This window comes from Wyeomyia smithii, chromosome 2 (genome assembly GCF_029784165.1).
Source record: "Wyeomyia smithii strain HCP4-BCI-WySm-NY-G18 chromosome 2, ASM2978416v1, whole genome shotgun sequence".
Taxonomy (NCBI): Eukaryota; Metazoa; Arthropoda; class Insecta; order Diptera; family Culicidae; genus Wyeomyia; species Wyeomyia smithii.
The window spans coordinates 25,708,286-25,780,374 of NC_073695.1; positions in this window are offsets into that span (position 1 = coordinate 25,708,286).

Consider the following 72,089-nt stretch of genomic DNA (forward strand, 5'->3'; position numbering starts at 1 on the left):
CGGTGACTCCTGGTCACGGTGGAGCGTAGAGTAGAGAGAGAGAGAGAGTGAGAAAGTGAGGAGTACAAATAAATAACGACTTCTTTTTCGCCTTTTAGCACCCATTTTCAGTTTCACTCTTTCTGCAGAAGAGTTATTTAATTTCCTGTAGTATTGTATTTTTTTCTCACCCTTGTGTTGTTTTTTTTTTCAATTTTGTGAGCAAGTGGAAAATGTTTCCAGCCACTTTCCGGCCAACAGAAAGAAAAGGGGTAGTAGATTGTGGTTGAAGTCTGGCCCATTTCCGGCGATTCTGAGAGGTTCGAGTTTTTTTTTTCTTTTCTGTTTGTTCCCCTTTGCGGTCCACTTGCGCCAAACTTGCGAGATTCGCTTCCTGTCGCTACATTTTTAACGAGAGTATATAATTAGTTTACCTGCAGCTGTCCGAAACAACGCCACACTGCAAACAATGCTGTTAGGGGTTGTTGTACATTGTTGTTGAATGTAATGCAAAAGAGAGCTTTCGCAAAAGGGTGGAAAATGCTTTGTTCCGTTGCATTTAACGGTAGCTATTCTTTTTTGCTATCGTAAATTGACCAGAACAATACCAAACAATTTTTTGCTTAAATTTTGATATTTTGCTACGTGTTTCATCGTGCATAGAGAATGCTTAATTTGACGCCTTGAATTGTGTGTATGTAAGTGGTGGAAGTGTTTCGGGATTCCATAAAACTGATTGACGAATCCTTTGAAGACAAGGTAATGTTGAACAAGAGAATCATTCCAAGTAAAATCGGTCCAAACTATTATGAACTATGATTTGTTTCTTTCGCGCGTCTGGTTTCGTCTTCAAGGTTTTACTTAATACTGAAGCCCTTTTTTCCACTTTTGCTCATGCAGGAAATAGCTTCATCTCAGCAGTGTAATGTATGTCTGCGGCAATCTATCTCGCCTGCCACTTTGGCCGAATCATTTGTTGCTTCACGGTTTTCAGCCTTGCGTGAAGTTATGGCGGAATTGCCTTCGTCTTTTTAGTCACGTGTGTGGATTTCATCAATCTTCTCTTAAATGCTGCCCCTTTTGGCCGTCGACACCCGACCATCGAAACTTCCTGTTTGTGTTTCTAGCTCCGATTTGTTTTACCCACTCCAACGTAACGTATAATCGATCTATTCATAACCAATTTTTTCCTGACCACGTTGGATTCTCAACGTGAGTATGCAGTAGTATATAACTCTTGAATTTGTACTTGCATTTTGAAGAAATTTTTACCACTGCATGCGTAAACAAACCACCCGGATGAGAATGTTGTCAGAAGTTTCTCGACATGACAACTAGAGGCCCTGCAGTCAATAAAAAGTAACAGACAAATGCTAACTAAACAAACATTACTTGTGAAAAAGCCTTGAATTGGAAGCCATATGCTACAGTATTAACACCTTCTGCTCTTAATACTCGCGAAAAAAATAGTGTTTGATAACGATGTGCTTCGTTCTTGCCGATTTCCTTCTCGGCTTGCCAAATCGATATTCTGGCATTGGAGATATCGCTGTATCCGCTTTGTTGCTGTCCAATGTGGCAATCTTGGATCACTACAGAAGAAGCTTACCACGTTTACTGTACGACCCAATCAGCTAGAGGAATAGAGCATTCGTCATCCTTCCTATTTTTTCATCTTCATTTCGTAGGCCCATTGACTTCTATACTCACTGGTTAATATTCACCGGTTTCGATGTTGAATTGCAATTGCTCATAGAGAAATTCTCGAGCAACTCGTCAATATATCGTTCTTGGTGGATGGAAATAACACCATTTCTTCTAGTGACTAGCAGACCCAAAATGTACATAGCCACCTCTAGGTCCTTCATATGGAATGCATCGCACAGTTGGCTCTTCATGACATGGTTGATGAATTCGTTCTCCTCGGTACGCTTGTGACATGTGACAACGATATAAGCCGTGAAGTGAAACGACGAGTTGCAGCTGCGAACAAGGCCTTCTACGGACTTCGCAATGAGCTAAGGTCCCGTAGTTTGCAAGCTCGCACAAAACTAGCGCTGTATAGGACGCTGATACTTCCAGTGGCCCTTTACGGACATGAAGCTTGGACGCTGAAGGAAGCTGATCGACGACTGCTTGGAGGTATTGAGCGTAAAGCTCTGCGATCGATACTTGACGGTAAATTGGAAGATGCTGGGCAACAAATGGTGAGTTGACAACCTGGAAGGAGCGTCAAACATAGTTTCGGCCCTCACAAGTTCCTATCTCACACCTCCGCGAGTCATATGATTACACTAGACTGCCGGTTGGAACATGGATACAACTGGTTGTTGTTGCCTGGGCAATGTTGTCATCCGACGCGATCATTGGCGCTTAAACCATATTCCGGCGGTAGAGGAAATGCTTCGCCAACCTGAGCGTCTGTTCACCAAGATGGTGCGGCTCAAAACAGCGTCTGATCTCCATGTTAGGAGCGGCTGATCAACGTTCTGGTGGCAGCGTGGGACTCTTAACAGAGCTGACACGATGGTCCCCCGGCGAGACAGGGGGTTGGGAAAGGCCCAACAAGCCGCCCCGGAAAACAACATGTTACAAACAACGTAAGAGATAATACGGATCGGAACAATCGGCATAGACCTAGGCAACGAAATAAGGACTACGATTGGAAACTTGGGACATGGAACTGCAAATCGCTCTGCTTTCCAGGATGCGACAGGATAATCTATGACGAGCTACATCCACGCAACTTCGAAGTCGTAGCGCTGCAAGAACTTTGTTGGACAGGACAGAAGGTATGGAGAAGCGGGCACCGGGCGGCTACTTTCTACCAGAGCTGTGGCACAACCAGCGAGCTGGGAACCGGCTTCATAGTACTGGGTAAGATGCGCCAACACGTGATGGGGTGGCAGCCGATCAACGCAAGGATGTGCAAGTTGAGGATAAAGGGCCGGTTCTTCAATTACAGCATCATCAACGTGCACTGCCCACATGAAGGAAGACCCGACGACGAGAAGGAAGCGTTCTACGCGCAGCTGGAGCAGGTCTACGATAGCTGCCCGCGACGGGACTTGAAAATCGTTATTGGGGACATGAATGCTAAGGTAGGCCGGGAGGCAATGTACAGACCGGTAATCGGACCAGATAGCCTGCATGCCGTGTCTAATGATAACGGCCATCGGTGCGTAAACTTTGCGGCCTCCCGTGGTATGGTAGTCCGAAGTATCTTCTTCCCCCGCAAAGATATCCACAAATCCACCTGGAGATCACCCGACCAACAGACAGAGAACCAAATCGACCACGTTCTAATCGACGGCAGGTTCTTCTCCGACATCATCAACGTTCGCACCTACTGCAGTGCGAATATAGATTCGGACCACTACCTAGTAGCTGTGTGCATGCGCTCAAAACTATCGACGGTGTATAACACCCGCCGAAGTCGAACGCCGCGACCAAATATTGAGCAACTGCGGGACGCCGAGGCTGCACAGGAATACGCGCAGCAGCTGGAGGCAGTGCTACCCACGGAAGAGCAGCTTGGCGCAGCTACCCTTGAAGATGGCTGGAGGAACACCCGATCCGCCATAGGTAGCACTGCTGTAGCGCTACTAGGTACCAGGGCCACGAATCATAGAAATGACTGGTTTGACGGCGAATGCAAACGGTTAGTCGAAGAGAAGAATGCAGCACGGGAGAGAATGCTGCAACACCGCACGAGAGCGAACGTGGAACGATACCGACAGGCACGGAACAGCCAAAACTCAGTCCTCCGAAGGAAGAAGCGCCAGCAAGAGGACCGAGATCGCGTAGCGATGGAAGAGCTGTACCAAGCTAACGACACTCGGAAGTTCTACGAGAAGCTGAACAGCTCCCGTAAAGGCTTCGTGCCGCAAGCCGATATGTGCAGGAGCTTGGACGGCAACCTCCTTACTGACGAGTGTGAGGTGATCAAAAGGTGGAGGCAGCACTTCGACGAGCATCTAAACGGCGATGCAGTAGAGCGCGAGGACGGTATGGCAACTGATCTTGGTGCACGAGCAGAAGACATCAGAATTCCAGCCCCCGATCTTCTGGAGGTGGAGGAGGAGATTGGTCGGCTGAAAAACAATAAAGCTGCTGGAGTGGACCAACTTCCCAGCGAGCTATTGAAATACGGTGGAGAAACACTGGCTAGAGCCGTGCACTGGGTCATTGTCAAGGTTTGGGAGGAAGAACGAGTACCGCAGGAGTGGATGGAGGGTATTGTGTGTCCCATTTATAAAAAGGGCGATAAACTGGAGTGCTGCAATTACCGGGCAATCACTCTGTTGAACGCCGCCTACAAGGTACTCTCCCAAATACTTTGCCGTCGACTATCGCCATTTGCGAAGCAGTTCGTGGGGCATTACCAGGCGGGATTTATGGGTGCCCGCGCCACCACGGATCAGATATTCGCGGTTCGGCAGGTTATGCAGAAATGCCGCGAATATAACGTGCCCACACATCATTTGTTCATCGATTTCAAATCGGCGTACGACACAATCGATCGGGACAAGCTATGGCAAATTATGCACGACTACGGTTTTCCGGACAAACTGACGCGGTTGGTCAAAGCGACGATGGATCGAGTGATGTGTGTAGTTCGTGTTTCGGGGGCACTCTCGAGCCCCTTCGAAACCCGAAGAGGGCTGAGGCAAGGTGATGGTCTCTCGTGCCTACTGTTCAACATTGCCCTGGAAGGTGTCATTAGAAGAGCGGTGATTGACACGAGTGGCACGATTTTCCAAAAGTCGGTTCAACTGTTTGGTTTCGCCGACGATATTGACATTGTGGCTCGGACCTTTGTGAAGATGGCGGATACGTACATCGGACTGAAGGCTGAAGCCAAACGGATTGGACTGGTCATCAATGCATCGAAGACGAAGTACATGAAAGGAAGGGGTTCACGTGAAGACAGTCACGGTATCAGTAACCTCCCACCTCGAGTTTAAATTGGTGGTGATGAAATCGAGGTGGTCGATGAGTTCGTGTACCTGGGCTCACTGGTAACTGCCGACAACGATACCAGCAGAGAAATTCAACGGCGCATTATGGCAGGAAATCGTGCATACTTTGGTCTCCGGAGGACGCTTCGATCGAGTAGAATTCGCTGCCGCACCAAGTTAACCATCTACAAGACGCTGATCAGACCGGTAGTCCTCTACGGGCATGAGACATGAACTATGCTTGTGGAGGACCAACGCGCCCTTGCGGTGTTCGAGCGGAAGGTACTGCGTACCATTTTCGGTGGACTGCAGAAGGAAAACGGAGTGTGGAGAAGGCGAATGAACCACGAACTGCAGGAGCTGCTTGGGGAGCCATCTATCGTCCACACCGCTAAGATAGGCAGGCTGCGGTGGGCTGGGCATGTTGTAAGGATGTCAGACGACAGCCCGGTAAAGATGGTTCTTGAAACCAATCCGTCAGGGACGAGACGGAGAGGTGCACAGCGGGCAAGGTGGATCGATCAGGTGGAAGACGACCTGCGGACCCTACGCAGACTGCAGAGCTGGCGAACTGCAGCCATGGACCGAGTGGAATGGAGAAGACTCTTACGTACAGCAAAGGCCACACCACGGCTTGGGACTGTTTGGTAAGGTAAGGTAAGTATGGTTGGAAGATGCATGGTTCACGAGTTGTACCAGGTATATAAACATGCTGATATAGTGAAAGTAATACAGCGGGGCAGGCTTCAGTGGGCTGGATACGTAGCCATAATGTCTGACGAGAGAGCCGCCAAAACTATCATCAGTTGAGAACTAGGAAGATGCCATCAAGTCCTACTAAAGAATTATTTTACTTCTGGGGCTGGGCTTACTCCCAGTATCCCTACCGTTGCTTCTGCCCGTTCTATCCACTAGCTGCTACTAAGTTGAGATCGTGCTTCCCATCACTCACTACTAAAACGATTGGTTTGAGCAGAAGCAGGCTCTCATATAACCCAAGGAGTTCATTTACAGCAAGCCTTAAGCGATTAATCAGAGGTCGAAATCTGCGTCTCAACAAGGTTTGACAATTTTTATATTTTTTTTTACATTTGGGTGGATGCATAAATGAATTTCCAATCGATTGCTGCAAGATCGGAGGAAGTTTGATGAAAAGAAACCCGAAAACCGGAATTATTGGCATGGGGATGTTTTGGCTCTCTCGGTCTACAGAGAAAGCCCAATAATCTCCATATTTAATTTATATATACCCAAAAAACAGCATATTTGTGGTTCTTTCCTTACGAAGTGTCCATACCACTTGGATTAGACCATTACGGATTCGACTCGAAGTTGAGGGAATTATTAACTTAGGTTCACTTTGAAAAAATTTACAATTTTGGTGTCGATTGTTGCAAGATACCGCATTTTGTGTTCATAATCTATTTTTACTTCTTCTTACAATTCATAGACATAAGATGATAGTAAAAGAAAATAAACCAAAGAACCCCAAAAAATATAACAGGGGTCTTCACATCGAGTTCGTATACAAATACCCAGCCGTTACGTATGTATTTTCCTCTGCTCGCCAGTTGAGGTGAGTATTTTTACGGCTGGATATTTATATACGAGCTCTTTCTACATGAATACCAATAATATTTGATCGGGAGGGCTGCCAGATATACTATAGTTGTATATTAAAAACAAATTCACATGTTTCGGCAAACGCAGCCATTTGTAGGGTAGGTAACATATTCTAAGCAGCTTTAGGAACCGCCTGTGTAAATGAAATTCAAACAGAAGTACATATATCAATATGTTCTGTATCTTTTCCTCTGTCAGAACTTGTTTTCAGATTGTAAAACTAAGTTAGTAAACTTTAACAATAATCAAATGAAGTTACCAATCGAGGGACACTATTCCAATCACCCCGATCCTATTTTAAGCAGTTTCCATCTGTTTTGAAGGCGTGTTTCTGCAGCACCCGAAGTGGCTCCTGAATGTCTGCAATATGGGTCGATTTGTTTCAAATGATGTTTGTTCACAGATTTCTATGTGATTAACGGTATTTCTTATATTCGTTAGACAGCTAGACAATCAAAGTTTTCGTTTCCATCATTGAAATTGTCGATATTGATCAAAACGCAGGAGTTTGAGGCCTGTCTGTGACTGATTAAAATATGCGCTACTGCTTAAGCCGTTCCTTACCCTATCTCTAAAAAATAAAGAGCAGCAGAGAATTAAAATGCGTAAGTCACTGAACAAACTATTTTTTTCTGTTTGCGGATTATGTAACTTTTGTAACAAAATAGTAGGAGGGTGGTATTCAAGACACGACCGCATGACGTTGACTACCGTATTCTTATATTCCATTAAAACAAATAGTAGAGGGAATTGCAACGCTTCAATTACAAAACTTCGAGGCACCAAAAGGTACCAGTTGCCGATTATTCGTGTTTACTGGTTAGTACGACAAGAAATCCAGACATTTTAGTATTTTGCAGTAGCCATGTACTACTAACATCCACCAGCATTACGGGTGAAATCGGCCCGAGTTGACCGGTACTAGGGTAGGGAACATATTCTAAGCAGCTTTAGGAACCGCCTGAAATGTGTTAGGTGAAACTCAAACAGTAGTATATCAATCTGTTCTCTATCGTTTTCTCTGTCAGAACTTGTTTTCAGGTTGTAAAACTAAGTTAGCAAACTTTAACAATCATCAATCTAAGTTACCAATCGAGGGACACTATTCCAATCACCCCGAACCTATTTTAAGCAGTTTCCATCTGTTTTGCAGGCGTTTTTTTTTTCAGCATCCGAAGTGGCTCCTGAATGGCTGCAATAACGGTCGATTTGTTTCAATTGCAATTGTTCACAGATGTCTTTGTGATTAACGGTATTTCTTATATTCGTAAGACAGCTAGACAATCAAAGTTTTCGTTTCCATCATTGAAATTGTCGATATTGATCAAAATGCAGGAGTTTGAGGCCTGTTCTCTTCGACTGATTAAAATAGGCGCTACTGCTTAAGCCGTTCCCTACCCTATTTTGTCTTTCCTACTTTTAGTTGCTAACACCTAGCGTCCGTATGTAACCGGTACGGTTTAGTAATGAAACTGATGCGGTTTGATTGATTGATTTCTTTTGAATGGACTTTAACCCCAAACGGTCATTCGTCCCTCTGCTTTGCTTAAGGAAAAACAGTCTCTTATATAGCCCAAAGACATACGCTGGATAATGGTGGGTTCTCAAACCAGGCGGTGCCACACGCAGTGATGCCACATTTTCATCTGTATTTTGGAGCTCAAAAAATCTTATCACCTTGGTAAAATTTGAAAAAAATCTGTAAAATAAAATTTGCATATGTACTGAACATGAATCCTTCTCGAAACAAAATGCAATATAGCTTGTTTAACATTTTTTCCGCGAATTCATTCATGCACACGTTTATGCGTAGCATATGAATATAATTAAACCTCCGACACGCTCCACCCCATTTGAGTTTATTTATGTTTTTCAACTATATAAAGAAGTTCAATTTACGACCCCAAGAAAACCAAAAAAATCTGTATAAATCTGTGTTATTTCCAGAAAATCTGTAATCTGTTTATGCAGATATCTGTATGTAAAATACGCAATAAATCTGTATAAATGCAGATAAATCTGTATACGTGATGGCCACACGTGCTATAAACATGCACACACGCGCTACAGATATGCATACACACCATAAACATACACACACGCTATATAGCAAGCCACACACCTTATATATTAGGGACACACGCTACAGATATTCACATACGTTATGTGCACACACCCTAGATATACATACGCTGGATGATGGTGGCATCTCAAACCACCTGGCGGTGCGAGTCTCTTTCAGTTTCGGGTTGTATTCACCCAACGATATCTGAATCGGATTACCGCTGGTAAGGTCCAACTCAGATCGAAGGGAAGCCGAACTGAAAGTGGTAAGAACTGCAGCTAACCACCGCCGCTGTTGCCCGCTGCTGTTCCACTTCGCCTACTGCCATCGGTGTTGATATCCGCTGCTGCTGACTGCTGCTAGTAAACTGAACTGATGGGGTGAAATGTTCGAACGGTACCTTTATACCAAGGTTTCGTCAGTTAGTTAGAAAGAAGGAGGGGCTAAGTAGCTAATGAAATGACAAGGAACGTAATAAGCATCGAAAACAGAAAGTGACAACAACAATAACAACAAAGTCAGATCGATTGTATCCGTTAGTGTCGACTGTGCTCGGGAAGAGAGGTAGTGATTGGCTGCGCGGTATGATTTAGACAATCGATTTTAATTACCAATTTTTCAATATTGTATCTCAAACAATAGTTTGTTTTTGTTACATAAATTTAACCGAAAACGAACCTCGAAACCTCGAAAACCTGATTATAAATGACTGAAAAATAATCGCTCAAAACCTGACCACTTTTCCCCGGTTTTCCCTGGTTGAATTACTAGATTCTCAAATTCAGGTGTCTAACTTCGACATAGACGTTAGTCAACGTCAAAATAAATAGTTCAAGAAGTAACTATTTAACAATTTGAATTTATTTTACGACAACTATACAATGCTTGCTAAACATTGGTACAGCTAAGCTAAGCTATAAATTAAAAGTAGAAAAGTCAAAATGTTTGATAGAAAAAAATAAAAATATTTTACAAGTTTTTGGAAAAATGGAAATTACTATCCACAATTTGGCGAAGAAACTATGCCTAAAAATTGAACAGTTTTAGCCCTAAAAATTTCAATATTATCAGTTGAAATTTCAGTCTGCTTTCCAGAAACCAAAAGTTAGCATATTGAATTCCAAAATGATATATGGAATCGATCTGCTGACTTCCCCTGAACCATTCCAGATATGCTCATATTACGTAGTATCCGGTTAGTTTAGGCTATGGAACCAAAATTGCCACCTCGAATTCTGAAATGTCGATTTCTAGCCTCTGGATATCATCCAGTTTTCATAAACACCCATATTAGATGGTATATGGTTTTGTTTTCAGCCCTGATTGGTCGAAATCTGTTTTTTACAAGCTGACATTCTAATCGATTGCTGTAAAAATTAAGGTAGTTCGATGAAAAATGACTGATTTATATGCATTAGAAAAAGGATAATTTTCGCGACGCTTTCGATGTTTTCGGAATTCAATTTGCGTTCTTATGTTACAAATTGTATTGTAATTCGCCCTCTTAGAATATATCCAACGTAAATTCACGTCAATTGAATTGCTTATCAGAAACTTTAAATTTTGATTTTTAATGTCTCGAACAAGCCTCGGAAAAGTACTGCGATGCGACACTTTACTGACGACTGTTCTGTCTTTTTATTATAGAGCATTTCCACACCAAACTTCGTAGTTTTATTTTGACGTTGGACTAACGTCTATATCGAAGTTAGGCACCTGAATTTGAAAATCTAGTAATTCAACCGGGGAAAACCAGGGAAAAGTGGTCAGGTTTTGAGCGCTTATATATCAGTCATTTCTTTTCAGAATTTCGAGGTTTTGGTATCAACCGATCAGAAATTCTTTTACGGTTGAATTTATGTAACAAAAATAACCTATTGTTCGAGATACACTATTGAAAAATTGATAAATCACATCGATTGTCTAAATCATACCGAGCAACCAATCACCACCTCTCTTCACAAGCACAGTCGACACTAACGGATACAACCGATCTGACTTTGTAAACAGTCTCACAGCTTTCAACCAATAACGAGCTCGCTTTCGGTAGCTGCAACAGGTGTTTCAACACCGTTTTAAAATGCTTCTTTTATCATTACCACTGAACAGATTCTAAACACCAATGGCTTGATTGATGGGGGAAATATTGCGCAAGATTGTCATATAATAATTTAAATATGTTTTCGATACTAAACTAGTTAAAAGTTGTGTTAAAAGTCGTGCACATTCAACCAATCACAAGCTCGCTTCTTGTTTGCTCGCGGATGGATTTTTGCTTTGGGCTATAAAATAGCCTGTGTCGTCTCATAGCAGTCATCAGTTAACAAGTGAAAGGCCACCAGGCCGGTCTTGTACAATCAGCAGCGGTGGCTGATTCCAGCGGCCAAACTGAGCTGCAGCAGAACCAGAGCGGTGGTATCAGGCAGCAGCGGCGGAGGTAGTGGGAAGCTGCATTTCTTCATTCAGTTCGGTGCTCCTTCGATCTGAGTTGGACCCCACCAGCGGTAATCCAATTCAGATATCGTTGGATGAAAACAGCCAGAAACTGCACGAGCCAGCACCGCCACTAGGAAAGCTACCGCCATTTAGTGTGTGTGCAGTGTGCACATATAGCGTATGTGCATCTGTATTGCTATGCCATTTGCGATGATAGGGATGGCGCTGTTGCGTGTGTATGGCTAGCTATAGCGTGTGTAAGACACTAGCATGTGTAGCATATTATGGCTATTGCGTGTATATCTTCAGCGTGTGTACGGATAGTTATAGCTTGTGTGTGGATAGCTGCTGCGTGTGTAATGATTAGTTATAGCGTATGTATGGATAGTAATAGCACATGGTTGCATAGCTTATGCGTGTGTATAGATAGTTGTATCGGATGTATGGAAAGGATTAGCGTGTGTATGGATAGCTATAGCTACAGCGTGTGTATGAATAAGTTTAACGCGTGTTTAGATAGTTATAGCATGTGTGTGAATAACTATAGCGGGTGTTTATCGAAGATTATTATTGTCATTGAAAATATTAAAACGTCTTAACGAACACAGTTGTGAATTTGATTTTACAGCAGCGATTTTAACTTCTTCAGCCAGTCTTTATTCATCGAGGAAAAATTACTACCTATGAATGATCAACACTTATTTACTAGAAATTTGATTTAGATCAAAACGGGTTCTTTTGAGTATCATAAATTATTGGTAAAAAGAGTTGCAAGTTTTCTCAATGAGCATTCATTAAATTTTCGTTTTTGTTTCTCGGTGCGCGGTTTTGATTTTGTTTCTCGCACACAGAGAAAGAAACAAACTTGTCGCTATCGTGAAAAATAACAAAACAATTAGAAATGCTCTAAGTCACAACTGAAGAAGTTAAGATATTTTCCTGTTACTCGCCCAAACCTTGATAACAACTACCGAAAAACGTGTGATTGAGCTCTTGCTATATTGAGTTATTGAACCAAACGTTTTTTTTTCAAATACATGAAGTTATATGCTGGGCTGGAACTAACCTAGCATGAGTTTTATCGATTAAATGTCAAACAATTTTCAAATTTAAAATTTTCGGTTGAATCGTTCGGGCTCCAATTTCAGATAGTTTCGTAAAGTTTGCTTTTTGCTTAGATAGGAAAATTTTACCAATTCGCTCAATCAAATGATTGTCTTGGTAGTGCAGCAAACAAAGGGTTGATTCGAATATGTATGAAATGACAGTGATTAAATAAAAGATATCCATTCTTTTAGTATATATTATTATTTATAACGTTTTAACGTCTCAGCATTCAGAAATGCACAGTTAGATAAAATTGCAGCAAATACTAGAGTTGCAACTCTCTCTATTATTTGTTTTAATGGAATATAAGAATACCGTAGTCCAACGTCATGCGGTCGTGTCTTGAATACCACCCTCCTACTTTTTTTCTTAAATTGTCATTTATGATTTGGCTGAACATTGCATAGACGTTTCTATAGGCAAAAGATGTCATTTTGTGCTGTTGGTTTATTATTTAGAACTCATCGCATTTTTGAGAAGCTATTGAAAGATGCTATTTTGGGAAAATCTTGATGATTAGAAATATTTTTAGAGCCAAAACGGTTTGTTTGATTGGTGTGACGTCTTTTTCAAAGTTATAGATAATAGTTTTGCTTTTCCGAAAAAATAAACACTCTAAAGAAATTTTTCAAGTTAAAAGAAAAATTAAAAAAAGAAAAAACTACAAAAGATTACCTAAGCAATGCAACCGGTGGATGAATCAAGAAAAATGAATATAAGTTTTTGAAAAATTTATGAGTTTTTGAAAAAAAAATTCTTATTTTTTTCACAGCGTACATTTTTTTATGAAAGGACAAAATTATTATCTACAACTTTGCCAAAGAGACTATGCCAATCAAAGTTGCAGACTAAATTTTTGTCCTACAAAAAAAAAATGCCCCTAGCAAAAAAATTGAGTTTTTTTTAAATCATATCTTTTTTTATTTTTCCATGATCGAACCGGTTTCGTCGTTCAGATAATTTTTTGTTTTCATAAAAAAAATAGATATTCAAAAGAGTAGAAGGGTGCTATCCAAGACACGACCGCATAGTTGACGTAGGACTACAATTATTTTATATTTACTTTTACAATTCTGTTTGGTTTGAGCTCGTTTACTTTTGGCACGGTTTGATTTTAAAATACCCGTGCGATTATGCTTAATCACTTATTTTAGTTTTCTTGATTTTTTAACCAATTTAAGCTCAACATCCTCCAAACGAAAAGTATTTTGGTTCTTTATGTTGCCGAAGCGGATGACCGGAATCGGTAAAACGATTCCTGAGATATGACCGGAATATGTTCCGGTAATCTGCCGCTCATAGCAAGTCCGTCCCATTTGCCTTTTGGTGCTGACGAGAAAACAGCAATTGAAAATCGTAACACTTTAGGTGAAATTTTGCACTCAAATCCTTTTTCAATCAAGATCATCAACAGAATTTAGTACTGCAATGACAATTTAACACTCTTGCATCATAAAACTTGCATAAACACCGAAATTTGATTAAAGTTTGTTGAAAATTGTTGTTGAAGCTGGGACTCACATGCGATTACTTTTACGGTACGTAGCCAGAATGATAGCAAGTCAGTCCCATAGCCAGCTACGACCGTTGATGAAAAACAAACTAGGGTAAATATGTATAAAACGCCCCCCCGGGGCATAACGCCCCAGTCCATTTATACGGAAACACACAATAAATAAGAAATGTGACTATTGGAAATCCGTAGCGGATTGTAGGACCAACCTTCTGTGAAAGTTTGATAATTGTCACTAGCAGCAAAAAATTAACAAAAATCAGTTTCGATTTGAGGTGCTTCAGATCTAATTTCTTGCAGCGTTTCCGTAACGTTTTTTTCTCTAATGTAAAATATTTATTACCTAGTTTTTGTACTTATATATCTCAAATGAACCTCTAAGCAGCTGTATCTAGTGAAGAAACGATAAAAATTATTTAATTTGCTTAAGTATTCAATGCTTTCTGCTACATTACAGCTCCCGGGCAATATGCCCCACCGCTAGCTCGGCTGATTTGTTCATTGCTTTAGCGTTTGCTTCTGAGACTTCAAGCGCTGTTTCACTTCACATGCTGAGCTGCCATATGAAGCTACTGCATGGGGCATATTATACTGCATTTGGGGCGTTTTGCCCCGGTAGATTGGAAAGCTTGCAATTTAGTCAAATTTTTTTATAAAATCATGGCGTTTTTGTGTAACAATAATTACAAAACAAAGTAATAGCAGTGCATCACCAACTAAATAGTGTATACAACTGCATGAAAGATTTGTTGTTTGTGATAAACATAGCTACAATATTGACGATGTTCCTTAGGGGGGGCGTATTATACCTGTTTACCCTACTGCAAATCGATGGCGGTGCTATAGCTTGCGTTTGGGATGAATCCATCGCTGGTCAATTCATAAATGACCTTCTCTCGTGCTTCATTAAACAAGTTTTTTATGAGAAGCATAATAAAATGTACCAACTGCGCCGCTCAAAAAAAATCAGATTTTGTTTTACATTTGATACTACTGATAAATTCAAAATCAGTTTAGGTGTAGGAACTTGTTCTAAATTTTCCTGAGAGCGGTCACACGTTCGTGACGGCGGACAGCTTCCACGTAGTAGTGGCAGAAAATATAAAAGAACACCTATAACTTAGGAAAATGTTTGCTCCGTTAAAAAAAGCTAAGTAGCGTACCGAAGTATTTGATATGACTGACAAAAACTTCAAAACGAAATTCACGACAATAATTGAACAGTTCTTAACCACGTCTTCACATAGAATACGGATAAAATACGAAAAGTAGTATTTACTAAAGAATACTTTAACTAACAATAGAGTGACACAACTAAAGCGTTCAATGTCAACAAACAACAGCTGAAAGAAGCTACTGGTGAAAACTTTGTCTTGAAGAAAACATTGTACTATCAGTTAGAGCCACAGGATATAGAACGCGTGAAATTCAATCAAACCTCCTATCGAATATCACTTGGTACATCCAATTCTAAACCTGAAGACCAGAAACTGTGGTAAATATCACATTTTTCATAATCATTATTGGCTGTGGGGTTAAATTGCGAAGATTTTTTCAGTGGGACCGACTTGCGATCACTTTTGCTATGGGACAAACCGACTTGCTATTTTTTTCGTAGTTCCTCAGAACGAAGTATTCAAAAATATTAGTTTTATCGAAAGTAGATACAAAAAGGAATTGATTCCATACATAAACTCAAAATTGATAAAAATGCAATTGGACGGACTTGCCATAAGCGGCAGTAATATAATGATCATGATCAAAGCAGTATTATACTTCAATTTACTCAGGTGGTAATATCAAGTATCTAGGTCTTGAACGACTTGAAACGAAATGTACAATGTACTCATTGCTGTAATTAGAGTCAAAAATTACAGCGACCATGACCAGAACAAAGCCTATTTCAGAAAATGAAAGTATGTTTGTTAAACTGACCATATTATCGTTGCAACAGTAATTTGCATTCCTTTTTGAAGCCAGTCGCAGTCCCAAGTCAATAGATCCGCCAATCTCAGATTGAAACATTCCGTAATACACTCTCTTGCGCACGCTGCTACAGATTATATTTTGGCTTTCGAGGAAACTTGGGATGTTATTAAAAAGCTTAATTGGTACACCGACGGAAAAAGGTACACTTCGCAAACACTCTCGGGAAAGCAATATGTGAAATAACTTCGTTTATTGTGGCAACATATGGGAGTGTTCTCTTCAACAAAGCTGACCCTTTTTTTTATTAAAAACCAACACCCAGCTGAAGCGACGGTTCGTTAAGATTAGACAGACGAGTAGAGTATAGGGCGAACACCCCGGACAGATAGCTGGAACGCTTCACGGAAGCATTTTAAAATCTTTTTTCACCCGGATGACCAACCGTGAGATTGCAGGAAACGAAATTTGTCGGTTGTCCCATCCCAATAATGGTGTGATGGTGTGTAATGTATGTTTGAAACGTGCGCTGCACGCTCGGTCCGGTTCGAAATCAATATGGGTATTCATGTCGAGCTCGTATACAAATACCCAGCCGTAAAAATACTCACCTTCATTGACGAGTAATGGAAGATACACAGTTTACGGCTGAGTATTTGTATACGAGCTCGATGTGAAGACCCCTAATGTCTCTCGGTGCTCTGGTATCTACCCGATTTGCTAGAAAAAGCGAATATTTATAGACCGATGACCGGTTGTTTTCCGATATGTTTAAAAACTTTGCAAACAAGACTCGGTCGGGTTAAACTTTGCCGGGGAGAATGATTTGCGCAAATTTTAAACGACATCGTCTCGATTTATTATGCAGTTTTATAGCAAGACATATTGGCGTCGTTCTAGGAGTTTTATTGGGAGACCGCTGGGATTTGGCAGTAAACTATCAATAGTATGAAACTTTCTGAAAGTTGCACTGCGCAGACATTACTTATATGAACCGGTAAAAGCATGTATGGTATCTAATTACGTTTGGCTCTGTTTACTACTGAACAGTATTATTATTCATTGGGCAAGTAGAGTAGAGCTGATAATCTGCCATAAGCACGGGTCCTCATAGCTGTGAATTTTTACTGCCCGTGTTTATTCATTTCCTAGCAGACAATGGAACACACAGTCTGAAATGGCATCCAGCGTATACATCCTAAGTAAATAAATTATGAGATAATCCCTGTGTGAGTGGAAAACGTCATAAACAGCAGATCTGCTTCTGCTCTCCACTCCACCCTTTTTCCAGAGCTTTGTATCGCTTCTGGTGAAGTTTACCGGAAAGCTTCGGCGAATCTTTTTCCCACTTTGTTTGTTCGCTTCCTGATGCTAGGCACTTTTGAAACGGACGGACGGACGGTCAGAAGACTCGCCTCACACACACACATGGAAAACATATTTGCATAAGCTCTTTATTTTGAACATTTTGGTTTGATTTTTCCTCCGCTTGATGCTGTTGCTCTTGTGTGCTCTAGGGGGAGCTTTCACGCCCGTTCGTTTACCGCCTGCCGGTGGACACGAATCCGCTTATATGCTGCGAGTACAGTGGCATCACAAATTATTCCGATTGTAACAAAATACGCCGGAATAGGGCTGAAACAACTAGAGATAGGAGATACTAAACAGCGTAGAATAAATTCGTTGGAGGCATTTCACTGTTATTTAATTATTTTTACTACCTTTTTATCAGGATTTTATACATGATAAACAGAACAACGATTGTATTACTCCAGTATTCGCTAATCTCTACTACTGTTGAATTAAATATACTCCAAGTACGCTCTCCCAGGGGCATTTATTTGCCGGGTTTACCTGACCTCGAATTACTTCCGTTGTGCGTTGTACATCCCAACAAGAGCCCTGACGAAGGGTGATTCCGCCTCGGAACTAATCACTGCCTTACCACCTTGGGAATATCATAGACGGTAATAAAGCTTTTATTGCTAACAATTAAACGCGTGAATCTGTTTAATAACGGTAATAAACAACATCACCTTAACGCGCATGGAAACCTGATAATTTCTAGAGACTACGACTAGGAACCAATGCGTCTTGAAGGTTTGGTTTCTTAGCCGTCTAACGTTTTTCACAGCATTCAATATAATAGACATGAATAAAGAGTGAATGTAATACCCAATGTTTCAAAAGCTTTTTTGGTTAAATTTGAATTTTTTTAATTCGCTAAAATCATCAAACTGATGTAGAAAAATTGAAGGTTACCTGTTAATTTTCTGGTTTCATTTTGAACCCATAGTATTTTTATTTATTTGTCTAGCGGTTCAAGCAAACTACATATTTTGAATTGTGCACAGAATGGCGAGAAGCCATCAACGCTTTTCAATGCAAAAAAAAAAAAAAACGAATTGGAACTACGAATTGTACTAAGCTGATCAACGGAAAATTTTGAAAATATTTGATCACGTAGAAAAGTTTTCGGATGATGAAATTCTGACTGTTTCACCTTAGCTTATATCCTGAACAACAAAAAAGTGCTTCTAAGAGCAAAGTTTGTACATCAAACTAAGAGAAAACGCAGTCTAATGCTTCCAACAGAAGCTGAAAATAACTCAACATCGTATTGCAAAATCAGAAAAGTCCATAAATAACTACGATTTTCAATTGTATTTAGTATGATAGAAAAAAAAATCACAGGAAGGTTGTGTGCAAAGCCACGACCGCAAGGTTGAAGTAGAATACTTTTACAAGAAAGACAACCCGACTGCTTGCGTGTCAGTCATTTTTCCTAGTAAATAAATGTTGACCGCTCATTGGCAGTATGGAAAATTCTGTGCGAACGAAGTTGAAGTACTACTCAATTTCAGTTTCCACATTTAAATACGACCTCACTGAACAGGAAAAGTACAAACTCTTTGCGGCGCAAACAAGTTTCAACAGTCAGAGTATATGTACATGCGAATTCAAATTAAGATAATTACCTTTTGGTTAAAGCTCAGAACAAGAAAATATTAAATCTTCAATTCATTTGTTTGGTTGTCCTAAAAATGGTTCGATTTCTCCTACCTCTAGTAGAAGGCCCTTTTCCAGCGTCCCAACCAGAGGTTGGACACGTGTTACCTCTGGCTGCTTTTAAATTGACCTCCGTACTGGTACTTGGTTTCTTCGATGCACTTCCCCCATGCTGGTCCTTCGCGCGTTTCCGAGCATCACGCTTGTATTTGGCGTTCATATATTTAGACATAGCACTGAATACACTTCCGATGGATTTCTCAATAAATGCAATAAATGCACTCGTAGTCTCTTACCCGAGAATAATAAAACACTTCCAAGAAATGTTGCACTACTGCCCATAATTCAAAAATTGGCTAATATGCCGTAGGCATCAAATCGAGAAAAACGCCTTTGAAAGTTTTTTTATCGGTACAACAAATTTTGACTGCTCATGACAACTTTTTTATTGAGTATGTCACCCTTCATATATGCTGGGCCCTTGCCGTTGAGTTGAAACAGAGAAATCTGTAGAAAAATTCCATCCGCCACGAATTTTTAACACAGTAGCCGTTTTTTTTTCAATTATAAACGAAAGGTCAGTTGACAAAACGGTGTGCAATTCGGCTAATATCCATACGATGTGAATTATATCGTACTCGTTGGTGATGCAAATGGTTTTAAATTCAATAAAACAACACAGAAGCACAAGTGAGGATGAAAAGGACGACGAGACAATTGTTACGTGCGGCCATATAATAATATAACGAAAATATTATTATTCATGGTAATCTCACAATCCATTTTCCTATTTTTTCTCATCAAATCCGAAATGAAATCTGAATCTTATCTTTATTAATAATACTCCTAATCAAAGAGCTAAATATCATTTTTTTAAATGTAAAGGTTTATGACAGAAGGAAACAGTCACACGTTTTGATCATTGGGTTTCGCAGTACAACAAATAAATTCTTGTAGCATCAAATATTCTTCGTGAAAAAGTCAAATTTGATGCAATGGCCTTACGATCGCTCACCTGTCGCCAGTAACCACCAAGCTACAACACACTTTCGAAAGTTAGAAGAAACACAGTTCAGTAATAATACACTGGTTCGTGAACATGCCACAGGTTCAAATTGGATATTGGATATTAGCCAAATTCTCAATTATTCTGGATATTAGCCAAAATTGTTTCACGTTTGCTGCCTTCCCAAATGCATTTTTTGACAATCGGCTTCCGTAGAGACCTTGTTTAGGGTGTGTACCATCACGAGAAACTGTTTTCTCGATTTTGGTAAAAATGGCATATTAGCCAATTTTTGAATTACGGGCAAGACTGGTAAAAAGACAATTTCCACGTGTTGTAACATGCTGGAGCACGAAATCTATGTCTGTGATAGGGAACCTTCACGTTCACGAGGCATGACTGGAGAAACGCGTCTAATAATGCGGTAAAATTTTTAATGTCTTTTTGTGCGAATTATTGTACTCAGACAAAAACCTGTTTCGAATTGGATGAATTTTTAGTGAATAAACGTTAACCGTTTGTTTTTTAAAGTTGGTCATGCTGATCGCAGCCTTTGCGCTGCCCCTATAGTGGGGAGTTTACTAAATGAAGTAAAAATTAGACAACTACAATAGAATTTAAATCATCCCGCACAGAATGTCTGCTTGTGTTGATGCCAGAAAATTATTAACCTTCAATTATTTTTTTATTCGCCTTCAAAAAAGCATTTTGCTAATCAAAATCGGTTGCTAATTACTACCTTTGAGCTGCCCTAACATTGGGGAAATTGAGATACACGGACAACATGCACTGTGGAAGCTATTTCACATTCAGTAAATTAGACGGGTGCGACAAATTCAAATTGCTAGGATGCAACACAGAATACTTGCTTGCGTTGACAAAAATTATTAACTTTCAATCACTTGTTTATTTGCCTTCAAAAAGGCATTTTGATTTCCAAATTGGATTTCCTGATGGCAATCTTCATGCTGCCCCAACAGGGGGGGAATAATGGCTGTCTGGCGTCACAGGCTGAGAAAAACCGCGCTGCTCCTGAGACGTGGTGACCAACCACAGGGCTAGTGCTGCTGCTAAGGAAGGACGACTGCTGTTGTCGCTGTCTAGAACTATTATGAGCGGCTCCGGCTGAAACAGGCTCTTATATAGGCCAAATAGCATGTTTTCAATTGCAAGGTATATAATCCTGTCGACCGTGCTTGGGAATTAAGCCTATAACGACCAATCAGAGGTCTAATTTTTCGTTTTGACAAGGCTTGACTATTTTCAATAGTACAATAGTGTGAATAATAAAATTACAATTATCTTATTTTGGGAAGAATCTTAGAAGATTTTCCAATCTATTGCTGCAAGAACGAAGGAAATCCATCGAATACTAACCGATTTATTAGCATTTGAAATTGGACATATTTTTCACTTTTTTCGGTTTTAGATTTTCATTTCACATCCCTATGTAGCCGAACTTCCTGAGAGAAGTATTCTACTTCAAAATATTCTTAGTATCAGAAAGAGTCAGAGGAAAAGGAATAGCGATCAAACGCGAGTATGAGAATAATCCTAACTTGAGCCCGGAACGATAAAGATCCACGTCTGTAGGCAGAAAACGTCAATAATCAAAATAATTCTGAGCTCTGAATATAATTCAAAACAGTGACAAACGCTTATAAGAAACAATGAAGCAAATAGCTATAACGAAATAATCTCCAGTTGAAATCAAAAAGTGCATAGGCGTTGTACACAAATTACGTAACGCCCCCTCCCCCCTTATGTAACGATAGGTAACGTTCGACATGACTTCGTTCCTGAAATTACGTAACGCTGATCAGCCTGACCCCCCTCCGAAATTTTTAATTTCGAGCATACATCACAGTTACATAACTGTCTCTACTACACCGCCCCCCCATCGCCACCCCCCTCTCCCCAATACGTAATAATAAGTAACGCAGATTCAATCCCCCCTCAACCCCTTCATGCATTATGTAATTTTATACGACGCCTTTCTGTGGACTCGCTTCAATTGTCGAATTATTTTTTGCCTTTTAAAAAAAAAAAGGGCTCCAATGATTTCAGATTAGGCCTAGAATAGTTGAAAAGCGCTTTTGTAAGAACGCCAGAAAATGGATGATGTTGATTTGAGCACAGGATTACAAAAAAAAAAAAAAACATATTTATTGGCCAAGAAGAGTGGTAAACGGCTGGACAATGCTCCATGTTAGGAGCGGCTCAAAACTGCGTCTGTACTCCAGGTTCCAGATTGGGATTCTAAACAAAGTTGTGAACGATGGTCCTCCGGCGAGACAGAGGTTGGTGCGCAGGCGCTTCTAAGCCCCCACCGTAAAACACTCACAGATAATGAACGAAAAGCAAAGAAATTCGGACTGGAATAATCGGTACAGGCCCACAGGACAAAAACGGACTAACCGTTGGAAATTCGGGACCTGGAACTGCCGGTCTCTCAATTTCCAAGGGGTGCCCAATCAGCCCTCGAATATGAATGTTGAGAACCAAAGGCGGGTTCTTCAACATCAGGAGTACCGAAGACGACAAGGATGAATTTTACGCGCAGTTGGAGCGTACCCAATACATGATATCAAGATTGTCATCGGTATTTTTAACGCTCAGGTCATCCAGGAGGAATACGAACCGGTGATTGGAAGGTTCAGTGTACACCAGTTGGCCAACAAAATGGGCTCAAGACTTATCGACTTTGGCGCCTCCAAGAATATGGCAGAGCGTAGTACCTGCTTCCAGCACAACCTCCTACACAAGTGCATCTGGAGGTCACCGAATCAGACAGAAACACAGACCGACCACGTTCTGGTTGATTGTCGGCAGTTCTCAGACATCATGGACGTCAGATCCTATAGAAGCGCCAATGTCGACCTGGTGATGGTTAAGATGCGCCCAAAACTCTCCGTTGTTAACAACATTCGGTGCCGACGACCGCGTCGGTTAGATCTCGCACGACTGAAGCAGCATAACGTCGCCGAAAACTACGCTGTCGTAAGACTAGCTAAAGTCGAGGACTGTTGGGACACCTTCGAAATAGTCATCAACAGCGTAGGGGAGAACATTATCGGACATGTGGGACGAACCCAACGGAAGGAGTGGTTCGACGACGAATGGAAGAGGGTGATGGATGAGGAGAACGCTACTCGGGCGGCTAAGTTACGCAGTGCCAAAACTTCCTTGATAAAAAGCACCGGAACTGGAACAACTGCATCATTTTCAGGAAATCGTGAAGTGACCGAAAGGTGGAAGCAGCACTTCGACGAACACCTGAATGGCACTCAGGCAGAAGACCATGGTGGCGGAGAAAGCGATTCCGTCAGTGCTACAAACACAGAAGACATGCCAGCCTCAACGATGAGCGAAGTTAAGAATGCCATCAAGAAGCTGAAAAACAATAAATCGGCTGGGAAGGATAGCCTCGGAGCGGAAAAGCTGGCCATGAATTCGGGATACAGAACAGCTACCGGAGGAGTGGAAGATTACCCTACCTATAAGAATGGCGACAAATTGGAATGTGGGAACTATCGTGCGATCACCGTCCTGCCTTGTGGGTTTACCAAATCACTTTCCGCCAACCCTCACCGATAGCCAACAGATTTGTGGGAAGTTCTGGCTTCGTGGAAGGGCAGTCTATGGACCGTATCTTGACCATGCGGCAGATCCTCCAGAAATGTCGTGACTTCAAAGTAGCGTATGACACTGTCGACCGTGGATGGGACGCAGTGCTGTGTGCGAATTTCGGGTGGATTGTCGAGTCCATTTGAATCAAGCAGTGGGCTTTGACAGGGTGATGGTCTCCCCTATCTGCTGTCCAACATTGCGCTGCACGATGTAATGAATCGAACGGACATCAACAAGCGGGGTACGATATTCAACAAATCCAGCCAATTCGTTTGCTTTGCTGATGACATGGACATTATCGGCAGAACAACAGTGCAGTACACCAGACTAAAACGTGGAGCAGCGTGGCTTGAGTTGCAGATTAATACATCTATGCTCACGGGTAACTGAGGACAATGATACCAGCCGTGAGATTCGGAGGCGTATTATCAGCGGAAGTCTTGCCTACTATGCAATTGCGTTCAAACAAACTAAGCCCCCGTACGAAGTGTACTTTGTACAAAACGCTCATGAAACCTGAACAATGCTCGAGGGAGCTCGCGAGTGCTCGAAGTTTTCGAACGACGGGTACTAAGGACGATCTTCGGCGGTGTGCAGGAGATCGGAATATGGAGGCAGAAAATGAACCATGTGGTCGCGCAACTCTACGGCGAACCCAGCATTCAAAAGGTGGCCAAAGCTGGACAGATACGCTGAGCAGAGCGTATTGCAAGAGTCCCGGATAACTACCCCGCGAAGATGGTGTTTGTCTCGAATCCGGTAGGAAGAAGACAACCAGAGGCGCAGCGGGCGAGATGGGTAGACCAGGTAGAGCTAGATCCGGCGGAGAGTACACGGTGTCCCAGGGATTGGAGAGTGGCAGCCAGTAACCGAGTGAATTGGAGAAACCAGTAAAAATAAATAATCCCAAATGTCAAAGAGACTAGAAAAAATGCATTAATGCTGCGGAAACACACCCGGCGTAAAACACATTTCAAATTTATGAGTTTTGATTCGATTAACGCCGCGAAAGGCCAAAATTCTCAAGCTGATCTTAGCTAAATGCCCACGTGGCGAAAAGAGGAATCAATTAATTTGTACTTAACATTTTGAATGTACTTTTGAGCATCAAGGATGACCAAAAAGAAAAACAAAGTTCCTTACTTCCCAAATTGCGTTTAGAATGGCGAAAAAAAAGCCCAAGAAAAAAAAACTTTCTAAAGAAAAAAAAAGAAAATGAATTCAATGGAGTTCAGAATTCAGAATCTGTAGACAAGAAAAGGCTAGAAATACATAAAAATAGTTCCTAGTTATGCCCAGAATAACGACATTATAATTAATAAGGATAAAAAATGATCTCAAAGTGCCCTTGAAATGGTGTGAAATGTTAAAATCAGAAAGGAAGAGATCTCAAATTGATCTCAGAGGAGTGAATAGTTATTAAGAACAAAGACGAATTCAGAGAAAAATAAAGATCTGCTTCTAGAGAAAGGAAAATGCTTAAGACAAAGAGCTCTACATTCGGCCAAAGTATCGAGAAATAGCTTCAGAGCAGAAAAAAAATCAAAAAACTAGTTTTTGACGCAGAATTATGACGAGAATTCTGCCAAATGGGGTTCAAAAGTAAACCAATAAAAAAATGAGTAGGTAATTTCAAAACTGGTCAAAAATGGCTTCTGTTGGCCTGAAAAGGCCAAAAAAAAGCTGGTTCTCCGAATAGACTTTATAAACCATGAAGAGTCAACAAACATGTAAAACCAAATTTATTTTATCTAAGAATCCCGAAATGAGCGAAGTATGAGTAAATAATGGAATTGTGCATAAAATGAGAGAAACATGACATTCGATGCCGGAAAGAACCAAAAAAAAAATTAACGGCTCTCAGAATTACCAAAAAGGGCTTCAAGGAACTCAGAACAAAAATTTGAAAAAATACTTTCAAAAGATACGAAAATTAGCAAAGAATCATCATAAGACATTAGAGCAGAATGGTAAAAAAATAAAAAATGGGGTAGACACATTTTAAGAGCCACATGGGACAGTTCCGTTGTCTCATTTAATTCAGAAAATTGGACCTTTATATTAGGCTTGAATGGTAGAATTAAAAATTCAGGAGGAAATCCTAAAAAAGAAATAGTTTTACAACTATCCACACCGAATAGCAAAAACCTAATTTGAAAGCATAAAAAAATCAACAGCAAATATCACTCATAAGATTACAAAAAAACGAAGAATGGCTCTTAAGGGGAGGACCTTACTCTGGAAAGTCAGAAGATAATAAATTTTGTGATTATTTTTCGGATACTTAAAGTAAAGTTAAGTGTTCGGGTATTTTGGCTATAGATTAGAGTATATTTGAAGATGTATTATACATGTCATGGTTTCAAATACAGTGTGAATTACGCTGTTGGCAGAAGTTTTCTCGCAGCCTTGTTTTTCAACTGGTGGTACGTTTTTCTCAGCATTTACTAAAGAAATTATCGCCATTTTGACAATTTTTGGAATTGTCAAAAACGGCTCTGTAACAATTTAGATCATATGTTTCAATATACTAGAACAATTTCAGCCAACAGCGTAATACTCACTGTATTCGCATCCACGAAATGCAAAATACATTTTCAAATATATCTTAATCAATAGTCAAAATACCAGAACGCTTCACTTTACTCTAAGCATCCGAAATAAAATCACAAAAATTTATTACTTTTCGACATTCCCGAGTAGAGTCCCCCCTTAGACTCGTTGAAAAGAGCTTCAAGAGGCCAGAAAACTTCATGAACTTTCTACATTTTTTGTCCTATGACTTACATTCTAAGTTCTAAAGTAGGCAATGTATATGATTTATTCCAGGTTGCGAAAAACGAACACGGACTGAGGATGTGATTAAGGCTTAGAAAAAAATTCCCTCGTCGGACATCGGAGATTGCGGGTCCGTGTTTCGTCTGGACGACGGAATTTTTTTTCTAAGGCCAGAAAAGGCCGAGTTAAGCTCATAAGTGCAAATAAAAACTACTGAAAAACACACAGAGGTATTTCGAGATAAAGTTTTGAAGACATCAAAAAGATACTAGGGGAGGCGTAACCCAGTTATGGCGATACCCTAAAAAAGGTACCAGTTATGGCCTATGGAGATTAAATGGAGTAACTCCATAACTGGTACCATTGCGCTTATGCGATATAGCCATAACTGGTGCACTTGCCATGACTGGCTCACCTACCCTAGAGCTGAAACCACTTTTAAACTACACAAAAACACGAGAAATCTATTGAATAAAGTTTAAATTTAGAATGGTGAAAGGATCCCAGCTTTTGAGCCCAGCCATGTCCAAATCACCAATTGATTCCAAACTAGTCGCTGGATAGCAAAAACCCAGTTTGAAGGTAGAAATATAACAACAAATTCCTTTATAGGACACAAATCAGATCCAAACTTAAGCTCAGACTCACGAAAAGGATACCTGCGATGATCAAAGATGGTAATCAGAAAAGGCCATAAGCCATGATTAGGCCATAAAAGCGAAAAATCTCGCGTGAAAAAAAATCTGCTGACAGTCGGAAAATGTCGCCGAAAACTTAACTTTAAATTAATGAAAGAATAGAGAAAATCACTACCAGAGAACAGAAAAGGAACGAAAAAACGCTTACGGAAGCTGCATATGGTAAAAAAAAAACATATATTGAACTCAGATTAGCGAAACGCTTCGAAAGACCCCAAAATATCAGAACTGGAAATGATTTCGTGTTGAATCAAAAATAGGTTCAAAGCGAGTCGAATAATAAATGGAAACGACAACTTGGCCAAGCGAGATGTTTCTTAACTCAGAAAAGGCTAATACCGAAAACAATATATTTGAGATAAATTTGTTCAAATGAACAAAAGACGCTTCTAAAGGTCAAGATAGCACTCTATTTATTTCTTGTGCCAACGTAAGAACAATCACATACCGCGACGACGCGAGACAGGACATAACACTTATTAGGGGTCTTCACATCGAGCTCGTATACGAATACCCAGCCGTAAACTGTGTATCTTCCATTACTCGTCAATGGAGGTGAGTATTTTTACGGCTGGGTATTTGTTTACGAGCTCGACATGAACACCCATATTATTCTTACAAAACATAAAAAGGAGTAAATTTACCTTTTTCGTCGACCGGTTTCGGGCTACGATCTAGCCCATCAGCTGGACGATGTCCGACATGTCAGTCGGACATCGTCCAGCTGATGGGCTAGATCGTAGCCCGAAACCGGTCGACGAAAAAGGTAAATTTACTCCTTTTTATGTTTTGTAAGAATAATAAGTGTTATGTCCTGTCTCGCGTCGTCGCGGAAGGTCAATATAGCTACAGAAAAAAAAACATTAAAGAATATTAGTCCAAGTTTAGTTTGACTAAAACACGCTATAAGAAGCACAAAATGGAATGATTTTCATTTGAGTTCAAAATAACGGAAAAGGTTTTCGAAGGCGTAGTAAAGTATTATCAAAATTGCAAAAACCGCACTGAAAAAGCACAAAAACCAAGGAAAAATTGATTGAAATTTATCGTTAAGAAAGACGAGAAAGATACTTTTAAAGTTCAAGGAAGGCATAGAGCCCAAATTGGACTCATAATCAAAGAAATCATTCTGACTTGAGCTCAAAGTGGTGAAAAAACGCTCCAAAAAACTAAGCACTGATGATGGTTGTATGGTTGGTTGCAACCGAGATACGTACCTGCGGACTGTATAAGAAGGAATTCGATCATTTGATAGTAGAATTAAATGGAGACATAACCTATTCTGAAAATTAAATTCCATTCTACTAAGACGCTCAAGAAGAAATTCATTTAACAAATGTTTCTTTAAAATTTGGCAACGACAAAAATTTAATGATTCACAAATAGCGTGATGAGAGATTCAATAGATATCAAAAGGCCAAAATAGTAAATGATCCCAAACAGAGTTTCAGAAGCCAGAAATAAAAATGATTCAAAAATTCTATGAACAGCGTGAAGAAAAAATTCTGGCATAAAGAGGAAAAATAGAGATTTCATTTACTTAGTCTTATTTCTTTCTGAGCGTGTTTGTTGTGGAGTAGAAGAGCCCCGAAAAAAATCCAAATTTTTAGTTGTCACCCGTTAGTCTCAAGACTAAAACGGGGTTTTGTATTTTAACTTACACTTATTCAAAGTGTAGTAGCTAAGAAGAATTCATTGTATGAAAAAAAAACTGTTCCAGAACGAATTATGAGGAACTCAAAGCACTCTGTAAATAAATTACACTGAGAAAAACATTTTTTTTTTTGAAACGCAATATTTCAAAATTATGAATAAATTGTGAATTTAAACAAGGGTTGATTTTTTTTTTGTTCCCAAAAACTTTGAATTATCAGGGATGTTTTGGTTCAGTATGAAGCAATGGCGGGATTTTTTTCTGTATGAGTTGAAGTTTTTAAGGAAAATAAGAAACTGGTTCTATAATTTAGTTTACATTCACCCCAGTTGGGAATAATTCATCTGATCAACACTGTAAATTGACGTTTTTTTGCTACCGCCTGTTTTCAAAAGAAGGGTTGACCAAGTATTAGGTGAACGTTGCCGTTTAATCTCTCCCTACAGGACAGAATACTTCGTCCAGAAAGTAAATATCACCCCGAAGATATTTCAGAAATGAATAGCAAAGCAAAGTCGACTAACGATGGTGAAGTAAAGTGACAACATTTATTTCAAACAACTATCAACACTCCAGAAAATTAATTACGTTATAAATGTACAGGCTGGCAAGTTATAATATTTCTGTGTAAAGTGTTGAACATATTTTTCTTCTCCGTTAAAAAGCAGTGAAACATGTCCCAAGAAGATACGGAGGCTTCAGTTTGCAATGCAAACCATTTCGACCGACTATTTATTCTCTGAATCGTTTCCGATCCGCAATGATGCTGGCTGCCGGCAGAACTCCCTGCATATATAGCATAACAGCATATGGTCCAATCATGTTTATTCGATTTCATGAGCTCGAGATATCACCGCATCCACAAGCGTCCTGGTAAAAGGGCAAGCGAAGGCGACTCAATCGGTACAGATTCCATGTGCTTACATCTGGCGAGCTGATCTGTCAGGCACAAGTAACAGGAAGAAAAAAAGAGTTTTCGTCAGGCACATGTTTACTAACGTGGTTAGGGAGGGTTTACTGTAGAAGTCAACACTGTTTCGATCTCCTTAAAAAGAGAAAACAAATAATTTGCAAATTGTAAAGTTGAGGCTTGTGCCCCCGCGTGCTGCACCTTGGTCACGCCCCAGTGCCTGCCGATGCATCGCGGCTAGCATGGGAAAACGGAGAGCCCGTAGGGCCAGGCAAAAGTATATTTACGATAAACATCAAGTAGCGGGATTCATAGAGCTACATTTTGAAAATAAATTTCATTTCATACAATTTGTTATGCAGCGCATCTTGTTGCCTTCCTCGCAACCAGTTTCGGTTATCTCCGCTAGCTTGACGTTCTTTTTCTTGCGAGCAAACTGTGACCTGGAGCCCGACTTCCGGCGACGGTGAAGCCGTCTTCCGCCTTGTGGCATCATCCGTGCGAGATTTTAAAGGCGTCGTGTGCCGCACCAGGGGGGTTCCTGGCAGCTCGACGGACGGATCGACCGACCGGGGGGCAGTGTAGGGAAACTTTCACGGATGAAATATTTTTGATGTTTCTTTCTTTTACCTACATATACACACTGCTGCGCTCTCACCGTTGTTGCTGGCTGCCATCACGAGACATTTGCGAGTCGAACTTGCCAGGGCTGGAAGTGCTGAAAAAGCTCCCAACACGGGAACTGAAAATATGATACATGTTTGTGATTTATAAAGCTTGTCGACGAGTATAATTTATGGTGGAAATTGTTGATTCCGCTGCTGCTGCTTCTCGCTACTATCAGCATCAATTTGCTGTTACGCTGATTTCAGGGGAAGGGGATCATCCATGGATGACGAATGGTAAACAAATGTTTGAAAAATTCTGATTAAATTCCTATGTCTTAATGCGTAATTCGTTGTAGTCTTTTGACATGAGAAAAACCGCACCCAAATCTGTTTGTTTTACTGGAAAGAATCGGCAAAGCAGGAGATGTTTATTCAGCTGGAGAGAACGTTCTGGTGTTTATTGTTCACTAGTCGAGCTTTTTTGTTTCATTTGGTTCTTCGGAAGTCTGAGTCTCGAACTCGACTTTTCTTGCCTTGACTGGGAAACTTCATGATGTCAGAATGCGAAGCACTGGCGGTTGTAAACATAAGTTATGATATGTGTGACATGATTGCTGCGGGTGTGCACGAACGTTGAAGGAATGCGGAAAATCTGGTGAGATATTCTTCCTAGCAGAGACAACAGCAGCGGTATGAAGAACGCATTTTGTTTTTATTCGTACCATCAACCAGTCGCAATATGACCGCAATCAAAACTTGTGTACTTTCTCTATCTTTTCACCCTCTGTTTCGGGTGTGTCTGTGTATTTGAGAGAGAGTTTAGTATGACTCACAAATTTTAAGCCTGTAGTACACTCTTTGACCGAGCGTCAAATATTTGTCTCTTTTTGACAGATACAAATTTGGTCAAAGATAATTATTTGTCACTCTCCGATTTTAACATGGGGCAAACACGGGCAAACAACAACCATGAAGTCAAATAAATTTGACCATTATGTCAGAAGGTCAAATATTTGACCATTAGACAAAGAGTGTACTACAGGCTTTACGATATGCTGTAGTTCGAAAAATTCCAGTCGAACAGGTCGACGCCATATGTGGCATATATTGATTGTAGTTTTACATATCCGTTTTTGATGCTTCTTAAAACTGAATGTTCTATCTATCTCGTAGGTTAAGGAAGGTTTGGTCACAGGCCCACAAGCTTAGTTTAGAAAGAAATTGCTTCGTCACCTGTAGCTAGGAAATCGCAAATTTGAAAACTTACGATAGAAGAGATTAAAGTTGATTTATTTTTATTTAAATTACAAACAATGATTGATAATTATTTCTTTAAATGAAACTACAAACGTTTCCACTATCAGACGTGATTTAGGCGAAATCGATTTCTGTTTTTCGTAAAATCCAAATCATTTCTGATACAGTTATTAAATATACTTGAATACATTGTTGAAGACAGTCAGGTTAGTCTATATTTCAGTTTACGAACATGATGAAAATTGAATAAAGTAATTAGACTCGATAATTGCATTGAAATATGAAAAATGTTTTCTGTTCTTCTCTAATTATTGTTCAATAGCTTGCTACCTATAATACATTCCAAAGTTGAGTAGTTAAATGCATACCTTAGATTGTATACCTGTGCAGGTGCATTTTTGTCAAATGCTACCCATGCCCTACCGATTCTGCAGTCGTTTGTTTAATTTTTCTACCTATCATTCCTTAAATACCAAACGTTGGTTGTAATTTAGCATCAATCAATTTGGTTTTGAATGCCGCTGTGAAGCGAAATAGTGTATAAAAATAAGTATTTAAGAATACGGTAAGATATATAAAAAAATATTATTCATCAATCTGATCATTAATCACATATTTAATGGTCTTTTCTTACAGGCTTACTCCAAGGAAAAATGATTGTGGCAAGTGAAGTTTGTCATAATTTTTACGCAGCCCAAGTCGGCAATTGCAGTTGGTAATTTCGGATCGAGACGGTTGATTGTTAATCATGTGATACAAATTCATTCGACTGCAGCCGATTCACTTTCTGTACAAAAAATTGTCTACAAATAATGAGCGAATCAGATTCTATTGAGTGAAAAAAATGTGCCCAACCACTGGAATTTCGAAGAAATTCTATAGTTTATCCTAGTTTAACTATAGTGTCAATCTGCAGCCGATACTACAGGTTTCAAGTTTGTGAGAAAGTTGACCACCCACTGAAATTTCGAAGAAATTCTATAGTTTATCCTAGTTTAAAAGTGACGTTATTCAGGAGACCTCTTCAGGAGGATTCTTTGAACGTAAGAATAGCCACAGAAATTTCGAAGAAATTCTATAGTTTATCCTAGTTTAGCTGGAGTCAGGACGTATCATTCTCCATGAGAATTACCGTTTGGATGTGAACCAGTAAAGTTCAGCTAAAAGTCAATCGATAAGTTAGGTGATTTCGTTAAAAGTCGTCAATCACTGTGAATTCTTTTTAAGTTCTATTTCTATTATTTTTGAACAAAAAAAAAGGTTTTGTGAATCTCTTCAAAACTAGGTCGTTTTAAAATATTTGTGAATAGTTCAACAACCACTATAATTTCGGATATGTTTTAGAAATTCGTTTTTTGGTTCAATTTTCTACTTTGTTTGCTACCAATCAGCTATAATTTCTTTCAAACTCTATTTAAATTTTTTAACCTTTTTTGTTTCACAAAAACGTTCACTATTTGACAGTCACACGCAATTTTGAACCCTATTAGCAGATATGGGAGTGAGAGAAGACATACGACCTACAATTTGCAAATAAACTAATAATTTCTTTCAAATTCTATTTCAATTTTTTACACTTTTTTTTTGTTTCACACAAAAGCGTTCGCTCTTTGACAGTGGAATAATTTTCAAACAGAATGATTTTATTAATGAAATTTACGGGGTGTTTATATCTAAATCTAATGCACTGTCTCAAAACAAATCAGCTATAATTTCTTTCAAATTCTATTTCAATTTTTTTAACTTGTTTTTGTTTCACACAAAAACGTTCACTCTTTGACAGTCACACCCAAATTCGAAACCAATTTGCAGATATTGAAGTGAAAGAAGACATACGACTTACAATTTGCAAATTAACTTGTTTTGATGAATTCTTTTCATGACGTGATATTATCACTACGGAATATTATTTTTCAACGAACTGGTTTCCTGAATAATGGACTTTTCTTTGTGAACGAACTGAATCGCCATGTTTCCACAAAAGAATTTACAAACGGAATGATTTTATTAATGAAATTTACAGGGTTTTTATACCTAAATCTAATGCTCTGTCTCAAAACCAATCAGCTATAATTTCTTTCAAATTCTATTTCAATTTTTTAACTTTTTTTGTTTCACACAAAAACGTTCACTCTTTGACAGTCACACGCAATTTCGAACCCAATTTTCAGATATTGGAGTAGAAGAAGACATACGACTTACAATTTGCAAATTAACTTGTTCTGATGAATTCTTTTTGTGACGTGATATTATCACTACGGAATATTATTTTTCAATCAATTAAGGTACTTCTTAAAAAGTCGTCATCATATGACCAAAGGTCGCATGAGTACAAACACTGTGAATTCTTTTTAAGTTCTATTTCTATTATTTTTGAACAAAAAAAAAAAGATTTTGTGAATCTCTTCAAAACTAGGTCGTTTTAGAATATTTCTTAAATGTTCAATAACCACTATAATTTTGGATATGTTTTAGAAATTCGTTTTTTGTTTTAATTTTCTACTTCATTTGCTACCAATCAGCTATAATTTCTTTCAAAATCTGTCTCAATTTTTTAAACATTTTTTTGTTTCACACAAAAACATTCACTCTTAGACAGTCACACGCAATTTGGAACCCAATTTGCAGAGTGTGAAAGAAGTGAAAGAAGACATACAACTTACAATTTGCAAATTAACTTGTTTTGATGAATTCTTTACATGACGTGATATTATCACTACGGAATATTATTTTTCAACGAACTTAATCGCTATGGTTTCCCGATTAATGGACTTTTCATTGTGAACGACCTGAATCGCTATGTTTCCACAAGAGAATTAACAAACAGAATGATTTTATTAATGAAATTTACAGGGTTTTTATACCTGAATCTAATGCACTGTCTCAAAACAAACCAGCTATAGTTTCTTTCAAATTCTATTTCAATTTTTTAAACATTTTTTTTGTTTCACACAAAAACGTTCACTCTTTGACAGTCACACGCAATTTCGAACCCAATTTGCAGATATTGGAGTAGAAGAATACATACGACTTACAATTTGCAAATTAACTTGTTCTGATGAATTCTTTTTGTGACGTGATATTATCACTACGGAATATTATTTTTCAATCAATTAAGGTACTTTTTAAAAAGTCGTCATCATATGACCAAAGGTCGCATGACTACAACCACTGTGAATTCTTTTTAAAATCTATTTCTATTATTTTTGAACAAAAAAAATGATTTTGTGAATCTCTTCAAAACTAGGTCGTTTTAGAATATTTCTGAAATGTTCAACAACCACTATAATTTCGGATATGTTTTATAAATTCGTTTTTTGTTTTAATTTTCTACTTTGTTTGCTATCAATCAGCTATAATTGCTTTCAAATTCTATTTTAATTTTTTAAGCATTTTTTTGTTTCACACAAAAACGTTCACTCTTTGACAGTCACACGCAATTTGGAACCCAATTTGCAGAGTGTGAAAAAAGTGAAAGAAGACATACGACTTACAATTTGCAAATTAACTTGTTTTGATGAATTCTTTTCATGACGTGATATTATCACTACGGAATATTATTTTTCAACGAAATTAATCGTTATGGTTTCCTGAATAACGGACTTTTCTTTGTGAACGAACTGAATCGCTATGTTTCCAGAAAAGAATTTACAAAGAGAATGATTTTATTCAATGAAATTTATAGGGTTTTTATACCTTAATCTAATGCACTGTCTCAAAACCAATCAGCTATAATTTCTTTCAAATTCTATTTCATTTTTTCTAACTTTTTTTTGTTTCACACAAAAACGTTCACTCTTTGACAGTCACACGCAATTTCGAACCCAATTTGCAGATGTTGGAGTAGAAGAAGACATACGACTTACAATTTGCAAATTAACTTGTTCTGATGAATTCTTTTTGTGACGTGATATTATCACTACGGAATATTATTTTTCAATCAATTAAGGTACTTCTTAAAAAGTCGTCATCATATGACCAAAGGTCGCATGACTACAATCACTGTGAATTCTTTTTAAGTTCTATTTCTATTATTTTTGAACAAAAAAAAATGATTTTGTGAATCTCTTCAAAACTAGGTCGTTTTAGAATATTTCTGAAATGTTCAACAACCACTATAATTTCGGATATGTTTTAGAAATTCGTTTTTTAATTTAATTTTCTACTTTGTTTGCTACCAATCAGCTATAATTTCTTTCAAATTCTATTTCAATTTTTTAAACATTTTTTCGTTTCACACAAAAACATTCACTCTGTGACAGTCACACGCAATTTCGAACCCAATTTGCAGATATTGGGGTGGAAGAAGACATACGACTTACAATTTGCAAATTAACTTGTTCTGATGAATTCTTTTTGTGACGTGATATTATCACTACGGAATATTATTTTTCAATCAATTAAGGTACTTCTTAAAAAGTCGTCATCATATGACCAAAGGTCGCATGACTACAATCACTGTGAATTCTTTTTAAGTTCTATTTCTATTATTTTTGAACAAAAAAAAAAAAGATTTTGTGAATCTCTTAAAAACTAGGTCGTTTTAGATTATTTCTGAAATGTTCAACAACCACTTTAATTTCGGATATGTTTTAGAAATTCGTTTTTTGTTTTAATTTTCTACTTTGTTTGCTACCAATCAGCTATAATTTCTTTCAAATTCTATTTCAATTTTTTAAACTTTTTTTCGTTTCACACAAAAACGTTCACTCTTTGACAGTCACACGCAATTTGGAACCCAATTTGCAGATATTGAAGTAAAAGAAAACATACGACTTACACTTTGCAAATTAACTTGTTTTGGTAAATTCTGTTTTGTGACGTGATATTATCACTACGGAGTATTATTTTTCAATTTATTAAGGTACTTCTTAAAAAGTCGTCATCATATAACCAAAGGTAGCATGAGTACAATCACTGTGAATTCTTTTTAAGTTCTATTTCTATTATTTTTCAACAAAAAAAATGATTCAGTAAATCTCTTCAAAACTAGGTCGTTTTAGAATATTTGTGAATAGTTCATGTTTTAGAAATTAGTTTTTAATGATAATTCTCTTCTTTGTTCAATTGTAATTGTGTTATTCATAAAATAAGTTTTTTTCTATTGTTTGTTAGGTTACTACCGTGATTATTGTGCATTCCTTATTTTTTATTTGTCCTGTTTCATAAGTCATTAAAACCCAAGAAAAAAATAAAACGTTTGAAAACAGTAATACTTGTTTCTTTCAATTTAATGATATCACAAACCTTATTTGATATAATTTTGTCGCTCAGTAATTAAGCCCTATTCGCCAAGGGTTTCAATAACCTTCAGATCTCTTAAATTTTATCAAAAGTGAATCGGTGGATTTCTGAAATCATCCTAAAAAAATGGTTCGGTGGAAATGTTTGTCAGGCGATCAATCGGTGGCTGCTGTAAGCAGAGTATTCCAATTAAGTCATTCAACTGTGCGGAACATGAATTAAAAAGAACAAACTATCTGAAACGCTGTAGTAAACAGTGCAGGTTGTACGGGCAAGCGGGCATCCTACTTACAAGATCCAACTGTGGATAGAATGGAAAAAGCCTGGCTCATATGTATAAAAGACAACTGACGGAAACGTTGTTTAAATCAAGAGTTAATAATTGTTAAAGCTTTGCAACTTTACGGGAAGTTAAAGAAAGGTGATCTTTCAAGTTGCACTAATAAGAAACTGGAGTTTTTGCCAGGAAAGGTTGGCTCTGTGGATTTATTCGTAAGCACTCGATCAGTAATGTACAGTTTAAGGCGAAAGTGCTTCCGCAGAAAGAGAAGCAGTACAGTCTAATCCACCTCAATTCAAAAAGCTGATCGAATATGGTGGATATCATCTCGATCAAATATTCAATGCTGGAGGAGACCGTATATGAAAATCCCTGCTGTAACATAAATGTTTGCGACAAAGATCCTGTGAATCTCAAAGGTCTACCAAAGATATTTCAAGCATGGATCATACAGGATGTTTTACCAGATGGCTGAAGGAATGCTTTGTACCGGCAGTAGAGGAGTACCTTGAAGAGACAAGACTGGAGTTTCGGGTACTTTTGGCAATCGATAATGCTTCTGGTCATTTGCAGCTTGCGCACCGAATTTTCAAACTGTATACCTTCCCCCGAGCATAACATCATTAATTCAGCGACTCGATTAAGGAATTATCGCTAGCTTGAAGAGATATTACATCATAACTACGCTACGCTATATTTTTGATTTAGTTGATACGGGCGAAGTAACTACCATAATGGAAGCGTGGAAAACTTTCACCATGCATGAATGCGTGGAGTCCGTTGGAACGACAGTTCAATTATTAAGCAAGTTTAGGCTAATTGCTCGCTGGAAGCAATTGTGGCCAGACTATTCTTTTTCTAGCGCACGGTATTGGCGGAGAAGGTTTGGACGATTTTTCCTCTCCCGAGGATATTGACCATTTTTCGACGATGAAGATTTTCTGAATTAAAGCAATGATACCACAAATGCCTTCAATGACGAAGATAAATAGTTAACCGTAAGCAAGTTAGGGGAAGGACTGCAAATTGGTGAGAATCCAGCTGATTTTTTCATGACGCATGGTCTCTGCATCGAATGTGCTATTTCCGTCCGTAATAACTTGAAAAACTGCCTGCTACGGTACACTGAGCCGACGAAACTAGAGAGAAACGCTGTCAGAGTTAAGCAATTCCGAAATAAAACGACCCAGTTTAAATATTTTAAATTTGCTGAGCCTTCTCAAAGTTGAAGGAAAAGCTAGATGGGATAAATTTTCAACATCATAGACATTATACACAAATATAACTATCACGATTATTCATTGCTAAGCGATTAAAATGAATGAGAAATTTTGATAACCAATTCACACGAACACTGAACCAATCACATACGTACATTCCTAGCACAGACGACATGACAAGAAACCAACCATTCCCAGTGATATTTTCTGTCAATATTTAAAAAAGACAGTCTCCCCGTTCAAATAGGTCAATTGATGTATGGTTCCATGAACTAAGACTAATTTGATGTTCCGAAGGTACAAGTTTTTCAAAAACTTTCCAATAACCCTTTTTCTTGAACAATTCCTAACCCTGCTTCTAGAGTGTAATACAAACTGATGTCTTGAAAGTAAACATGATGGTAGTAGCAACAACACCCTACAGTGTATCGTCTTCTTAATACTGGAACTAGAAAAGTCGAGAATTGCGAGACAAAAAGTGAATGAATCAAATGTCTCAAAAGACTCACTTTTTATGAATCTGATTTTTTTTTTAACAAAAACCATGCACAGTTAGCTAACCAATAATGGTTAACTGAAATTTGAATAATAAAATCTAAATCATTTCCGATTCCCATATTTGACATCTTTGGATACAGTGTTCAAAATAGTCAAGTTAATTTTCATTGACTATTCGTCTTGTCGGTATATTTTATTTTTCGAATGTGGTGAAAGTTGAATAAAGTGGACTCACTCGTTGCATGGAATTCATTTAAGCATTTTTTTCTAATAATTGCTAACGGACTATTTACCTATGAAAAAAAATTCAATAGAATGCATATGACCAAAGGTCGCATGAAGTACGATTTTGTGAATCTCTTCAAACTAGGTCGTTTTAGAATATTTGTGAATAGCTCAACAACCACTATAATTTCGGATATGTTTTATTTTTTTTTTTGGTATTAATTCTCTTCTTTGTTCAATTGGAAATGTTTTATTTATATTATTAGTTCTAGTCTTGTTAGGCTATTATGTTTTTTTTTTCATTTCATTGTAGGTCGTTTTATTTTGTAAGAAATGTTAACACAAGTAAAGAATAAAACTCTTCAAAGGAATAATTTTTATTTCTTTTGGTACAATATTTTCTCTAATTGGTCTCACAAACCCTTTTAAGTATACTCCGGCTTGTCGTTGACCGTTGTGTTGCCGTGTGTCTTAATAATCTTCAGATCGCTTGAATCTTATCGAAAGCAAAACAGTAACTTCCCGAAAATATTGAATTCAATATCAAGCAATTTCAATAAGAGTTTATTCTTAGGCAACCTCCTTATCCTTTCTGTGCGTTGAATCGTTTCCTCCAACACAAATCTAGCTAGAGAGTATTTTCTGAATTTATATTTGCCGACAATATTGTCAGGAGAAACGAAGCCTTGTATTGAAGAGCAATGAACGTTAAATGAAGGGTAAAATGATACACCCAAGCACGGACAAAGATATTGCCGCAAACACCGAAATCCGAATGAATTTAATCCGAATTCAAATATAGACGCATTGATTTTATATCAATTTGTCAGTATATTAGTTTTATAAATATACAAAAAAGATCAGCTTAGACTTTAACTTACGATGTAGTGACTTCTTCAATATAAAACTAAATGCCAGATAATTCGAATGGAAGACGCTTGTGATCAGTTTACCGATTCAGACGTTACTCAACACAGCGGAGACATAAAAGAAAGTTTCGGTTCTATTGCCTAACCGAACCATCGCTTCTCAGCGGTGATACGTGGTCGAGGTCTGCAAAAATTATCAATAAAAAAAGAAAAAAGAAAGTCAATACCACCCTCCTCAATTGACCATTGAATTCAATCTTTCTGCTTCATCACCCGCTGTAGCATAGGGTGACCAATGACGTGGAAATTTTCCAAACGGAAATCAACGAAGCAGAATCGACCTTCCGTTGCGGAATGTAGATTGTGCTGTGTCGAATCGGTCGACTATTTATTTTTTTGTTCTGCCTGTCCTGGTTGAGTGCGACTTTCACCTGTCAGTCGATAGTCACTCCGTCAAGGAAAAAAGCGCATTCCAAGAATGAATACCCCATCACACTCGGGAAAGTAAAACAAACCGGAAGCAAATTACGGACAAAAAAGGCCAACGGAAAGCGACCGCATCGTCGCTTGTTGAGAGTATCTCCGATACCCGACGGTCAATCGTTTCTGCTCGTTCACAGTCCATGTGGGGGTAAAAGATAAGGAACGAAATCAAATCATGCAATCGAACAGAGCTGCAAACATGACTGAAACACCACCATAACTATCATCATCATCATCATCGTCGTCGTCGTCACGATCTACATCGTCAACCAATATCATGAGCCAGCGCCAGCTGCAGAAGTGACTAGGGAAAATTCGTCTCTCCATCCACCGGCTGGTTGTTTGTTTTGGTGTCCTTGCCTCCTATCCACACACACCATCCGGAAATTTTGGGTGACGGGATGCACCAGGCAGATTGTAGCATCGTTTCTCGATCCCCTCCTGCTCCATTACCCGAGTACTCGCTTACTTATATCCGCATGGGCCTTTTTTTCTTCCATCAGCTGGATTCGCAAATATTTGCCAAGCCTGCAAACGAAGCCGAAACGGCAATGTTCGTGTTCTCGAGCATGTTCTTCGTTACCGTAAACTGGGGTGACTTTGATCACTTTTTTGATTGTATCTCAAATATTTTCAGAATATACTGAAAATAATATTATTCGATATTCTTAAAATAAGTACTGGCATGCATTGAAAAAGATTCAGTCACTATTTCAAAAGTTTAACAACATTTTTGCTGTGTTTGAATATGCTCTAAAAATTTTACACCAATTCCGGGGTGACTTTGATCACTTCATTATTTTGATGAATTTGGTGTAACACTTTGCTACTTTCATTAAATTGAACAGCCTTAAACGGCTTAAACGAGTTTATAAATATGGAAAGCAATTTGGGGGCCACTCTCATTCTACGTGAACAGTTTATTATGGCGAATGTATAAGATTCATACAAAATTTTTAGAATATATATAAATTGTTATCCACTGAGAGAGAAAGTGGTCTAAAATCATCAAAAACTAGTCCACGAGGAATATGACTTATGAAATTGGCCAAATTTGCATGTTTCTTCACGTATTGGGTTTTTGTTAAGAAGAAATATGTAATACGCTGTGGAGAATATTGGGACTCAACATTGCCTTTGAGGAAAAACTTGCAAAAATTACAATAAAATGTATTGTTATGATATTTGTTCATCTTAAGAACTAATCTGGGAACAAAATAAAATAACTTTACGTATTGCAACTTGTTGTTTTGAATCTGCTTGAACAGATTGTTTGTATGCAACAAAAATCGCCAAAAATACACTTTATTTTCAATTAATATTTTAGCATGAAAAACACTCTTGAAATAGCAGGAAATGCATGAGTAGTAGCAATGCGAACATATATCCACGCATTCAGTGGAGATTACGACAAGTCCCAAGCACTACGAGCGCTTTTTTACCACATTTTCAAAAAAGAGGTACAGTGATCAAAGTCACCCCGGTGATCAAAGTCACCCCAGTTTACGGTACTCATTTTCGGTGTCCGCTACCCGCATCAACAGACTAGCCGAAAAAACCGAATCGAGATTAATCAAGCTAGCCTCTTCGGGAGCCACTTTCTTCCGGTCAGTCTGAACAGCATCAAATATGCTGGGTTAAATTTTGCAAAAACCTCCAACCGAAAGAAAAAAAATTACAGCATCGTCATCAGGCTTGTAGTACGATACGATACGATACGTTACGAAACGAGAAAAAGGGATTTTCATTTTTACTGATACCTGTTCATGTACTCGAATCGAATCCACGCGGCGGTGGTGCGGTAAGAGAAGGGGGAAAAAAGACTTTGCGATATGCCCCGGCCCGAGGGAAAAAAACATTTCAGAAGGAAAAATGCTGTAAACCAATCTTCCTCGTCGAGAGGCGGTTCTGGATGCTGAATCGTACAGGGAATTCACGGTGCAGCATCAGCAGCAGCAGCAGCCCCAGTAGTTGGTAATTACAATTTGACAGAATTCTCCTGAGGCGTTTGAGCTACGGAAATGAAAATGTAAACTTCTGATTGAACGGGTTAAACATGTTTGGAATGTTTATTGAGGGTTTTGGATTTAATCCATCTAGCGGATCGGACTGTTTGTATCATAGATGGATTTTTTGGGTGTTTGGAGGAAGATCGATGTGGGTACGTTGAAATTGATTTTGTAAAAACAATGTTTACAAATCTATCCCTTTCTAAAGCATTTCGATAATCTACGGATATAACTCTCATTTCATTGATATACAGTAACTACTAAATGGAAATCTGGTATTTGAAGTTTTATGATAAGCAGTGTTCTATGGATGAGATACTAAGTATTTTAGTGCAAAGTTCTATTATTTGATGTTTTCAGGCCCGTCGCTTTGATAAGTTCACCTGTTTTACCAAAGCCTCCAGTCCCTGGTCGTTCTTCTGGGGACTGTTTGGGGTTGGGTTCCCAACGTCTTCATTTGTCACCGTTCGAATCAAGATGACTGTTTTCGGTTTCCAAGCTTCTCCACCACCTATCAGCATCTCCATCTCCAATTCACTCCGAGCATAGTGACGGTCATTCCTTCTACTCTAAATTCATCATATTTCAATTTTGGTTCCGCTTGCTCTATTAATTCTCGTGTTAAGCAGACATTTGTTTCTTTTGTTTGTGAAGGAGACCCTGTGATAAGTTTGTTATTTATACCCGTGCTTGAGGAGTTACCCACCCGTTTCAAACTTATTGCCCTACTATACCTAGTCTCTTTCGATCCTACCAATGTCACCAACTTACAATTGCTTGGAGAGAGACCTTACCTAACTTTCCTCTTTGGCCAGGCCAGAGGAATGAGTCTTATTCAAACCTCGTTTCCCGTGCCAATCTCACTAGTTATAATTCTCTAACCAGGAATAATATTTCTCTGCTCAGTTTTATTATAAAAAGGACTGATTTTGTCAAAGGGAAGGAGTGTTATCGAAAGTTTTGGAAAAGGAAACTTCGTTCCTTCACCCAATATCAAACCATAATTACAATTTCCTGTAGTGAACTATTACACTATTATAAGAGGGACCTTTTTTTTGTTAGGAGGAAAATTAACACGGGTGCTATAGAATTCTGCTTAAAGGAAGGGTATGTAATGGAGAGCCTGACAATAAACCCATGCTAAAGTCTTTGACAACCGAATGGAGTGATTGTGCTAAGATTCAAACTCAAGACCATCCGCTTATCAAAACGGACTCTGTGATCTTGCGGCTACGAAGCTCCCTGTAAAAACCTTTCTAGGTCACAAAAATCAGACAGAGAGAAATCCGTTTTGAATGCAGTTTTTTGATACCTACTTTGAAATTCTTAAGTTCTTCTTTCTAAATTCCTAGTCTATTTTTCTTTAAATAACATCATCCAGAATGTCCATAATCAAGATATCCAAAGGTATGAGTAAAATAGAAAAAAATAAGCATGTCAAAGTAAATCTAATTTAATTCCTTAACAATGTTGCAACTCGAATTTTGCTCATATATAAAATCTCGAGGTGATATGTGTTTTCCGCTTTCTCAAAATTCAGTTGTCAATAAATGGCATTGACAAACATAATTACCTTTTTTGACTTAAGCTAAGCCTCAAATTTTATCTGAAGAATTTTCGAGCTAGCGAGCCTGTATCACATATTTTTTCGCTCAAGTTTTACTATTTGCAGCAATCAGTAAAATTATCTACGCTATCGTAAAATGCAGAAAATCGTTATTTGAACTGTTATACTATAGATGGGGAATGCACTATTTGCCTTCGTCTATAGCCTCTTCGTAGCCACTGTCTAAATTAGGATATCTTAGTGCTACTTGATACGAAAGACAGCCTCAAAACAATTCAATTTCATTCTTGTTTTTGGATACGGCAGCAAGTAAAACAGCATAGCTGCACATAGCATCTGCTGTTGTTCATTGTCGTTACCGGTGCCGTCTGTAGAGGTAAACGTCATCTGGAGCTGAGAGACCATTAAATTGATAAACCCCATTGAGTGTAATCCCGAACCTATTCCAAGAAATACATTGACATAAGACAGACTGTCGTATTCTACGTTAACTCTGCGGTCGTGTCTTAACAACAACCTCTTCAACTTTTTTTTCAGTTTCGAGATGCAATGTAAATAACCCAATCTACTATCCTACCTAGATGCTCTCCTTTTAAGATATATGCTTAGAGACACACAGTAAAAGCACTGCAGTGAACTCTGTTGTGCAGTTACCGCGCGTATTGTCCTTTCGTGTGAGAAAGCCTACATCAGTTTATTATCTCTTTGGAGAGATATTTCAGATTCCTGAGAAGAAACGACTAGCCTGCTTTTCCAAACTTTGAGTCAAATCTGAGATTTGTGATTGGCATATTAATAGGAATTGAGATTACGATAATATTGATATTTTAAAAGGAATCTGGAATTCTGGTATTTCGGCATGCAGTCTGTCAGACTACGTCTAACAGCACTATATCGAGATACATTCTGCGGAAACTAAAACCAAGGTGTAACGTTGGAATGAAAGATTTCAAACGATAATACTGATGTAACCGCATGATAGATTACAGTAATCAATATGTCTTTGGATTGATAAAATGATGGACAATTTTGTGATTTCTCAATTATCATTATCATTTCATTGTTAAACAGTGAAAATTTCATAAAAGTCTCAAGGTCGAATTTCCACGAACAATGTACCAATTACATGCGAGCACCCCTGGCACAGACTTCATGAATAGACACCAACTGCTTGCTGTGAAATCCTGTATAGCAGTGGCAAAAAATTTTTTGACAAAATCTTCCCGTCCCAATAGGTCAACTAACGTTTGCTTCTATGAGCCTAGACTATATTGATGTCTTGAAGGTGAAGCTTTTTCGGAAAGTTCGTAACCACCACTACTATCAGACAGTTTTACGTTCTGCTGTTGGAATGTTATTAAAACTGATGTCTTTATGGAAACCATGCTAGAACAGGCAACAGTACTGCACCGAGCAATGTATGAATAGAGCGCCGGTCACTCGTCGTCTATCAGTGCAGTAGAACTCGATATTCTATTGTGTGCAGCCAAGCCAAGTGAAGACTACATTGCCGTTGTCGACGCACAGTGGGTCGTGTTGGGTTAACGCGTAGGTATCGTTTTGCGATCTGGAACACAACCGATTTGCCGTTTGAATTGTGTTCTTCTTCTTCTTGTTTCGTATATGTAGTAGCAAATATCAGAATTCAATATGATTATTTGGGTGCCGCAAAATACACTGCACCACCGGGGACAGCAAAATTCTGTACGAGTCGGTAGAGGCAGATAGCAGGGTATATTAATTAGGTTCATTGTACAGATAAACTGCATTGTTTATTTTTGAACTCTGCATTCTGTTTTTCTCATGTCCATTTTAAATTTTCTTTGAATATACATTTTTGTTCAAAAACTGTAATTTTTTATCTTTATTTTATCCAAGAACTTGTAACTGCAGGAAAATTTAATTATGTGACATCTTTACCGATTGGTGATCGGTGAGTGAACCATCTTTCACAAGAACATTAAATATTGTTTAATTTCTACTAAATCGTACTCAATTTAGGTCTGTATAGAAGCTTACCTTTTCGCGTATTGAAGAAAATTGACTGTATTGGAATGAAAGGTATTCATCAATGTTGAAGAGAATATTTTTTCTTTTAAAATAGAGTGCTGCAAATAAATAATCAAAATACAGACTCCGTTCGATTTTGCCAAACACGACATGGCAGAATTTGCGGTTCGGTTTGCGGAATTTGAACGGTTCTCTTTTCATGACGTTTCTTCATAGATATTTCCACCAATGAACTAGTTTTAGTTCCAAGTCGTTTGAGGTGTCACTTGATGAATTGAGGCTGATGACCTAGATACTTTTTATTACTACCCGAGTAATTAGAGGCTTAGTACTGCTTAGATCATGATCATTATACATATTACTGGCACATGTTCCGGTCATGTTCCAAGAACCGTTTCACCGATTCCGGTCATTCGCTTCGGCAATATTAAGAACCAAAATACTTTTCTTTTGGAGGATGTTGAGCTTAAATTTGTTGAAATAATCAAGAAAACTAAGAAATGTGTTTAGATATAATCGCTTCTTTTGCCACATGTGTGCCAAAAGTAAAACGAGCTCAAATCAAACAGAGCCTCAAAGGGAAATATAAAACTATTGTAGTCCTACGTCAACTATCGTATCCCGGATACTACCCTCCTACTATTTTATAAAATTGATACAGAATTTTGCCTACTGTCTGTATTTTACTGGACAGTAGAAAAACTTCTGCTCTATTTTTATGAAAAGACTGCATGCCAAAATATATGGCATCTTAAATTAAGGATAAAGGATAGAATTTTCATAGAATTTTTGATTAGGGTTTAGATCAGAAGTTAGTTCAGCGTTTGGATTCGGATTTAATTGGAAATTTTTATAAATTTTATATTTATAAAAAAATTCAAATAGAAATTAGATAGGGATTGTTATAAGAATTGGGATCTGTATTTTAGCAACGGCTAATGGATTCACTTTATGATAAAGATTGTCTTTTGGATATTTATTGAAAAATAGCTGAGTACCCCATCTTGCTCGGGATCGAATATCAGCTTTTATTATCTTGCTTAAAAATTTCTGAGGACTACTTCGTTGAACTTGAAAAATGATATATTATCTCCCTCATCCTCTGGTTTAATTTCTTATTGTCTGTTCTGTTTTTCCTTTTCTCTCGTTTTATATGTTTCTTTTTCTTTGTTTTATTACTTCCTCTCTCTTTCTCTTCTGTTTGGTCGAACGCCCCTAGACCAGCGGTTCTCAAACTGGGGTACGCAAAAGAAAAATCAGTTATGCAATAAAGCAATTCTTTATAATACTTCATTAACTGTTCAAACTTGTTCTTAAAACATGAATGTAGCAATCAAACAAACCATAGTTCAATTTGAAACCTGAACTAGATCACCACAACATGATCTACCACTACTCTCTCCCGATCTGCGAGAACATTTCAAGCCAGGGGGTACAATTGATTTGGAAAATATCGCCTAGGGGTACGCAGACAAGTGATCCCCGTGGCTCTGTGGTTAGCGATGTCGGTCGGTGAGCTCTCCCACACGGTTGTGATATCGGGTTCGATTCCCGATCGAGTGGAGGATCTTTTCGAGCTGGAAATTTTCTCGACTCAGCACTGGGGCACGGTGTATCGCTGTATTTATCCTACACATGCAAAATGTGTCAAAAACAACATCGATAGCGAATTCTCTCAACTAGTCTAGTTGATCGAGGCCGCTATTAGCCCCAAGGCTAAGCTTGCGATATTGTTGTTATTGGGTACGCGGACAAAAAAAGGTTGAGAACCCCTGACCTAGACCATCGAATCCATCGCCTCTCCCACCGCTTCCATTCAACTTCACTCTATCAATGATTTATTAAAACCGCTTACTATTCAAAATCAGCCATCTACTAAATTACCCCATTTCGGTTTTTTAAATGGCATCAGACACCAATTTTTGGTTTCAAGACGTCATATCGGTGCTGAAAATATGAATATTAGGGAGAATTTAAGAATTTCCATTAACTTTTCATAGCTCACCAGAAACCGAAAACCGACGGTTTTTAAAATGGCAACGAACACTGTTTTATTTTTTAGTTTTTTTGTTATAAATTTTGGTTTAACCCTAGCAAGATAATCTGCGTCAATTTGACTCCTCGCTTTCAGTGACATTGAAACTTGAATTTAAAATGCTTTATGCATCATAAATGTTTACTGTTTCTTGTGGGTCAGTGCCGAGAATGGAGAAAATATAAGCATTTTACTCAGTTTTAGTGAATGAAAGTAGCTACTTTGGATTCCAAAATGGTGTCAGATATAGGAATTTGGTATTTGGATCATAATTTGTTTCAACGTGTGTCCATATTGGGTAATAAAGTCTGCATTCAACAAAATGGACAAAAATTGCTGATTTTTCACTACCCTCGCATCCACAATCTCAACTCTATCAATCGAACTCTAACCAAGATGGCAGAAGCAATTAGGCTACTCCGTACGGAAGTGTGGGGGTTCAAAGAACGGTGCCCCACCGCGTCGAAAATGGACATTGCGGCGGAATTTTGTGGACGCTGGATATCTCTGTTCCGGCATCTTCAACATTTTGGCACTGTTGGACTACAATCAAAGCATGGAAAGAAGGCCAGGTTCTGGACGGCCGACGACCCTGAGCGATGAGAAGCTTCAAACGATGCTGAAAAGAAAGACTGAGAGAAGAGTGGCTACATCGCTGAGTGCGCTTGGCAACCGACCAAACAATGAAAAAGTACCTGACGAGCATAGACATACATGTCAGGAAATGGCAGTCCCGTCCACTAATACCGGAGCTGCTGGCAATGACGCAACGGCAGCAGCTCAAAAAGATGGTCAAGTCGATTTTCCCGGCGAATCGCGACGTGGCGGGGGTAATGGACGACAAGACCTGTCTCACGCAGGATGGCAACGACTGGCAGGGCACTTCGTGTTTAACTTTCATCTCGAAGGAAGTGAGCTCCGAGGTGAAGTTCATTTCATACGACAAGTTCTCCAAGGAGGTGCTGCTGTGACTGACTGGCCATGAACGGGGAAATTTATAATACGAAGTGCCTGCCATAAGCTGCGTCGTTCATCAACAAATACCAAAATCGTGAACACGTGGTGTTCTGCCGGGAACTAGCGTCGGCCCACTACTCAAACCGACCGTTGGAGGAGGTGGAGCGGCTGAATATCGATGTGGTATCCAAGTCGGTGACTCTACCCAACGCGCACCAGCTGCGTTCCATCGAACCTGAAGCGTAAGATCTACTTCAACAATTTTGTTGCGAAAAGTGAGGAGGAATTGATAAATAAAAAGGAGAAAGAACTTAAAAAGATGCCTACACAAGCGATTAACTGCTGGAAGGCCGCTCGGAAGGGTGTAGAATTTTTCTGCGTGTAAGCTATTATTATTACCTTAATTCTCTTTATCACCATCCGAAAAAAAAGTCTGTTTTTTGGAACAAAGCAGCGAAGGTGTTTAAAACGTTTTCTTTTATTTTATTTAATTTTTCCGAGCCCGAAAGTCATCATCTTGCATTTAAATATGACATTAAACCTGGATATTTAGTCTTAAAAAGTAACCCGGATTCCAAAAACGTCGTAATTGCTAGTAAAAATCGATTTTCGCAGATTTTCAGAAACCTGATCTCCGGTTAGAAACTTTATACAGCTTCCTAGAATCTGTTGACTCTCTCTTTTTTTGGGGATTGTCCATCTCCCTCTCCAATACGTTTTTGATCTCTTTTGTACAAAGAACATGTATGCCAAGTCGGGTAAAAATCGGATCATCGGAGCATTCAAGTTATCCTGGAACATACATACATAATTTGTCTTGTACCGTGAAACGGGGCGAATAGAAACAGTGGGGCGAATAGAAACAAAACTTCCGAACTTGAAAAATGCGATTTTAAGTCTTCGATTACATTTAAAAACCATGCAAAAAATATTTTCTTGACAAGTCCTGCAAACCCATTTTTGGGTTAGCAGCACTACTGTCGGTTTGCTTAAAAAAAATGCAAAATGGGGGCTCAAATTCTGAACGTTTCCGAGTACCAAAAGACTTTGCCTGTGGAAGCCATTCTGCTCCACTTAGAACTTGTTCGTGTGATATACTGGGTCGGTAGTTAAGCATTTCAAGTTTTCACGGTGAATTAAAGGATTGCCGTAAGGTAATCATCACCACGTTACCTATGTTTCATGAAAAACTCGCGGTTCTCAGATTAACGGAGCGGATAGAAACAACGCCGTAGCGGCTATTTTTTGTACCAAAACGATTTGAGAAATGCTATAATGTTTTATATGTAAAATGATGTGTGGAACATGTCGTGTGCATTTTCAGCCCATCATGGTCAGGACTTACCAACAAAAAAGTCCAAAAACCTATTCGCTCCGCCTGTTGCTGTTGAGATTTTACGCTAAGAAAACTGTTTCCTTGTCAAGCGGTTACGAAATATAGAATCAACTACTCTGTGATAAATCGGATGTTACCGTGCTGGATCGAAATCCGTACACTTAAGCACATGATAATCTTCAACGGTCGATATAAAATCAAGAAATTACATATTGCTTCAAACTGACATGTTAACTTATAGGTCTACTTATATTTTATCACTATTTTCAAGCGAAATGATTTAAACTACTCTGGAACTCGAAAAAATCATGTTTGATTAGAACATGTTTTGAATCGAAATCCGTACGCAGTTTTTCATCTGAATCGAAATCCGTACACTTTTGAATCGATATCCGCACGCACGCGATATAGACTGGATTAAAGACCGTACAGCAGTGAATCAAAATCCGTATAGATATAGAAGTACGTAACTGAATTTTATTTTTGATTTTATCTTTAAATTTACGAATAAATATATTATATTTATTTATTATTTGTTTATTTGAGCATGTAGAGTAAGAATTACTTCTTATAAAATTCTATACTAAGCAAAAAAAATTGTGGCGGTCAATTGGTTCCTAAAGTGTTAAACGATTTTCTAATTTTTATATCAGCTGAAATAGTGCAGCTTTCTGTGCAAAACATGTTTTTAAAAAGTTTTTATCGTTGTCCTTCAAATTTCAAATGAAGAATAAAAAACTGCTCGAAATGCCCTAAATTTCGAGCAATTTTTCATTTTTCGTCTAAAAATCGAAGGAAAACGATAAACTTTTTTTTGAAAATCAAGTTTTGCTCAGAAAATGCGGCTTTTTTTAATGATATTTAAGAACTGGAATAGTTTCAGGTCCCTATTGAATGATTCGACATAAAAAACATAAAATTTTTCTCAACTACCAGCTGCAAGACGCCTTTTTCCAGGCCCAGATTTAAGGAGGGGGCAAATGCCCCGGGCCCTCCGATTGCTATACCCCACTTCATGATCCAAATCTTCCTCTTCAGCAGTGAAGGTTGGTAGAACTCCTTTTGATTGAGATTCGTAGCCATAAGTTACGGCTCTTTTATCGTAGTCACTAGAACGCCGGAGCCTCTCGAAGCTTCCCGGTACGACTTGCCCTCGCGCACTTCTATCACAGCTCTTTCGTGATTGTTTGCCGTATATTTATGCTTGTTTTCTTCCATAAAATGCTGAAAACAAGGATGAAAGTTCAACAAAATATGCATGATACACACGCTGTACGGATTTAGATTCAAGCGATTAACAAGGATCAAAATCCGTACGGCACAGTTTTTGATGAATAAATACTATTTGCACTATTTACCAGACAATACACAGCTAGAAAATGACAAAGACTTACCTTTTCAATCGATTTCAAAAAGATTCACAGAGTAAAACACTTATATCCCACTTGAAAAACGTTTTTATCTGAAGAACGTTTCCTTAGTGAAATCTCTAACGATGCGACGAAATGACAACTGAAACCGATACACGATTGATTTTTTATTTTTAATATTTTTATTTCATGGCCTACTGGCGCATAGTTCAATTTAACAGAAAGCCAATAGTTCAACGGACATGTACATGTAACTTTTATATGAGTTTTCATTTTTGTAATGCTTAAAACTGAAGAAAAACATCAAGGTGTACGGATTTCGATACTGTACGGGTTTCGATCCAGCACGGTACCTTCAGACTTCAATCTAGTAGACAACCACGCTAGTTTCCAAAAACTTGATGAAAGTCGGATTTATCTGCTGCATAATGCTCGACATGGACTGACCCGAGAGATATGAATCAAGGTTTCAGTTCATTCCGCGTCGAACACTCGACAGAAACGGACGTGCAAAGTGGTCGTTCTATTACAATCCGGTCCGTGTGTACGAATAGCCAAACAAAAGAGTGTATTATTCAAGGCCATCAGTTGACAGTCGAGTCCGTGTCGCTGTGCAGAGTGATCTCACACCCGGCTCACTGCTGGTGGCTGTATTGGTGCTGCTGTACTGATGCTGCTGGCTGCTTTGGACGCAGCTTCGAACGATCGGACAACCACTGCTGGAAGGAAAAAGTAAAGAGGTACGTGTTCTTGTCGGCGCTAGTTCGCTAGTGCGCTACATTTAGCGCGATGGATATAGATCCCTCGCCTCCCGTGCCACCATCCCCGAACCCCCCTGACCCTGACCCTTCTGTTACCCCCTCCCCTGTTCATTCTCCAGTCCCCCCTCGCCCCAGGCTTTACCCGGACGGATCTCAACAGGGCAGCTATACTGTCTATTTTCGTCCAAAGGCAGGAGTGAATTCAAAGAGATTAAACATACTGCAAATTTCAAAAGACCTGACGAAGGGGTACAAGGCCGTGACCGAAATTTCCAAGGTTCGACCTAACAAGCTCCGTGTCGTGGTCAGTGATCTGGCACAGGCCAATGCTATCGCTTGCTCTGAGCTCTTCACACGCGAGTATCGCGTCTACATACCCGCACGAGACGTGGAGATCGACGGTGTCATAACCGATTCGAGTCTGTCTGTCGAGTGTATCCTAAAAAGCGCAACCGGTTGCTTCAAAAATACCGAAACACAGGCGAAGATTTTGGATTGTAAGCAATTGCGGTCCATGTCTCTCGTCGGCGGTAAAAAAGTTTACACTCCGTCAGACTCGTTTCGCGTTACGTTTGCCGGATCTGCACTCCCTAGCCACGTCTCGATCGACCGGGTTCGTCTGCCTGTGCGATTGTATGTACCCCGTGTTATGAATTGCACCAATTGCAAGCAGTTAGGCCACACAGCCGCCTACTGCTGCAATAAGGCACGATGTAGCAAGTGTGGGGAGACTCATGCGGAAGATTATTGCAGTGTTAATGCTGAAAAATGTATTCACTGTGGGGAAAACCAGCATGAGCTCTCCACATGCCCGGTGTACATGCAGCGCAGAGATAAAATCAAGCGGTCACTTAAGGAGCGTTCAAAGCGTTCTTACGCTGAGATGCTGAAGAAGACCGTGACCACTTCTACCATAACATCGAACCCCTTTGATCTGTTGCCCCCAGATGAAACCGATTCTGACGATTCATCAGCGGGAACATCTTATGCCAATCCTGGGGAGTCTAGGAAGAGGAAAAATGTTTCTTCTCCTAAACTTCCCCGTAAAGGTCCTAAGATTTCCCAAAGTGTAATGAAAAGTACGAACAAACCAAACAGTGCTGCGGAAAAACCGAAGCAAACTCCTCCTGGGCTTGCAAATTTAAAGTCCCAGAAGGAGTTCCCAGCACTGCCAGGAACATCTAAAACCCCAGTTGTTCCTTTTGCACATCCAGTTGATGAAACAAACTCTGGATTAGTGAAATTTTCTGACATTGTGGACTGGATTTTTGAAAAATTCAATGTACCCGATCCAATTAAAATTTTTCTTACAGCATTCCCCCCAACAGTTAGATCATTTTTGAAGCAGTTGACTGCCCAATGGCCCCTCCTTGCAGCGATTGTATCCTTCGATGCCTAATTCAACTGCGTATATGAAGGATTCTATCTCTGTCTTACAGTGGAATTGTAGAAGTATTTTACCAAAAATTGATTCGTTTAAAGTTTTAATAAATAAAAACAAATGCGATGCATTTTCCCTTTGTGAAACTTGGCTTACTTCAAATATTGATCTCAACTTCCATGATTTTAATATTATTCGCCTTGATCGAGACACCCCATATGGAGGAGTACTTTTAGGGATTAAAAAGAGCTATTCTTTTATCGTATCAACCTCCCCTCGATTCCAGGCATCGAAGTTGTCGCATGTCAAATGACAATACAAGGTAAAGAGCTTTGTATTGCCTCAATATATATTCCTCCCAGAGCACAGGTTGGGCAACGGCTGCTCTTTGATTTAATAGAACTTCTTCCCTCGCCACGTTTGATTTTGGGAGACTTCAACTCTCATGGCGTGGCTTGGGGTTCCCCATACAATGATAACCGCTCCTCTTTAATCTATAACCTTTGCGATGACTTCGACATGACTATTTTAAACAACGGTGAAATGACACGTATCCCGAAACCTCCAGCGCGCCCAAGCGCTTTGGATCTATCCTTATGTTCGACGTCGCTACGGTTGGATTGCACATGGAAGGTAATCCTCGATCCCCACGGTAGCGACCATTTGCCTATTCTTATTTCAATTACTAACGGTTCAACTCGCATGCGACCAATTGACATTCCGTATGACCTCACACGGAATGTCGATTGGAAGTTATACGAGGAAATGATTTCAAAAGCGGTCGAGTCGATTCAACATCATCCACCACTTGAAGAATACAACCTCCTCGCGGGCTTGATTCTGGACGCCGCGTTGCAAGCCCAAACGAAGAAATATCCCGGCGTAACGATCAAAGAACGGCCTCCCACTCCGTGGTGGGACCAAGAGTGCTCCGATGTCTACACGCAAAGATCCGACGCGTTTAAGGCCTACCAGAAGGGACGTATACCTGGCGACTATTTACAGTATTCGGAGCTTAATACCAAGCTTAAAAGTTTGGCTAAAGCAAAGAAACGCGGATATTGGCGTCGGTTCGTGAACGAGACGTCGAGGGAGACATCGATGAGCACTCTTTGGAACACAGCCCGAAGAATGCGGAATCGCGTAACGGTCAACGAAAGCGAGGAGTCTTCAAGTCGGTGGATATTTGATTTTGCCAGGAAAGTATGTCCGGACTCTGTTCCTGAGCAAAACATTGTTCGCGATGCGTCTCCGGGCCACGACGCGATAGAATCACCTTTTACGATGGCAGAATTTTCAGTTGCCCTCCTGTCCTGTAACAATAACGCGCCTGGGTTAGATAGAATCAAATTCAACTTGTTGAAGAATCTACCCGGCAATGCCAAGAGGCGCTTGTTGAACTTGTTCAATAAGTTCCTGGAGCAAAACATTGTACCGCAGGATTGGAGGCAAGTGAAGGTGATCGCCATCCAAATACCAGGGAAACCAGCTTCTGATCACAACTCTTATAGGCCGATTGCAATGCTATCCTGTATCCGGAAATTGATGGAAAAATTATACTCCGTCGTTTAGACCATTGGGTCGAATCAAATGGTCTACTATCAGATACTCAATTTGGCTTCCGCCGTGCCAAAGGGACGAATGATTGTCTTGCGTTGCTTTCAACAGATATTTAGCTGGCGTATGCTCGCAAAGAACAAATGGCGTCTGCGTTCTTGGACATTAAGGGGGCTTTTGATTCCGTTTCTATTGACATTCTTTCGGGTAAACTTCACCGACAAGGATTTTCTCCAATTTTGAACAATTTTTTGCACAATTTGTTGTCCGAAAAGCACATGCATTTTACGCACGGCGATTTGGCAACTTTTCGCATTAGCTACATGGGTCTTCCCCAGGGCTCATGTTTAAGCCCCCTTCTTTACAACTTTTATGTAAATGACATCGACGAATGTCTGGAAAATTCATGCACGATAAGACAACTTGCAGACGACAGTGTAATCTCTGTTACAGGAGCCAAAGCTGCCGATTTGCAAGGACCATTGCAAGATACCTTGGACAATTTGTTTGCTTGGGCTTTACAGCTAGGTATCGAATTCTCTCCGGAGAAGACTGAGATAGTAGTTTTTTCTAGGAAGCATGAACCTGCTCAGCTTCAAACACAATTAATGGGTAAAACGATTTCTCAGGTTTTGGTACACAAATATCTTGGTATCTGGTTCGACTCTAAAGGCACCTGGGGTTGTCACGTGAGGTATCTGATGAAAAAATGTCAACAAAGAGTGAATTTTCTTCGTAAAATAACCGGACAATGGTGGGGAGCCCATCCAGGAGACCTTATAAGGCTTTACCAAACAACGATATTGTCTGTCATTGAGTACGGGTGTTTCTGCTTCCGCTCCGTAGCAAACACACATTTGATCAAACTGGAGCGAATACAATATCGTTGTTTGCGTATCGCCTTGGGTTGCATGCAATCGACCCATACGATGAGTTTGGAGATCTTAGCTGGAGTACTACCATTGAAAACCCGCTTCTGGAGCCTGTCTTCTCGTATTCTAATCAAATGTGAGGTCTTGAACCGTCCCGTGATTGAAAATTTTGAAAGGTTAATCGAACTTAATTCTCAAACCCGTTTTATGACATTGTATTTCAATCACATGTCCCAAAATATTAACCCTTCTTCGAATATTCCAAATCGTGTCGACTTATCAAATACTTCTGATTCTACTGTGTTTTTCGATACATCCATGATAGAAGAAACTCGTGGAATCCCGGATCATTTACGCGTGCAGCAGATCCCTAAAATTTTTTCCAATAAATATCGAAATATCAACTGCAACAATATGTTCTACACTGACGGATCACTTCTCGATGGGTCCACTGGCTTCGGTATCTTCAATAACAATTTAACCGTCTCCCATAAGCTCGATAATCCTGCTTCTGTTTACGTCGCAGAATTAGCTGCAATTCAGTACACCCTAGGGATTATCGAAAAAATGCCCACGGACCATTATTTCATCTTTACGGACAGTCTCAGTTCCATTGAGGCTCTCCGATCGATGAAAGATGTTAAGCACTCTCCGTATTTCCTGGGGAAAATACGGGAACATCTGAGTGCTTTATCCGAAAAATCTACTCAGATTACCTTAGCGTGGGTCCCTTCTCACTACTCGATACCGGGTAATGAGAAAGCGGACTCTTTGGCTAAGGTGGGCGCAACAAACGGTGATATTTATGAAAGACCAATTGCCTTTAATGAATTTTTCGCATTTGTACGTCAGAATACGATCATCAGTTGGCAAAATTCTTGGACCAAGGGGGAACTGGGAAGGTGGTTACATTCCATAATCCCCAAGGTATCGACGAACCCGTGGTTCAAGGGGTTGGATGTAGGTCGGGATTTCATTTGCGTGATGTCCCGGCTTATGTCCAATCACTATAGATTTGACGCGCATCTCCGTCGTGTTGGGCTCGGGGAGAGTGGTATCTGTGCCTGTGGTGAAGGTTATCACGACATAGAGCACGTTGTTTGGTCATGCCCTGTACACCGTGACGCCAGGTCTAGATTAATAGCTTCCCTGCAGGCCGAAGGTAGGCAGCCGGCTGTTCCTGTTCGTGATGTCTTGGCGAGCCGTGACCTATCCTACATGTCCCTTATATACGTTTTCCTGAAATCCATCCACGCCCCAGTTTAGTCCTATCCCCTTCCGCCTACATCCAACCAAACGACAAGAACACGTTAAGACCCCGGATCCGGAAACAGCAATCAGACCCGCACGATACTCTCAAGGCCCGATGGAAACAACGCAATATGCCAGTCCGTAATATCTTGGCCCAGCAGCGGAACAAATTTCATATGCTGCTTACCTATGGCAATGAAAACCATCAAACAGCAAACCTGTGCTTTTAATGCAAAATATTCTAGCTTTAAGTTAGATTTAGTTTCAGCTCGTAGTCGGCAGCGAGGATAAAAAATTTGCTTTTAGTTATTAAGATACTTTAGAAAGTAAGCTACCAGATATAATTGGCGCCATTAAACATTGAATTGTATTTGTGCCGTGTCAAATAAACTATAGATGAAGAAAAAAAAAAAGGTTTCAGTTCCACCAAGACAAAATGTTCCCGGATGTCGTGTCCTAGATGAAACACCGGGAGATGCCAGACCGGTGGGAATGCTTGACCCAACCCCGAGTCCTTTTGTTCTTAATAAGGACTCTAATAGAACATATTAATTCATAGGATAACAAACACAAAGTAATAAACCGAACATCTCCACTATTTTGATATTTTATATCGTTTTCTTGCCTTTTATATCAATAAGTATGATGCAATTGTTCTATTTTCTTCAAATTAAAACTAAAATTTTCTATCAGAACAAGGAAAACGTATTTTATTGGCGAGTGTTTCTATTCGCCCCATTGCGGGGTGAATAGAAACATGCGACATTTTTGTTGATAAAACAATGATTTGCTTATTTTATTAAAATGGACGTTACACCCTTAATAAAGGAAGGCAAGACCCATGTTTTAAAACTTTTATATTCATTCTATACACTATAGTTTTTGTACACTGCAAGATATATTGCAGACTGTTTCAATTCGCCCCGTTTCACGGTATATAAATAGATTAATGGTTGAGGATTTGGATTTCAATTAAGTTCAATTAGATTAGGATTGGAATTTGGATTGTCATGTAAATTTGGATGAGTACTTCGATTTGAATAGATTTTTGAGTAACGATTGAAATAAGATTTGGCTCAGGATTTTTATTTGGATTGATATTATTCTATTAACTGATATTTGGATTGAGGTGTACCTTAGATTTAGGATAAGAATAACATTTATGTTGGTGTTAAGATTCGGATCAGGATGAGGATGAGATTATAAGATTAGAACTTTGTAGTGAGTTCAAATGGAGATTTGTTCCAGCAGTAGGATTGAGATTTATAATTAAAAACCATCTGCGACTTTATTTACCGTTTGGACAATAATTTTCGTATGGATTATGGAGTCGGTTGAGATTTGGATTAGAATTTGTATTTGAATTTGGGTTACGATTTGGACTAGGATGATGTTAAGAATTTGGATTGGAATAAGCAGTATAATTAGGTTTAGAAATAAAATTTGTAAGGAAAATTGAACTAGAATTTAGATAATAACTTCAATGTGACTATGAACTAGTATTCTATTCTGGTGATAATATGAGTTAGAAAAAAAATTAAAATTGGGCTTTAAATATAGATTAAATTTTAGTCTAGAATTTGAGGTAAAATTTCGGTTAGGAATCAGTTTAGGATTTGGATTCGAGTTCGGATTAAGACGGGGAGTACGATTTGAATTGGTATCTGAATTGAGGTTGTGTTGAGATTTGGATGAAGTCGTGGATTAGAACTTGAGACAGGATTTAAAAAGTTTATGTATTAGGAGTTTTATTTATTTAGAGTTGGGATTACGATGATATTAAAAGCTCAACCCTCTTGTGCCCAGTACCGCCTTTAGACGGTTTCCAGTTAAACCTCTAAAAAGTTTCAGGCTTGCTGTTCACCTTACTCCCATGTTGACGATACCCGAACAGGAGAAAATATCATTATAATCTCACAACCAGATATTGGAAATACACCTCATTTTGAACTTACTGTGGTTTACATAGTTGGTAAAATAACAGGAAATAATACCAAAATATTGTTCTTACAAGACTAACTATATGAATAACAAAGCTTGAAATTTCAATAACAAACCAATAATTTGCATTAAAAATCACGAAAATGACCGATTCAGATATTTTCAACATATTGAACACTGAATGCATAACTGAATTTATTAAGAATCATCAATAACGAACAATTTTCACTTAAAAACATACTTTTCATGAGATATTTTAAAATCAACAAACATATCTTATTGAAGGCATAGTGAGATATGATATCAAAATTTTATGATGTTTTCATACGCATGTTTGAAACATGAATATCTTTCGAATAACACGATAAGTCTACATTGCTAAATATGTTATTGATGAGTTATTATTTTGTTATGCTCTCCTGCCCGGGTAGCATGCATTGTTGTAGATAACATTCGGTATGCGATACACACATCCTTCAGTGCACAGCCGCTCTATTGCCGAGTTTGCTATTTTTTGCATGAAAGCTGTCGGTAAGGTACCGAGCAGTCCATACGCTTCTTCTTCCCACAGCCTTTCTTAACAGCCCTCACACGACACCCATCATAGGGAAATAAAAAAAGGGGGAAAATTTTTCCAGTGGATTCGGGCTGTTACCGAAACGCGCTGTTTGTGTAGTGCGGACACGAATGTCTGTATAAAAAAACAGCTTTTCCTCTTTTCTACATTCGCAATCCCGAAGACATCCTCCAAATAATGCCGAATCGACACACGGAGTACATTTTCCGTTTTCTTTTGTGATGCTCTGTTGCCAATACATTCTCAATGTGACTACCGGACTGCCAGCGCTAATAGGTATCTCGAACAAACAGCAACAAAAAAATATCCTCGGAAGACAGAATGAAAAAGACCACGCCAACGCAATCTAAAAGTTAATAGATCAACAAGCCATCCGAAGTCACAACGCTTTGCAATCGCATAGCCGAGCCCTCAATAAGCCACTTATCATCAACTTTCATGCTAACGCACACCACATATTCTGTGGCAGTTTGGATTTTAAAGCACAAGATGTGTACCTGCTTGAAACTTACCTGTAATAACCCTTCTTTGTAAGCGGGGAACGAACCAACTTTCACAAATGCCATTAGACAAGAAGTCTTAGATCTCACTTTATGCAACACCACGATAGCAGAGAAGGTCAAAAATTTGTATGTTTCTGATGAATCCAGTTTTTAAGACCATAGACACGTCAGATTTGACATCGACGCTATTCCCCCTAGAGGAGAATATTTCAGGAATCCAAAGAAAGTCAACTGGAGCTCTTTCGAGAACTATTTGGTCAACTGGAGAACATCCTGCCACAAGAATATTTGAACTCCAGCTGAAGCAGACATCGCAGCAAATGACATACAGAAATTTGCTGGAACGAAACACTCAACAACCGTCGGGTGAGCATCCCTCACTAAAAATGCTGAGCTACGCAAAACTTAAAGGAGATCCAGAGTTTGATTCTGTAAGGAATTCGCCGGAGGCGACGCGACTGCAAAAAGTGATGTCTAAAGATCAAACGAATGGTCTTGGCAAAGTGAAAAAGGGCGATGGTAGTTTGGCTATCCCTACCGAAGAAACGCTGAAGGTTTTCATGAATATTTTCTTTTCTGGCTCAACGGAGACCTCTCATCCACAGAAACTCAAATCAACACGTGACTCCGCAGTCGGTGACTGTTCATGGAGACTTCAACAGTATCTAGTCCATTTTGAGACTATGAAGTCACCAGGACCGGATGGTATTCTACCAATCTTTCTTGAAAAGAGGGATTCCTTTCGCAGTGGCACTACTGCACAATGCTCTCCAGACTTACAAAAAAGAAAGGATCGGGAATAATGTTTAGATGTGGAATTCGGATTGCAATTTTGATCTAAATTTGGATTATATTTTGGATTGGTTTTAGAATTAAGATTCAGATAAGTTATTTTTCCACGATTTTGATAAATCTTTATCTAGAATTAGGATGAAGATTTGGGTTAGGATTGAGATCCCAATTAAGATTTGGATTTGATCTAGGATATTGGTTGGAATCTATTCTGGTTTTAGATTTTAATGAGTATTAGGATTTTTGTTGGGATTTTTTTAACGGTTTGGAAAAAGCTCTGGATTAGATATTTATACTCAGATTTGGATATTTATACTCAGATTTGGACTTGGGGAACATTCATGAATGACGTAGCATTCGAGGGGGAGGAGGAGGTTTGCAGTTTTGCGACGAAAGGTGACGAGAAAGAGGGTGGGGGGTCAAGCCAAGCTACGTAGCAGATATGAAACTAAGAAAAAAATTTGGATTTTTTTCTAATTGTTCGTTTTTATCACTGTTTTGTATGTTTTGGGTTATTTTTATTACTTTCTTGTCTTTTGTTGTTCATTTGAGACATAAGGTATGTTTTTGATAATTAAATTTGCAAAAAAAATTATCATGTAGGGGGGGGGGGGGTTGTTATAAAGCTACGTAATTATCTAGAGGGGGGTCCTGATTTTGTGACGAAATGCTACGATGGGGGAGGGGGGTGTCAAAAAAAACCTTAAAAATGCTACGTCATTTATGGATGTTCCCTTGCAATTTTTTTTTCTTAAAAATGAGGACTAATATTTGGATTGAGATCGGTACTAGGATTAGGATATGGATCTGGCTAGAGTTCGTATGGAGATTGGGATTAGGATTTAGATTGGGACTATGATTGAGTCATGGATTGGAATTTTGATAAGGACTTATGTTGAGATTTAGATTAGTACTTATATCACTTCTGGGATAGGATCCTGAATTGGAATTTAAATTATGATTTGGACTAGGATGGGGATATCAATTTGGGTATGGATTAGTGATTATTTTGCTTGAAATTAAGTTTAGGTTCTACACTCTGCAATCAACCGGCCTAGTGTACAGGACCTCGAACCTGATACTACCATCCTATTGACATGTAGATTACAATTCAAACTACTGTTTGAACTAGGAACTTGATTTAATTTTGTATAAGAATTGGGAATTAAATTTGTTATAAGATTTTGATCCAAATTACGAATAGAATTACAATTGGCTCAATTGGCTTGTTTCCAAAGGTTTTGATTGGGATTTAGATAAGGATAATGCTCAGCATTTGAATGTTGGGTTGTGTTAATTTTTTTTTCTTCATCTAAAATTTTGTGTTATGTTTTTGATTAATTTGATAAGATCTTTTTTATTCTTTTATGCTTCTTGCTTTTTTGCCAGATTTGTAAATTTTTTTTTTATTTTGAGTATTCAAAGATAACTTTTTCTCCCGCCATTTTCTTTTAAATTATCTTGCAATTCTATTAATTAATGCTACATGACATTTGTTGTTCACGGTTGTTGTCGTAAGGAGAATGAATTTATGTTTGGTTTTCAGCTCAGTGCTATTGATACCAATGAAATTCGAGAAAAGTTTTATATCTAGATTTGAACTAACGTTTGAATTAGTACTTCACATCTCATTGAGTTGGTGAACGTTATTCTTTTTCTACCTAGTTGATAAATAACCATTTCCATGCCTGTACGTACTAATTTATGGTGCGCTTACTATCACAGTAACTACAAGAGCCATTCACCATCTACGACCGACCGAAGCAAAAATGCTGAAATCTAAAGTTTCAGGCCAATATAATATAGTAATAATTAGCCATAAAATAACCCACCCCACAGTGGCGGGCGCACACAGAAGACGTGACTTTGTACAGGAATATCCCAATTTGGCCGGGTTTTAGTTCAACCAAAAGCAGAGCACGTGTTGCGAGCTCGGAAAGTTTTGCGAACTGTGGCTCATTTTGCTCGGCTCTTCTTCTTATCCAATGAGTTTGGATTTTGATTACGAGATTACGGCGAATGGAAATTTCAATAGAGACTTATCGATGCGCTCTATCCGGGCTAGAAGGCGAAAAGGTGCACGATAATTGGGAAAGTTGGTTCGTTCACTATGCCCAGGGTCGAAGAGAGAGAGAGAGAGAGAGAGAGAGAGAGAGAGAGGGAGAGAGAGGTGTGGTGCAGTTTTGTAATTTTAATCATTCAGCTGCTGATTTTATACGGTTTTGGTCTGAAGTCGTTCTCAAATTTTTATGACTCACTGCAAGTTCAAATTGCACTGTAATAACGCAGATCCATGTTAGATCATAATTCTGCAGCTCAACGGTTCCACTTGTAACGGTATAATTCATGGGATTCACCGTCGTCGTGATGACAGGTTTGCCTTACAGCTCAACTATAGTGAATGTGCCATGGTTCATGCGAGATAATGACATGTCTTGAATTGGATATCGGAGCTTGACAGAGGACTCGAGCTCTTTTGTGGGGCGCTCGCATCGGCGCTAATTCGAACGTATGAAGACACAAGTGGGTGGTTGTCGCATTGTGTGTTGGTTTACCAGAATCGGGCGCGACGGAATTGAAGCAGGGCTCACCAAACCGGATGCTATCGGGAAACCCGCCTCTAGTCGAGAGTGTTATGTTTCCGAACTCCCAATCCGATGTGGCTTGTGGATTCTACTTGGAGGTGTTTTTGTTACTAAGACCTCCCGACATGTGCTGACAGTATCAACAGACAGCTTCGGGAGTTTTACAGCAAGGAACAACGAGACACGACGCCACAGAGCATTAAATGTTTCCACACAGCTTCCAGTCGCGGTAAGTGCTGACGGTATGGCCGCCAAGTTCGCGTTACTATTATTATCATCCAGAAGGTTTTCTGACACGATATCATGCCATTCAAACAGTTCGTTGCTGTACAATGAGTGAGTGAGTGAGAGAGAGAGAGGTAATTGCGAAGTGGTAGAGGGAAAGTCCTCCTCGCAGCCTAACAGGCTCAGCACAGGGCGCAACTGAAACACAGGAAAAGCGAATCTGCAGAAGCAAGTGATGAGATCAGATTAAGTCGCGCCATGAAATTTTATCGAGTGGAATAAATTTCTTGTATAGCTAATGAAGTGCTGCTTGATACGCAATTCAGATTCGTTGGCTACCGCCAGAAAACGCGATAGCGAAGAGTAGGGATTGTTCGGCTTTTTGACGTACAGAAATAGCCTGTACGTTAGCAGTAAGCATTGCCGTTTGTGAGACGTTGCTTCCCGATATTTGCAGCAGATAGTGTTTATTTTGAGCATAGATAGTAGGCATGGAAATTCTCCAAACAGCCCCACTGCTGCATGTATGTCAAGTGATTTCGACGCAAATAGAACTTACGGTGAGGTAAATAAGCGCTATTCTGAATCACGAGGTAATTGATTCTAGGCAGCGAATAAACCAGGCTTATATTGCTTGATTAAATAATGCTCGAAATTGAATAATTTCCTGATCCATGGTAAAGTACATTTCGTGTTCCCTTGTGTAAATCGGTATTTACATGTCTCAAGATAAGACAACATTACACCTTTGCTTTTAAAATTTGCCCTCAAGCGTTGCGTAATTAAATTGTATGAATTGGACAAATAATTCAACCAAATTCAATCCACCCCGGCCTCAACAGCTGTTTTTGAAATAAAACCACACCCAAACACACAGCTCTGTCAGTGGAAATGGTGTATCAAACATTGGATGGAGAATATATTTTGACTGACATCATCGGAACGGAGGTATTTTCAGCGGGCAAAATTCTCGGACATGGAAAGTATCCATTAATATCGTTTCCATAGCCTGCGGCAATCGGATTGCAATTTGAAGGCAGGAAATTAAAAATTCATCCCCTATCATCCCCAGCGAAGTGACTAGTCTGTCTGCCTGCGTATAATTCTTCGCCCCGTAAAGTGCATGTTTTAATGAGATGGCTGCGTTTTAATGATTATGATTCGAATGATGGGTTCACCCAAATATCTTAAAAACCTTTTCGACCGCTAGGTGCGCCACTTCTGATTTTGTTCTACACGACATGCGAAAAAGAGTAACTTTTGACAATAATATTACCCTAATGGGTACACTGAAAAAAATGCACATATTATTGTGAAGTGGATTCGGCCGAATATTTTATAATAATAAAGTTCGCCTATGTATGAGGCAATCCATGGGTGGTGTTCCACGGTTTGTACGTTTGTCGACCTCCCACAACATTTTGAGTTGTAAAATGGCGACTTCCGGTGACTGGAAAACTGCCGAAAATGACCAAATACCACCAAATATGGGTGTTTCTTTAACCAGAATGACGCTCAGAGGCTAGAAATTGTCTCCAAATGCCATTTTAAAATCCAAGATGGCGACTTGCGGTTTCTGAAAAATAGCCTGAATTGACCAAATACCACCCAATGAGAGAATCACCGGATCCAGAATGATACAAGAAGCTAAAAATTTAACTCAGACACCAGTTTGAATTGTAAAATGGCAACTTCTGGGAAACAACGGAAATAACCGAATACTACTACATATGGATATGTCCGTAATCGAAATGATGTAACGAAGCCAAGCATTGACCCTGGACACCATTTGAATTCGAAGATGACCACTTTCAGTTTCTGGGAAACAACGAAAATAACTGAATACCACCCAATATGAGTGTTTCCGGAATAGAGGTGATGTACTAAAGACAAAAGTCGAGTATGCTGTCATTCCGATAAAACCAATAATTTCAAACGATATAAACAAATAGCAAGAAATCAATGAATTTGGAATGTTGAAAATTATTAAATTAAACACAAAAATAGGCGGGACGAAGTTTGCCGGGTCAGCTAGTAAATACATAAATATGCTGGTTAAAGCAAAGCTCCAAGTGATGAATACGAAGATTAGAACATGAAAGCAAAAAATTCGGAAGGATGAAAAAAACAAAAAAATACTTTCAAAACGAAGAAAACTAAATATTGAATAATAGTTCTTGCATAACAGTTGTTATCATTAATTACGTTTGTTTTGTTAAATATCTTTTATATATAATAAAATAAAGCTTTTAAACCAATTACAACATTACATGTATCCATACTTAAATTATTAAATTGATAGAACATTCAAGTGTTATCTAAGCTAAAAGTTGCACAACAACCATATACGACTATTGACAACCATTGTGCGGTTTCTCCTTTTATCTTTTCCACGAGGTATTTGAAACATTCATTTGTGGCCTGATTATTGAGCTTGAGCTTGACGGCCGCACATTTCGTAGTTGCTTCCCGTGATGGATCTGAGCTAGTGAAGTTCCACAGGGAACCACGTATACAGCAACTTGGGATTAGTTTACCATTTACACGTCGTGGCCTGATTATTTGAATATTTCTTCTTCGTGCCTCGATAAGCTACATCTATTATATTATCAATATTTACCTGGAATGGCGTTAGTTTAACATACAAACAATATACGCACGAAATCTGGAACATATTTTTTATAAACAAACAATATACGTACGAAATCTGCAACAAGTAATTTTTTTCACATGATTTGAGGTTTTTTCTGTGAAAGTATGAAATTTTGTCAACTAAATCTAAATTTGAGTAAATTCAGTTTCGTGTGTGAAATTGTCGGTTACACGCTCACAGAAATTCAACAACAATGCACAGTGGTACAGTGAGGCAATGTAGGCGGACATAAGTTTTTCGATGCGATTTTGTGGTGCTAGAGTAAATTTTTTTTCTAAGAACTTGTTTCTTATATTTAGTCTATTTTTTATGTGCAAATGAAAATTAGGGTGGTCCTGAAATCGACTAAATATGAAATGAATGTATGCATTCATCGGCACAGTTGTAGATCAAATAGTGAAAACTTTTCATTTGTACAATATATCGACAATGTTTTTTCGTCAAAATTGGCGCATTTTTGATTAAAGTTACCGAAGAAAATTTCGTTTATAAATTTGAATTGAAAAAATAGAATGAGAAGACTGTTTTTGGAAACCAAATTTAATGTCTACAAAAAAGTTTTTTTTACAAAGTTACTTAGAATTAGTTGATCTACAAGTTTGCCAAAGAATGTTTACAATTATTTATGCAAACAAAAACAAGTTAGTTTGTTTTTATTTCGTTGATTTTAGGACCACCCTAAGTTTTATTTGCACATAAATAGAGGACTATTTATAAGAAACAACTTTTTACAAAAACTATGGCTTTAAACTGCAAACCAAAATCGCAACGAAAAGCTCATGTCCGCCTAAATTGCCTTACTGTACCACTGTGCAATGAGTTTAGTTACCTTTCTCACCACAAGAGGGGGTGTTCCCTGTCTGTCTCCACGGAAATATATGGGAAATTCGAGAGTGAACTATATTGTTATTTTGAGATATTTGGTTCACCATAGCGAAAGCTGCTTGTGCATTGTGGGGATGCTATTTAATGTTGGATATACGTTATGCTAATTAGTGCGGAATTCGGTCGATGGTATCAGGACTACGTTATTGAAATTATAAAAAAAGTCTGCATTAATGAGAAATGCGATATCAATTTGGTAATCGGATAAAAATGCTTGTTTTTGCAATTTGGGCAGTGGTTGTATGGAATACTTTGGGTTTTGTCAAGAAATTTGAAAGCTGTTTTCAATTTTTGTTTTTCGATCCGTTTCAGTTCATTTATGTTTGACCCTTCAATCTATATGACATTTTGGACATACCATTATTATTAATGCTTTGAAAATTATTGCAAAACTGAGACATTGATACTATAAGAATCATTTTTTTTCAAATAGCAATTTTGTCTCTAATTGGGGTATTGGTTCTATTATCGTCAGACTTTATCTATTATCGTCCGGGGGGTTAATAGAGTCATAGAGAACTAGTCTTTTGCAAGAAGGTGCTCTGCATTATGAAGAACCATTGCTAGAGTAATTAAGGATTTCGGACATCATTACCGAGCTATTTCAAATTTCATATATTTTGTACCGAAATTTTAGTTAGATGAATCGAGATTTTTAACCGAGCACTCAGTGCTGCCGTTCTCGGCAATGAATCACCGAGACTCGGCAGTAAATTTTAAGTTTGTACATGAACGTTACTAAAAGACAAACATATTTGCATTTTCTTTTTTTGGTTTGCATTAAGATTTGTTTAAGGATTTAAACTAAGTTTTGGATTTGAATTTGAACTTTAATTTAGATTAAGATCAAGATTATATGAGGATTTCAAAACAGCATCATGTTTATTATTTGGGCTAAAAGTTGGATAAGGACTTAGATTGAGTATTGAATCGGGGTTTGTATTATGATTCGGGTGATATTTATGTTGAGATTAAAATAAAACTTGGACAAATCATGTCATTTATTTAATCATCACCTTAGTTCACGAGAATTAAATTTTAATTATATATTCATTTCCTACAGAATTCGTGCGGCGCGTATTACCTTACCTTACCATTCAGCTCCAGGCCGAAGTTTCCCTTGCTGTTCGAAGAAGTCGTCTTCATTCAGTTCGGTTCATGGCTGCACCTCGCCTGCCATGTCATCTGTGGAGACCCCGTAGGTCGTCTTCCACTTGATCGAGCCTCGCTGCGCGCTCCGTCGCCTCGTTCCAGTCGGGTCGTTATCAAGAACCATTTTCACCGGGGTGTCGACGGACATCCTAACGACATACCCAGCCCACCGTAGTCTCCCGATTTTCGCCGTTTGAACGATGAGTGGTTCTCCCAGCAGCTGATGCAACTCGTTGTTCATCCGCCTCCGCCATGATCCATCTCCCATGTGCACTCTACCACAGATGGTACGCATCAAAGCCTATTCGAGTCCTCAAAGATGGTGACAACATATTTTTACGAATGAACAAAATGCTCAAAAACTTGCTCAGCATGATCAGATCACCACTCAAGAATTTCTCTCTGAAGAGGTACTAGAAACAAACTTGAATGAAATACGAACTATTATCAAGATCTTCAAAGCACCAGCAGATGATAGATTTTTTTTTATCCTGCTCAAAAGATTTTCTGAAAGCTTTTTAAATTTCTTGGTGAGATTTATTAACAGATGCTTTGATTTTCCCTCAAAATGGCAAAGTCACTCCAACTTTAAAACCCGAAAAAAAAGTTAAAGGATATGTGCTTGAGTGCACAAACGTAGGTTGTCCCACGGCAAGCGGGTGTAAAGATTTAATTCTGCCATAGCCATAGTATATAACACATACCAAACGTACAAATACCATACATAATAATCCATGAACATTTCACAAAAAAACACATACACCTGTCATAAACCACAGTATACAAATACCAATACCCACATGAACTGCCCATAAAAGCATAACAGTCCCATGTAATTTCTCATCACTTTTTGCTTAAACCTCAAAAACTTTTTCACATATTCGGTGCTCTCAAAAAATCGCAAGAAAAAGCTTTTTGTTGCTAAATTGATTACAAAAATATGAATTTTGGTCAGTCCCATGTTACAAATATACGCAAAACATGCTCAGTGCTGAAAAAAACTAGCATAAAATTATGGTCACTATCATTGAAATACCAATTGAAGTACTAATAGGAAAAATAATTTACTTGTTGCCTATACAATTTTCCGTAATAAATATATTTTTACCTCGGATACATGCATTTTTTCACACAAATGATATACACACATACACGTAATACACCCACACGCTATACACACACAACCACACACACAACCACACCCACATCCACCCACACACCCACACCCACACCCACACTCATACCCACACCCACACAAATCACCTTCATCAACGCTATCAGACGCCTCTATTTCTGAGAGGATTAAAAATTGGCATGTCTCCGATGAACCTACTTTGTCGGACCACAGACACATTGTTTTTAATATAGAGGCTAACCCTCTGAAAAGAGAGCTGTTCAGAAATCCCAAGAATACTGATTGGGAACCCTTTAAGGAACACCTGATCGATTCACGAACCTTCAGTTACAGCAACATTCGAAATTCAGTTGACCTGAATTCGGCAGCAAATAATCTACAAAACAGAATCATGGATGCTTTTAATGCAAACTGTCCACTAACACAAAAATAACACAGCGGTCAGTATGCCGTGACGTATTCTGGTGGAATGATCAACTCAGTGACCTTCGTCGGGAAACTAGGCGGTTGTTCAACAGGGTAAAAGTCACATCTAACTGGGATGACTACAGAGCGTCCCTCACTAAGTACAACACCGGGCTACGCAAGGCTAAACGGAAATCCAGAGTTAGTTTCTGTGAAAGAATCCAAACTCTGCCGGAGGCTACGCGGCTCCAAAGACCATACTAACGATTTAGGACAAGTAAGGAAAGAGGATGGATGCCTCACTGTCACTACCAAGAAAACGTTGGAGGTTCTCATGAACACCCACTTTCCCGGATCGACAGAGACCGAAGCATAGAATAGTGATGTGTCGGTGGGACAACTCGAGACGTATGGCGTCTCGGAAGTCCATTCTGCTGGCCCGCCGACTGTTCACGGAGGCTTCAATAGGTTGGGCTCTATGCTCATTCGACCCTATGAAGTCTTCAGGTCCAAACGGCTTTCTACAAAAATCGGCCGCAGCTATCATGTCCGAACTCATAAACCTCTTTAGAGCCAGCTTTATCCTGGGCCATATTCCGGATAACTGGCTGAAGGTGAAGGTAGGGTTTATCCCCAAAGTTGGAAGAAAGGATTAAACCCTACCTAAGACTTTCAGACCCATAAGTCTGACTTCATCACTCCTCAAGTTGATGTTTTTTGACTTCATCACTCCTCAAGTTGAAGTTTTTTAAAGAGTAACCGCTGAATAGGAACCAACATACTTATCAAAGCGGCAAGTCAACAGAAACTGCTGTTCACAGCTTAGTGACGTTGATTGAAAAGTCCCTGAGTTATCATGAGACGGCGCTTTGTGCCTTTCTTGATATTGAAGAGGCCTTCGACAACACGTCCTTTGCATCAATTAATACGTCTCTCTCCAATAAAGGAATCGACCACACTTCAAGGAGCTGGATACACGCAATACTCTCAAGCAGATTGATCAGAGCAACCTTGGGAGATTCGTCTGTTACAATGTCAGTGATCATGGGATGCCCGCAAGGAGAAGTTCTCTCACTCTTGTTATGGTCACTAGTTGTCGACGCTTTCACAGCTTGGATACGAGGTCATTGGATATGCTGATGACATCGTCCTCATCGTTAGAGGTAAAGATGACGCAACTCTGTCGAGCCGAATGCAAGCGGCTCTGGATGCCACCACGTTATGGTGTCTACAGGAGGGTCTAAACATAAACTCCTTAAAAATAGTCCTAATTCCATTCAGTAGACGAAGGAAGATCTCCATCACTCCTCCAACACTGAATGGAGTCAGACTGGGCTTCAGCAATGAAGTCAAATACCTCGGAATTATTCTGGATAAAAAACTAAATTGGTCTGCACAACTGGATCATGCCGCTAAGAAAGCGATCTCGGCGATCTGGGCCTGAGAAGCAATGCTCTGCCTATTGCCTCTACATCTTCATGTGAAAAAGGAAGCAGAGCTTGGCGCTCTAAGGTTGCAAAGGAGGATAACTATACTCGAAGGGGACCAAATCGGCCATCTTCGCTTACTTAGGGAGTTCAAACTAACTCCGCTATTAACTACAGTCTCCGACAGGAGAGACGTTAGGACCAACATGGATATTCCGTATAGAGTGATGGAAACAAACCGCTCTATGTGGAACAATGGAGGGCCTAATCTTCCACCTGGCATCGTCAGTTTTTATACGGATGGCTCGAAAATGGGATCCCTAACGGGATCCGGTATATACGGACAGGGTATTAGGGAAACATTTTCCCTGGCCAAATGGCCCACCGTTTTTCAAGCAGAGGTATATGCCATATATTGCCCATAATTCAAAAAGTGGCTAATATGCCATAGGCATCAATTCGAGAAAAACGCATTATAAAGTTCTTTATCGGTTCAACACGTTTTGACGGTTCATGTCAACATTTTTATTGAGTATATCACCTTTCATATATGCTGGAACCTTGCCGTTGAGTTGAAATAGGGAAATCTGCAGGAAAATTCCACCCGCCAAGTATTTTCCACGCAGTAGCCGTTTTTTCAATTATTAACGAAAATTCAGTTGACAAACTGGCGTGCAATTTGGCTAATATCCATACGATGTGAATTATATCGTGCTCGTTTGTG